The following is a 72,089-nucleotide window of genomic DNA, read 5'->3' on the forward strand; positions in this document are numbered from 1 at the left end:
ATATATCATAAGCATTTTGTATTGATATTAATAATACCCACTATTCTTCCACTGTATGTGTATGCAGATGTCTGTGAGCTATAACTCTTACCAGTAAGCCTCTGATCATAAATATAGTTCATTATCTGTAGAAGATAGATAAAAACCAGTGAAACCTATCAGGAGAGGCCCTCCATATTCCATAATCATATTTCACATACCAATGACAAATATCTTCTCCTCTCAATGCAGGGTCTGAGCCTCACACACCCAAACACACTCACATGCGTAAGTGCGCGCACACACACACACACACACACACACACACACACACACACACACACACACACACACACACACACACACACACACACACACACACACACACACACACACTCAACCTATCAGCCAGTGATGTTGAAAAAACAATTGCTTGTGGTGCAGCATCTCTTCTTTTCAAACTTGTGCATTCTTTGTTTTCTTTTCAGCCAAATTGAATATTGATTCAATCAGAAAACCTACTGCAGCGCCCAAAAGCACCTCATTGATGTACCAGACTGACGTTTTTCTTGAAGTGTGACATAATAACTGCGTTATTCTAAAAGCAAAACACTCTTCTAAAATGCTGTTTTGTAAGGTACCCACTAAAAAAAATGTAGATCATTACAATAAATACTCTGTCCCTGGTAGACCTGTTGGGTCGGTTTCCCAGACGCAGAGTAGTCCTGAATTAATATCTGTATATATGTGTATGTTTAATTATCTAACAAATTACACGCCACTGATAGGAGCGTATCCTAATTCTAGATACAACATGTTCACCAGGGCTGCAATGATTAGTAATATACGTTTTGCAACGAAAATGAGTTTCTACTGGACTAATTCAGGTAGGTCCCCCGTCGTTTCGGTTGGTTCCTAGTGAATACACCCAATGTTACGGGAAAATGGTAGGAACATTTCTTCTCGATTGCGTTTCATTTCGGACAATAATACAGCGTAAGGCCGGAAACATTAGACAGCGGAAAAGAAGCAAACTACATATTTTCAAAGTAGGCTATTTCGGAGATAACTTGCTAGCAATCATGTCGAGCACAGATATATTTCAGACACAGTTATCCCAAATCATGGGGTTATTAGTTGAATCAACAGTTAGCGAGATGGGGCGACTTCTCGACGTGTGTGCTGCTGTTTTGGAGAATAAAGACAATCGTTTCCTGAAGAGAGAAATGGAGCGTGTGAATATAACCAACAAAGTGAGTGAGAAGTGCACCATCAAACCAATTATCTGTGATCAAACCGTAGAGATGGATAGAAGACTCATTTTCATATATATCTGCCATACTAGGGTTTGTGACTGCATGGGCAGCGCCATTGAGGCGGAGGCCACAACCCATAGGAAACCCCACGCAGTTCCACTACATGGTGGAATCCTTAAATGTCGCTGCCCATGCTAAATCGTCCTTTTGGCTACTAGAGGCCTCTGTCATTCTCTATGGATCAATTTTTTTATTTTTACATTTAGCTAGCTAACGTTAACCTATAACAGGGCTCTCTAACCCTGTTCCTGAACCACTACCGTCCTGTGGGGTTTTCGCTCCAACCTTAATCTAGCGCTCCGGATTATCATGTGAGTTACAACTGGGGTTGAAACGAAAACCTACATGAGGGTAAGTCTCCAGGAACAGAGTTGGATAGCCCTGGAATATATTTATTCAGATGTGTTAGAAACGAGGCAGGCAGTGAGTGTGTATTTTGAATGGTCAGTGACGGTGTCAGTAATTCAGTCAATTGTTGTTATTATTAATCTTTCAGATAAAGTTTGCGTCATTCATGGAAGTGTTGAGTAAAAGCTCGATGGAGAAAATATCATTACTGGTGACTGTGGACGAGATGGAGGTGAGAGCCGTGGAGAAGACTGGTGGAGAAGGCACAAGTGGTGGAGAAGCAGTAAACTTGCTTGACCCAGAAGTAAAATCACGTGTAATTATAATCTGTCCAGGAGATATTAGAGAAGCAGTTGCGACTCAAAAAGGAGCCGTAAAGGGTGAGTCATTTGTAGTTGTTTTTACATTGATTGTTCATTTATGGTTGTGGATGTTCCCATAAGAGAAAGTTAAAGTTGTATCTGTCCCATCACAGAGACTGTGAGAGCATGGGGAAGCGCATAGAGAATGATAGAGAGATCGCTTTGCCTTAAGAAAGTTTTCACACTCATTGACCGTAGCCACATTTTATTGTTACAGCCTGAATTTACTGACACCAGGATTTTGTTGTTTAAATGGGTATAAAGCCAAGGTTGGTGATTTTCCTGGAACCTGCAGTTATGGAATGTTTGTTCACGAGTATAATTCATTGGCTGATCCCTCCTGATGACCCGAATGGAATCGTGATCCTTCCTTAACCATAGGAAGTCCCACCCAGTTGACTACTTTAAAATGGTGGAAGCCCTTAATGGCAGTGTCCATGCCAAAACTGTTTTTTATGCATTTAGAGTCGTCTATTTAACTCTATGGATGTACAGTTTCCTATTCCTGTGTAACATCAATTATATTACAACATTGTGTACATATTGTTGTTGCTACAGTTAAAAAATGTGTGACCGAACGGCTTATGTAGTAAAATTTGTAATTGTGTTTTTTATTTTTTTACATTGTATAAAAGTAGAGACTCAGAGCTAGAAAATGGTATATCATACACTACAGTTGAGGAACAATGGGAAAGTAATCCTGCTTTGAAAGTTGATAAACTTGTAATCTCACTTTTGAGAAAATGGCCCTTGAATGTTTTAGTAAACCTACTGAGAGCTCTTCTTTGTCTACACCCATTCAGCATTGTTCACACCCTCTTAAGCCTTAGCCCCACCCATCTCTTTAAGGATTCACATGTGAGGCCATGTACTAAACAACCAAAGATTGACTGAAGGCTGTCTATTGACAGTTGTAGCAGTGACATAATGAACATTCTATTGTTGTCTGAAATCAAACTTGTCGTTTATGAATAAGTATAAACACAAAAACTACAGGCTGCATGACATCACCTGCCTGGTGATCCAAAATAGCATAACTAGTGTATTTTAACACAAATAAACCACCCATTTAAAAATTCAGTATATGTCAATCTATCAAACCAGGCATCATTCTAAACAATATTTTGGTTCGTTTCTAGCTTGTTAGTTAGCTGGCTAGCCAGTTCAAACAATGACCATATCATATAGCTGACGACATCTTCGCTTTAGCTCATGTGTCTTCATTATTACCGGAAAATAAACTCACAACATTATCATTACTTACTGGTTAATGGTGAGCCAATTACAGAACACAGCTTACGTTTGTGAGTGCGACGAAATAAAAGCAAAGCGTTCTACTGGAGAATTTTAGAACTTTGGACACGGGCCAATGAGACAAACGTTAGAGCCTCATTTGACTTTGGTGCAGATCATGTTCTACATGATGTTCTATGGTAAACACATGCTATATCAAATAAAAGTTTATTTGTCACTTGTACAGGATACAGAAGGTGTGGTGAAATGATTACTTGCATGGTGGAGTCTTTTTTTGTTGTTGTTGTTGTTTGTTTAGACATGTAGCTAGCTAGTTACACAATGAACCACAATCCCAACTTGTGACGTTGCTACCCTGCATGAATCTGCGGGTATCTAACCAACTAAGTTCAATATTAGCTAGCTAGCTAACATTAGGCTATATCTAGCTATGCAAATGTCTTATAGATACGTGTATAATCGTGTAGTAATATTATTTGTAACGTTAGCTAGCTAACAGTACGCTTTAACTTGAAATGAAAACAACTTTGCGGCAAAGATAAAACATATATGAAAATGTAGCTAGCTAGACTATCTTACCCCCCGTATTCATGGATGGAAACTTCTCCCTCTCTGTCACCATGTTTGAAGATGTAATCCAGAGACAGGTTATACAACGGCATTCTATGTGTTCTCTTTTTGACTCCGTCTGCATATTTGCAATCAAACGCCAGAAATTTTCTGCATCTCCGTAGCTATCATACTCCTAATTCCACTGATTTCAAAACTCGGTCCTCCTGAAAGTGAAGAGTTCTACCACGTGATATCTTTTTAAAAAAAGCTGCGCTCGAAAGGAGTACCTACACATACTGACCAGCTCATGTTATAGACACAAGTGTGCTACATGGCAGACCAATCAGAACTCATCTCTCGGCATGTCCAGCCCATCCATTATCTCAGCCAAGTATGGCTAGCGGGAAGGTTCCTCTCTTTTTCTGTGACTAAACCATCTAGGCTTCTAATATAACAATTGTATTTACAGATGGCATACAAGTTTGTTACTAAGGCAAATGAAAGCTAATATATTCCAGAATTATTCCAGAAATATTCAGAACACATTTTTTATTAAAAAATAACATTTATTTGCATTCAAATGCCTCTCCTGTGAAATAGTGATGCGAGCCATATGCCTAGTTTCCTGAAACCAGTTACATCTCCGATTTTTCTTCCGCACAGCAACAACCACAATGATCTTCTCTGTTTTACAGACGAGGGTTCTTCTGAGTCTGATAGTCAGGAGGATTACCCTGGCCTTGCCCCCTTGCCCTCACCTTCATCAGATGAGGAATGGCTCCCTGAGGTTGATACCAGCCAGGGTGATGACCTTGACCCTCAGGCACCATCTGCATCTAGGTTGAAGATACCCAGGTTAGGACAACCCTAATAATTCCATATGGTAGTTTTTGAAAATAAACACATTAAGCGCTGTTGCTAACTAGCATAGCTCCCTTTTTTTGATAAAAAAAAATAAAGAATTCTTCCTCTTTAATGCAAAGAGTTATGGGATATTAGGATCCTCTTGTCTTAACTTTTTTTCTCTTCAACCTAGATCTGCTTCGGACCCAGACAAACAAGACGAAGGTAGGGATGGAGATGATCAAGATGTCCAATGTGGAGATTCTGCAGACGCCGCCCACCAGGGGCCCCTCATCTGTGCCCACCAGGGGCCCCTCATCTGTTCCCACTGTGGAAAATGTTTCAAGGAGAAATGGTATCTGACGAGACACCTTCAGTCCCATACAAAATCTTACAGATGCTCTCATTGTGCGAAAGGTTTTAATCTGGCGAAACAGCTAGCAAAACATTCCATTAAACACCAGGAGAACACCTTCAGTTGTACCGATTGCGACGCGGTGTTTCGCCAGAAATGTACTTTGCAGTCGCACAAGAAACGTCACAAAACGGAGAAAACGGTCACGTGCGCAGTTTGTGAAAAAAAGTTTGTAGGGGAAAGGCACAAGTGCATTGTAAAGCAGAGGACATTCAGCTGCTCTTCCTGCCCAAAGGTCTTAAAGACCAGAGAAGGATTGTCTTATCACCAGGGAACACACTCCGGGGAGAGGAAGTATTGCTGTGAGACATGCGGCAAAACGTTCTTCACCGGCGTGTCCTTAAAAACCCACATGATGACTCATAAAGAGAAGGATCATAGCTGTACTGTATGTGGCCAACCTTTCAACAATGGACACGCTCTCAGAAAGCACATGGTGGCCAGCCACCCTGGAGAAACGCCAGAGAAACGCTTCGTCTGCGACGTGTGTGGCAAATGTTTCGCCAAAAGAGACCATCTGTATAAACACATGAGGAGACACAAGGAAGAAAAACCCTTTTCCTGTGACGTTTGTGGCAAGAAGTTTCACTCTTCGGGTAATTGCAAAAGACACGAGATAACGCACACAGGTGAGAAACTATACCACTGTGACCTTTGTGGGAAGAGTTTTACCCAGTCCGGAACCCTAACCATACATAAACTAAACACGCACACAGACGGCGATGAAAAGCCTTCTTTCAAGTGTGAGATTTGTGGGGAAGTCTTTCCAAGACGTTATACCCTAAAAAATCACATGGTCACTCACACGGGGAAGAAACCATGTCAATGTAGCGTTTGTGGGAAAGGTTTCTTTAGCAATCCTACTCTTAAAGCTCACATGCTCATTCACACAGGGGAGAAACCGTTTGAGTGTGACCAATGTGGGAAAAGGTTCACCCAGTCGAGTCATCTGAAATATCACGAGCGACATGTGCACACCGGTGTCAAACCATTCGTGTGTGACATCTGTGGGAAGGCCTATGCAAATAGACAGAATCTGAAACTCCACAAGTGCAGTGCTTCTGCTAAACAGTAGTCTGTGCAGTACTTCTGCTAAACGGTAGTCTGCGCAGTGCTTATGCTAAACGGTAGTAATCTAGCGTCACAACTAGATAATTGTCACCCTGTCAATGAGCAATATACACTGCTCAAAAAAATAAAGGGAACACAAAAATAACACATCCTAGATCTGAATGAATGAAATGTTCTTATTGAATACTTTTTTCATTGCATAGTTGAATGTGCTGACAACAAAATCACATAAATTATCAATGGAAATCAAATTTATCAACCCATGGAGGTCTGGATTTGGAGTCACACTCAAAATTAAAGTGGAAAACCACACTACAGGCTGATCCAACTTTGATGTAATGTCCTTAAAACAAGTCAAAATGAGGCTCAGTAGTGTGTGTGGCCTCCACGTGCCTGTATGACCTCCCTACAACGCCTGGGCATGCTCCTGATGAGGTGGCGGATGGTCTCCTGAGGGATCTCCTCCCAGACCTGGACTAAAGCATCCGCCAACTCCTGGACAGTCTGTGGTGCAACGTGGCGTTGGTGGATGGAGCGAGACATGATGTCCCAGATGTGCTCAATTGGATTCAGGTCTGGGGAACGGGAGGACTAGTCCATAGCATCAATGCCTTCCTCTTGCAGGAACTGCTGACACACTCCAGCCACATGAGGTCTAGCATTGTCTTGCATTAGGAGGAACCCAGGGCCAACCGCACCAGCATATGGTCTCACAAGGGATCTGAGGATCTCATCTCGGTACCTAATGGCAGTCAGGCTACCTCTGGCGAGCACATGGAGGGCTGTGCGGTCCCCCAAAGAAATGCCACCCCACACCATGACTGACCCACCACCAAACCGATCATGCTGGAGGATGTTGCAGGCAGCAGAATGTTCTCCACGGCGTCTCCAGACTCTGTCACGTCTGTCACGTGCTCAGTGTGAACCTGCTTTCATCTGTGAAGAGCACAGGGCACCAGTGGCGAATTTGCCAATCTTGATGTTCTCTGGCAAATGCCAAACGTCCTGCACGGTGTTGGGCTGTAAGCACAACCCCCACCTGTGGACGTCGGGCCCTCATACCACCCTCATGGAGTCTGTTTCTGACCGTTTGAGCAGACACATGCACATTCGTGGCCTGCTGGAGGTCATTTTGCAGGGCTCTGGCAGTGCTCCTCCTTGCACAAAGGCGGAGGTAGCGGTCCTGTTGCTGGGTTGTTGCCCTCCTACGGCCTCCTCCATGTCTCCTGATGTACTGGCCTGTCTCCTGGTAGCGCCTCCATGCTCTGGACACTACGCTGACAGACACAGCAAACCTTCTTGCCACAGGTCGCATTGATGTGCCATCCTGGATGAGCTGCACTACCTGAGCCACTTGTGTGGGTTGTAGACTCCGTCTCATGCTACCACTAGAGTGAAAGCACCGCCAGCATTCAAAAGTGACCAAAACATCAGCCAGTAAGCATAGGAACTGAGAAGTGGTCTGTGGTCACCACCTGTAAGAACCACTCCTTTATTGGGGGTGTCTTGCTAATTGCCTATAATTTCCACCTGTTGTCTATTCCATTTGAACAACAGCATGTGACATTTATTGTCAATCAGTGTTGCTTCCTAAGTGGACAGTTTGATTTCACAGAAGTGTGATTGACTTGGAGTTACATTGTGTTGTTTAAGTGTTCCCTTTATTTATTTGAGCAGTGTATTTTTGAATGGACCCATCCACGTGAAGGGGACAATACAACAAAATAAAACTAACCAGGTTTCCATCCAACCTTTTAATGCCGGTAAATTGCATAAAGTGCACGGTGACGAGCTTGATGCTCCTTTCCAATAGGAAATATTGAGGGTCTTATTCTGGTGACGTGATGATTGATGCTTGGCTGCCGTTTTGACAAATAAAAAATGATCTCACTCTTTTGTCCATAATAATGTCATCATGTAGACGATACCCGCACTGTATCTGTGAGCTGGAGGTTAGTGCAGACCAGACCAGAGTGGGCACATTCACTATAGTCAGCAGAGTTGAAAAGAAGATGGAATCCCATTTAACTTGTTTTTTTTTGTGTTTTTTTTTTATTCGTTAACGTTACATTGGAATTTAAGCGGAAAAGTTATTATGTGCACTGTGTCCATCATGCACATCCTTTTATCCTCAAGTACATTTATAGAAACTCATCCAAGGTTGTAAAAATATGAAGATTGTTTTTATGCAGATTTTTTAGAATATTCGCATTTAAATTCTGTCTCCAATTGGATGGAAACCTTGCTATTTTAAGGGAAATAATCTGTGTACATTTTTTTTTTAATCTGCTTTGAGTGTCTATTGTCATGACTGGACTCCATTCTGTGTCGGGCTTGGTAGTCGTTTAGCACCAGACCGAACCGTGCAGTGGCTAGCTCCCATCACAATGTCCTTGTAAATGTATTGATCCTGCTGCTTCTAATTGGAGACCTTCTTCATATTGTTAGGAGTCTGTTGATTGATCGTCTACTCGTTATCAATCAATAGACGAGCTCATTTTCCAATGTAATCCGGTAACCAGGTCTTTATGATTAAAAAAATAAAATTATTTGACCTTTTTACTTTTATCTAGATGAGATCAATGTTTTTTTTTAATTTGATTTTTGTTGTTGGCTCTCAAATAGCAGTGAAATCAAATGACAGAATTTGTGATTTTTACCCCTAGCATAGTTGCTTCGGCTTTAAATGCAAATATTCTGTATTTAAATAAATAAACAAATTAGCATCTGTGTATTTTGTTCTTGTGTCTCTTCTCCAAGCCACTCCGTATTAAAATCACCATCAGCATGCCTGAGCTCTCTGGCAGCATATTATTTTAGGGATTGAGCAGCCTCTTATCCAGGGTGACAGTGCATTCATCTTAATAATGTAGGTGGGACAAACACATCTCAGTCATAAACCATGTTTCCATCCACAGTCATGTATTATAGTAATATGTAAAAATATATATATATATATATATATGTAAAATAAAAATAATCACAACAGATGATGGTACAATTTTATGAATGCTGACAGATGAGTTGTCCAGTTTGACATGGTGGGATCTTTTTGTAACCAGGTTATCATCTAACCTTTTATTTTGCGAGTAAAGGAAGTTAGATATGCATGTCACCATCCAATGATTTACAGTGACTTCAGAAAGTATTCAAACCCCTTATCCCACATTGTTACAGCCGGAATTCAAAATGTATTTAAACAAATATAATTCTCGTCCATCTACACACAATTCCCCATAATGACGAGGGGGAAAATGTTTTTTAGGAATTTTTGCAAATGAATAGGAAAGGAAATCCAGAAATACACTATATATACAAAGTGTGTGGATTTGGCTATTTTAGCCACACCTGTTTCAGGCAGGTGTATAGAATCAAGGAGCACACCGCCATGCAATCTCCATAGACAAACATTGGCAGTAGAATGGCCTGTACTGAAGAGCTCAGTGACTTTCAACGTGGCACTGTCATAGGATGCCACCTTTCCAACAAGTCAGTTGGTCAAATGTCTACCCTTGCTAGAGCTGCCCCGGTCAACTAAGTGCTGTTATTGTGAAGTGAAAACATCTAGGAGCTACAACAGCTCAGCTGCGTAGTGGTAGGCTCACAGAACTAATGTCAGTTCCATTGTGGACATTTCCCTGAATTGAGATGTTGGCCTACCACGGCTAAGGGCTGTGTCCTAAGAACAGCCATTGGCCGTGGTATATTGGCCGTATACCACACCACCTCTGGTCTTTTATTGCTTACTTATAGCCGTCAAAACAAGTTAAATTCGACATCTATTGATCGAAAATGATCTGGGAAGTTTAATAAGGGCAAATGATTTTCTCTTTCAGAGAGTATTCAAACCCTTTTTAACTTTTCTGTGTTACGTTATGCAATGTTTCATCGTGCTCATGCGCACCATCTAGTGCTCGTTCGACTTTTGAATCGGATTTGACACCATATTAAATCAAATATAATTTTATTGGTCACATACACAATTAGCAGATGTTTTTGCGGGTGCAGCGAAATGCTTGTGTTCCTAGCTCCAACAGTGCAGTAGTATCTTAACAATTCACAACAATACACACTAATTTAAAAGTAAAAGAATGGAATTAAGAAATATATAAATGTTGGGATGAGCAATGTCGGAGTGCCATTAACTAAATATAGTACATGCATATGAAATTAGTAAAACAGTATGTAAACAAAGTGCCCAGTGATTCCATGTCTATGTACAGTTGAAGTCGGAAGTTTACATACACTTTAGCCAAATACATTTAAACACAGTTTTTCACAATTCCTGACATTTAATCCTAGTAAAAATTCCCAGTTTTAGGTCAGTTAGGATCACCACTTTATTTTAATAATGTGAAATGTCAGAATAATAGTTGAATGATTTATTTCAGCTTTTATTTCTTTCATCACATTCCCAGAAGGTCAGAAGTTTATATACACGCAATTAGTATTTGGTAGCATTGCCTTTAAATTGTTTAACTTGGGTCAAACGTTTCGGGTAGCCTTCCACAAGCTTCCCACAATAAGTTGGGTGAATTTTGGCCCATTTCTCCTGACAGAGCTGGTGTAACTGAGTCAGGTTTGTAGGCCTCCTTGCTCACACACGCTTTTTCAGTTCTGCCTACACATTTTCTATAGGATGGAGGTCAGGGCTTTGTGATGGCCACTCCAATACCTTGACTTTGTTGTCCTTAAGAATTTTTTTCCACAACTTTGGAAGTATGCTTGGGGTTATTGTCCATTTGGAAGACTCATTTGCGACCAAGCTTTTAACTTCCTGACTGATGTCTTGAGATGTCTCTTCAATATATCCACACAATTTTCCTTCCTTGTGATGCCATCTATTTTGTGAAGAGCACCAGTCCCTCCTGCAGCAAAGCACCCCCACAACATGATGCTGCCACCCCCGTGCTTCACGGTTGGATGGTGTTCTTCGGCTTGCAAGCCTCCCCCTTTTTCCTCAAAACATAATGATGGCCATTATGGCCAAACAGTTCTAATTTTGTTTTCAGACCAGAGGACATTTCTCCAAAAAGTACATTCTTTGTCCCCATGTGCAGTTGCAAACTGTAGTCTGGCTTTTTTATGGCGGTTTTGGAGCAGTGGCTTCTTCCTTGCTGAGCGGCCTTTCAGGTTATGTCGTAATAGGACTTGTTTTACTGTGGATATAGATACTTTTGTACCCGTTTCCTCCAGCATCTTCACAAGGTCCTTTGCTGTTGTTCTGGGATTGATTTGCACTTTTCGCACCAAAGTACGTTCATCTCTAGGAGACAGAACACTTCTCCTTCCTGAGCGGTATGATGGCTGAGTGGTCCCATGGTGTTTATACTTGCATACTATTGTTTGTACTGATGAATGTGGTACCTTCAGGCGTTTGGAAATTGCTCCCAAGGATGAACCAGACTTGCGGAGGCCTACAATTGTTTTTCTGAGGTCTTGGCTGATTTCTTTTGATTTTCCCATTATGTTTTCCTATGATGTCAAGCAAAGGGGCACTGAGTTTGAAGGTAGGCCTTGAAATACATCCACAGGTACACCTCCAATTGATTCAAATTATGTCAATTAGCCTATCAGAAGCTTCTAAAGCCATGACATTATTTTCTGGAATTTTCCAAGCTGTTTAAAGGCACAGTCAACTTAGTGTATGTAAACTTCTGACCCACTGGAATTGTGATACAGCGAATTATAAGTGAAATAATCTGGCTGTAAACAATTGTTGGAAAAATGACTTGTGTCATGCACAAAGTAGATGTCCTAGCCGACTTGTCAAAACTATAGTTTGTTAACAAGAAATTTGTGGAGTGGTTGAAAAACTAGTTTTAATTACTCCAACCTAAGTGTATGTAAACTTCCGACATCAACTGTACATAGGGTGGCAGCCTCTAAGGTGCAGGGCTGAGTAACCGGGTGGAAGCCGGCTAGTTATGGCTATCTAACAAGTCTGATGGCCTTGAGATAGAAGCTGTTTTTCAGTCTCTCCGTCCCAGCTTTGATGCACCTGTACTGACCTCTCCTTCTGGATGGTAGCGGGGTGAACGTGGCTCGGGTGGTTGATGGCCTTGATGATCTTTTTGGCTTTCCTGTGACATCAGGTGCTGTATGTTTCCTGGAGGACAGGTAGTGTGCACCCGGTGATGCGTTGGGCAGAACGCACCACCTTCTGGAGAGCCCTGCGGTTGCTGGAGGTGCAGTTTCCATACCAGGAGGTGATACAGCCCGACAGGATGCTCTCAATTGTACATCTGTAAAAGTTTGAGGGTCTTAGGGGCCAAGCCGAATTTCTTCAGCCTCCTGAGGTTGAAGAGGTGCTGTTGCGCCACCTTCACCACACTATGTCAGTGGACCATGTCAGTGATGTGTACGCCGAGGAACATTTTCACCTTCTTCACTGTGGTCCCATGGATGTGGATAGGGGCGTGCTCCCTCTGCTGTCTGAAGTACACAATTGGCTTCTTTGTTTTGTTGACGTTGAGGGAGAGGTTATTTTCCTGGCACCAGTCCGCCAGGGAGCTCACCTCCCTGTAAACTGGTAATCATGCCTACTCCTATTGTCTGCAAACTTCATGATTGAGTTGGAGGTTGTGTTGCGCATCTGCGTAATGGTGTCGTGTCCTACCTTCACCACCTGGGTGCGGCCCATCAGGAAGTCCAGGACCCAGTTGCACAGGGCGGGGTTCAGACCCAGGGCCCCGAGTTTAATGATGAGCTTGGAGGGTACTATGGTGTTGAAGGCTGAGCTATAGTCAAAGGAACAGCATTCTTACGTAGGTATTTCTTCTTGTCCAGATGGAATAGGGGAGTGTGCAGTGTGATGGCGATTGCATCTTCAATGGATGGGGTGGTATGCAAATTAAAGTAGGTCTAGGGTGTCAGGTAATGTGAGAGATGATGTAGTGAGCTCCAGCTAACATATAGCAGATACAGTGCTGGTGCAGACTACTACTACATCATGAGATTATGGACAAAGGAGACAGATTATTTTTATTAGTCAAACGGCAGCCAAAGCATCGATCATCATGTCAACATGAATAAGATCCTTGATATTCCATTGGAAAGGAGTCATTGATTCATTTTTTGAGGTATTTGAGTTGTTAGAAACATGAATACTTAAATACATTTCATCAATCTTACATGATTTCTAATTATTATTTTTTAATTCAATCGTGTTTGAGTAACACAAGTAAATATGTAATAATAATTTCAAGTAAAAAATAATTTGTTTCCATTAGGTGTAGCCTAACTACTGACCAACATCGAATGAAGTATATATTATTTGCACTTTTACCACTCTGAAATTCACAATTGATTTCATCTCTAGCCTAATAAACTGCATGGTTTCCTGAGTCATAGTGGGAGGACCACACACCATATCCTCGTCTGACTCCAAGGGTTTTCTCGAATTCATTCTGGCTCTACTCCGATTTCAGAGCACTCTCGCCTGAGTGTGCCAGACTGCAGAATAACTGATGAATTTACAAACGCTCAACACCTGTTGAATATGGCCGGTGTCAGTAAACTTTGGCAAAAAAGCCTCCACCATTTATTGCATAATTAATTTTATTGACACAAAAAGATCCCACCATGTAGGGTGTGTTCCTAAATTAAATCTGGAGTGCCAGAGTGCCATCTGGCTGTAAATTCAGCATGGTCAGATTGTCCATTCATAAATTCTTGGACCCTTCAGAGGGCACACTGAATTCTCTGGCTGAGGCGTAGGGTTGATCCGAGCATTCTGACCTCACAACTGCGGTCAAGCACCCCGGCTAACTTGCTAGCTACTTACAGACACAAATGATTCTGACCGTTTTACTCGCCCTAGCAGAGCCGGTTAGGCTGTTTTCATGCCAATCCAGAGCGTTGATGGCTACATGTGACGCTTGCAACAATTTAATTGCTCTTTTTTTGCCGATGTTTACTGACACCGGCCATGTTCAACTGGTGTTTGTAAATGAATTAGTTATTCTGCGCTCTGGCACACTCAAACGAGAGTGGCTATCTACTGCGATTTCAGAGCAGAGTGAATAAATTATCTGTCGGCATATATAAAATTGTACCGAAACGACCTGTTTCCATCACAAATATCGTGATTATTTTTTTGTAGACAGTATGACTTTAATCGCATAAAAAACTGGATGGAAACGTGGCTACTGACAGTCAATGAACAAAGTAGACTACCCAGCTGCTATTGATTGCATTGGTGTATCTGGGAGACACCCAGTTAAGTAGACCGCAATTGACACTTTTATTTCAACAGCAAACACTGCCTGAGTGAACTATCTTCATTTATCCGCCATTTTGATTAAATTATATGAAACGTTCCGTCATTGGACATTTCGAATTATATCAAACATGCATCTTCGTTGATTGGCCAATGATACACGTAAACGTTGTCGTTACGTATGGTTCTGTAGCCTATCACAGCGCACGTTTGTCTAAGAGCGGGACGTTCCAAAGGGGAGACGAAAGTTCTGCAAATCCATCTTTGTTTTCATTTGACTCGAAGATGTTGGTGTCCGTTTCAGATTCAACTGTTAGTCAAATTAACAGATACACATAGTTATAATGAACTTTTAGTGAAAAAATCTAAATGAACTCTATGGGGGTAAGTGTAATTTACTTAATGTAACTAAATTAAAATGTCTCGATACGTTTAGCAAGCTAACCAGTTAGCCAACGGTAACTCAAACGAGAAAGACGCTCGGTTGTTACCGTTACCAAGACAAGCGATTTAAATATGCAAATCTGGTAAATTTATTTGTGAAAAGTGAAAGTCAGTTGGAAGTACATTACTATTGTTAAGGTCTCCTCAACTAGCTAGGTACCCACATTTTACTATAGTCAGTCAAATTGACAAAATATTAGCTAACGTTATCTAGTTAGCTAACTTATTTAGCTACTGTTAATGCCTGTTAGCAAACAACATGTTGAGAAGTTAGATACATTAGATAATTATCGCGGGCTTCTAGGTAGCTAACATTTGCACATTCAAATAGATGGTAAATGTTAGTCAATATGAGTGCATAACGTTACATTTTCGTGCATACTTCGTGCATATTTTCATGTTGTCATCTAAAGGCATTGTAGTGCAGACACTCTACTAGCATTGGTGGTGGGACATTGTTTCATAAAGAACGGGTGCGTATACTTTCCCTGTTGTTTTTCACCATTAAATCGACGCATTTGCAGCTGAATATAAGATGTATTTATGAACGGTCCACGGGAGATCCGATTGTGTAACCAGTTGAATACCAAGTCTTAAGATGAAATGACTAACTCCATCTACAGGCCTTTGGGCTATTCACAAAATCCTCTGTCTAAACGCAAATACGCCTTTTACTCGATACAGTTTTGGAAACATTTATAACTTTAACATTCATATACGCGATAAATAATGTTTCAAATTCAAAATATACAGTTAATGTTCACAGTTTAGTAAAGTTGTATTCTGGTTGCACAATGCAGAGGGCTCCACATGTGACATGTTTGGTTAACGGTAGGTGAAGGTGGGAGGTCCTGTATAAACACAAACTTACTTCCTTGACAACTTCCTTCACAAAAGCTCTGCCCGTAGAAGCACAAGAAGTATGAATGCCCTGACTTCTGCAGAGGACATAACACTGTAAATGCTGCACGGCAAATGCAGATATCTGAATGATCATGCAGCGCCTTCTTAGGGTTAGTGCTATCCGGAATCCTTGGGACATCCTAACCTTAACTCCTACCCTAACCTTAGCCATAACCCTTACCTAACCTAAACCGTTTCACATTTCAACTTCATTGGGGTGACATCAAGAGTTGGGATGTCCCAAGGATACCGTTTAGACTTTCCCCACTTAGTGACTCTGGGAAGATCTCAATTGTAAACTCCTCGTATCCTCTTTTCTCGTCTTCTTCTCAAAATCCATTGGAGGAGAAGGTCACAGGGGAGGGACCTCTGGCCTTCTCATCCAATGGATTTTGACAAGGAGGAAATGATGGATGCAAGGAATCAAGAAAATGCCATTGAGATTCTGCCAAATTAAGCATAATTGGGGACGAAGTTTCGTATCATGTTTTGAAAATTATTTCGGGTGCAACCAGGATGCCACTTTGCTTAACTATATACATTTAACTGTGTCTTTTGTATTTGAAAGATTCTTTTCACTGTTAACTTCCAGATGTTTCTAAAAACGTATTGCAAGTGAGGATTATTAACGTTTCTAATTGTAGTGGGATTGTAGTTCACATGGTCCCAGCTGCCCTCCATACAATCAGCTGATAACCCAAAAGGGTGTATGCTGGAAGCACCTTTGTGTTTTCGAGAGCTACTTGTTGCTAAGTTTATTTGCTCAAACAGGAAAGACTGAGATCATATCACGTCTCATCAATTTCATGATAGCTACAACTAGCTAACAATATTTTTGTCATTTTGCAGACATGGTAAACTCAAACACTGACTTCAAATCAAGAATCTAAGAACAATCCAAGTTACTGTTTATATAGTGAGTCAGAAGATGGAGGAGTTGTACACCCTTGAGAGGGAGGTCGGACGAGGCAGTTACGGGGTGGTCTTCGAGGGCCACATGGCTAAAACAGGCGAGCGGGTTGCCATAAAACGCCTGCCCTGCAGTAGCCCAGAGTGCATCGAGCTTTACCTCCAGGAGCTGTGGGCTATGAGAACCACGGCCAAGAACCACCCCAATGTCATCGCCCTCCATGGCTGCCTGCTGCAGACCGGACCCAAGACCCTGCAGCCCCTCAGGCCAGGCAGGCTGCCTCTGGACCTGGTGGAGAGCGCCCTAAAAGGGAGCGTGGTGGGGATAAAGCAGAGCCAGGAGGAGAAAAGGACTAAGTCAGACTCCTCCCGGTCAAAAACTAAGAACAGAACTAACTCAGGTGGTCTCTTCAGAACCAAGAGCAGATTGAGAACTAACTCCGAGTCAGACTTCTTCAGGTCCAAATCCCAGGAATCAACTAACTCTGACTTATCCATGTCCAAAACGCCTGTGAGGAAAATTTCTGGCCTCTCCAGGCCCAGAAAGAGACCAGCCCCCACAGGAGAGAAGGACAACCGTGGTCCCAAGCGCTGCTTGGCCCTGTGGCTGGTGATGGAGTACTGTGATGGGGGAGACCTGAACCACTACCTGTTGTCCAGACCTCCAGAAAGCCAGAGAAACCACAGTGTGGTCCAGCAGCTAAGCTCAGCCATGGCCTTCCTCCACCGCCTCCGCATCGTACACAGAGACCTGAAGCCAGATAACGTGCTTGTCTGTCTCACGCGTAACGGGCCTCTCATCAAGGTAGGTGCACCAAAATTCAAAGGGAAGGGAAAGGGGGGTGTGTCTGTGGTAAGAAGATGAACACTTCAGTGTAACCACGGTCCCAACTGAACACTTCAGTGTAACCGAATACAACAGGTTACCTTACCAGGTTACCTTAAGCACCTTACCGTGCTTACTCACAAGGCCTTAACCAACAACAATGCAGTTAAAGAAATATACTTAAGAAAATATTTACTAAATAAACTAAAGTAAAAAATAAAATATAAATATATATAAACCTTTGGGTACCGGTACTGAGTCAATGTGCGGGGGTACAGGTTAGTTGAGGTAATATGTACATGTAGGTAGAGGTAAAGTGACTGCATAGATAATAAACAGTGAGTAGCAGCAGTGTAAAAACAAAAGGGGGGGTCAATGTAATTAGTCCTGTGGCCATTTGATTAATTGTTCACCAGTTAAGAAGCTGTTCAGGAGCCTTTTAGACCTAGACTTGGCGCTCCGGTACTGCTTTCCATGCGGTAGCAGAGAGCACAGTCTATGATTTGGGTGACTGGAGTCCTATACCATTTTTTGGGCCTTCCTCTGACACCGCCTAGTATATAGATCCTGGATGGCAGGAAGCTTGGCCCAAGTGATGGGCTGTACTCGTTACCCTCTGTTGCACCTTACGGTCAGACGCCGAGCAGTTTGCAATATGCCGGGCGGTGATGGTGCAGCTGTAGAACATTTTGAGGATCTGGGGACCCATGCCAAATCTTTTCAGTCTCCTGAGGGGGGAAAGGTGATGTCGTGCGCTCTTCACGACTGTCTTGGTGTGTTTGGACCATGATAGTTTGTTGGTGATGTGGACACCAAGGAACTTGAAACTCTCGACCCGCTCCACTTCAGCCCTGTCGATGTTAACAGGGGCCTGTTGGACCTTCCTTTTCCTGTAGTCCACGATCATCTCCTTTGTCTTGATCACATTGAGGGAGAGATTGTTATCCTGGCACCACACTGCCAGGTCTCTGACCACCTCCCTATAGGCTGTCTCATCGTTGTTGGTGATCAGGCCTACCACTGTTGTCGTCAGCAAACTTAATGATGGTGTTGGAGTTGTGCCTGGCCACGCAGTCGTGGGTGAACGGGGAATACAGGAGACGACTAAGCACGCATCCCTGAGGATGCGTTGAGGATCAGCATTGCGGATGTGTTCTTGCCTACTCTTACCGCCTGAGGGCGGCCCGTCAGGAAGTCCAGGATCTAGTTGAAGAGGGAGGTGTTTAGTCCCATGGTCCTTAGCTTAGTGATGAGCTTTGTTTGCACTATGGTGTTGAACGCTGAGCTGTAGTCAAAGAACAGCATTCTGACTTAAGTGTTCCTTTTTCCAGGTGGGAAAGGGCAGTGTGGAGTGCGATAGAGATTACGTCCGTAATAGTAGTCCGTAATAGTTTGCAAGCCCTGCCACATTCGGCGAGCATCAGAGCCGGTGTAGTAGGATTCAATCTTAGTCTTGTTTTGATGCTATGACTGTTTGGTAGTTGATCTAAAGATATAGCGGGATTTCTTATGTGTCCGGATTAGTGTTCCGCTCCTTGAAAGTGGCAGGTCTAGCCTTTAACTTCTGGTTGGGATATGTACGTACGATCACTGTGGGGAATGACGTCGTCGATGCACTTATTTAGTTATTTAATTTTGAATTTTTACCCCCTTTTCTCCCCAATTTCGTGGTATCCAATTGTTTTGATAGCTACTATCTTGTCTCATCGCTACAACCCCCGTACGGGCTCGGGAGAGACGAAGGTTGAAAGTCCTCCGATACACAACCCAACCAAGCCGCACTGCTTCTTAACACAGCGCGCATCCAACCCGGAAGCCAGCCGCACCAATGTGTCGGAGGAAACGCTGCGCACCTGGGAACCTTGGGTAGCGCGCATTGCGCCCGGCCCGCCACAGGAGTCGCTAGTGCACGATGAGACAAGGATATCCCTACCGGCCAAACCCTCCCTAACCCGGACGACGCTAGGCCAATTGTGCGTCGCCCCACGGACCTCCCGGTCGCGGCCGGTTACGACAGAGCCTGGGCGTGAACCCAGAGTCTCTGCTGGCGCTGCAGTACAGCGCCCTTAACCACTGCGCCACCCCAGAGGCTGTCGATGCACTTATTGATGAAGACGGTGACTGAGGGGGTATACTCCATGCCGTTGGATGAATCCCGGAACATATTCCAGTCTGTGCTAGCAAAACAGTCCTGTAGCGTAGCATCCGCGTCATCTGACCACTTCCGTATTGAGAAAGTCACTGGTACTTCATGCTGTAGTTTTTGCTTGTATGCAGGAATCAGGAGGATGGAATTATGGTGAGATTTTCCAAATGGAGGGAGAGCTTTGTCTGCGTCTCTTTGGAGTAAAGGTGGTCTAGAGTTTTATTTTTTATTATTTTTTTATTGTTATTATTATTATTTTTTTTTCTTCTCTCTCTCTCTGGTTGCACATGTGACATGCTGGTAGAAATGAGGTAAAACGTTTTTTAAGTTTACCTGCAGTAACGTCCCCGGCCACTAGGAGCACTGCTTCTGGATGAGCATTTTCTTGTTTGCTTATGGCCTTATACAGCTGGTTGAGTGTGGTCTTAGTGCCAGCATCGGTTTGTGGTGGTAAATAGACTGCTCCGAATAATATAGATGAGAACTCTCTTGGTAGATACACTACCTCAGGCGAGCAGTACCTCAAGGCTTTTTTAATATTAGACATTGCACACTCTGTCCTGCTGATGCACTGTCATGGTAATTTCCTGTATTACTAAGTGAAAGGAGAGTTTACAAACCACACACAAGTCAGAGTTATACTTTAAACTTCATCTTTTAATAATATGAGCTTCACCATAGCCCTGTGACTCTCAGATCAATTCAGTGTCTATAAATGAATTCTGAGAGAGTCAACATAATGGCAACTGAGGTCTTTTATAGCAAAGATCCACCCCCTAGTCGACATGACAAACCACAGATAATAGGAACTGTTCACAAAGAAATACTTTTACTTGAGAGAGGAGTATCCCATAGCCAGACAGCATTAGCTATAAATGATCGTTCAGTTTGGTCTCCTAAATGAGGTTCTAATCTCATTCTTGGTACTTCATATTACCAAAACATTACCTCATCCAATGGCATATATCAATTGTCAATTCTAGATACTCCCATCTCAAATACAACCCACCCCTGGACAAACTCTCTGAGAGGAGTGAGCCTCTAGGTCATATACTAGGTCAAGATAAGTTTCAACATCAGAGGGGACATACAATGGTTCCAGACACTGCCATACTCCTCCCCCCAATGGGAAAAGGAGGGAGTGACTGGAGTACAGACATTGTGGAGCCCTTCACATGGTTTAACATGTACACTCACATATGAAGACAGTCCTGACCTCTCCCCTCTCAGGGCCCCAAGTGACTTTCCCCACATAAGCATATTATGAAAGTAAATACAACTTCTTATTTATCAACTTATTCTGATTCAGCTATGACAACACGGAAACCCAGCCAGCGCTATATCTTCATTCAGCTACGACCCGGTGAAACTTAAGATATTACAGTTTTTAATGTCCCATTGGTAGGATAGTCTCGACCATAGATCATCCAGTGAGTGCACGTTGGCCAATAGAATCGATGGTTGTGGTGATTTACTCACTCGCCTCCGAATCCTCACAAGGCACCCCGTCATTCTCCCTCTGTATCTCCGCCTTTTCTTGACGCGAATGACCGTGTATTTGGGCCTTGTCTCCGGAAAGCAGTATATCCTTTGCGTCGGACTCATTTAAAGGAAAAAAATCTTTGTCCAGTTTGAGGTGAGTCATCGCTGTTCTGATATCCAGAAGCTTATTTCGGTCATAAGAGATGTTAGCAGCAACATTTATGTACAAAATAAATTAGAAACAACGCAGTAAAAAAAAAAACCACTAAATAATACAGTTGGTTAGGAGCCCGTAAAACGGCAGCCATCCCCTCCGGCCCCATTACATGTAGGGTCCTACATATAGGGACACAGGTGACGCAATCCCCTCCAGGCCCCATTACATGTAGGGTCCTACATATAGGGACACAGGTGACGCAATCCCCTCCAGGCCCCATTACATGTAGGGTCCTACATATAGGGACACAGGTGACGCAATCCCCTCCAGGCCCCATTACATGTAGGGTCCTACATATAGGGACACAGGTGACGCAATCCCCTCCAGGCCCCATTACATGTAGGGTCCTACATATAGGGACACAGGTGACGCAATCCCCTCCAGGCCCCATTACATGTAGGGTCCTACATATAGGGACACAGGTGACGCAATCCCCTCCGGCCCCATTACATGTAGGGTCCTACATATAGGGACACAGGTGACGCAATCCCCTCCAGGCCCCATTACATGTAGGGTCCTACATATAGGGACACAGGTGACGCAATCCCCTCCAGGCCCCATTACATGTAGGGTCCTACATATAGGGACACAGGTGACGCAATCCCCTCCAGGCCCCATTACATGTAGGGTCCTACATATAGGGACACAGGTGACGCAATCCCCTCCAGGCCCCATTACATGTAGGGTCCTACATATAGGGACACAGGTGACGCAATCCCCTCCAGGCCCCATTACATGTAGGGTCCTACATATAGGGACACAGGTGACGCAATCCCCTCCAGGCCCCATTACATGTAGGGTCCTACATATAGGGACACAGGTGACGCAATCCCCTCCAGGCCCCATTACATGTAGGGTCCTACATATAGGGACACAGGTGACGCAATCCCCTCCAGGCCCCATTACATGTAGGGTCCTACATATAGGGACACAGGTGACGCAATCCCCTCCGGCCCCATTACATGTAGGGTCCTACATATAGGGACACAGGTGACGCAATCCCCTCCAGGCCCCATTACATGTAGGGTCCTACATATAGGGACACAGGTGACGCAATCCCCTCCAGGCCCCATTACATGTAGGGTCCTACATATAGGGACACAGGTGACACAATCTCCTCCGGCCCCATTATAACACCGTTGTACTGAACACCAGTGTAACCACGGTCCCAACTGAAAAGTACATAGAACATTTCTTTCATTTTGTCTACTAAAAGGGTGAAAGGGTTTTAACAGCCAAACACAGACAGTTAATTTAAATCCTCAGCTTGATACTGTAACAATATTCACCTTCTTCACCTTCTTCAATCTTCCATTCCACACCATCTTCCTTTAGGTGGCTGACTTTGGCCTGAGTAAGATGAGCGTTGAGGGGGGCCAGGGGACGGAAGGAGACACCAGTCTGACCAGACAGCACTTCTCCTCTACGTGTGGCTCTGACTTCTACATGGCTCCAGAGGTGTGGGGTGGCCTCACCTACACAGCCCAGGCAGACATCTTCTCCCTGGGGGTGATGTTCTGGGCCGTCCTGGAGAGACTCACCTTCCTGGAGGAGGGCTCCACACAGGAACAACTGGGTGAGTTGGAGGGAGGGAGGGAGGGAGGGCTCCACACAGGAACAACTGGGTGAGTTGGAGGGAGGGAGGGCTCCACACAGGAACAACTGGGTGAGTTGGAGGGAGGGACGGCTCCACACAGAAACAACTGGGTGAGTTAGAGGGAGGGACGGCTCCACACAGAAACAACTGGGTGAGTTGGAGGGAGGGAGGGCTCCACACAGGAACAACTGGGTGAGTTAGAGGGAGGGACGGCTCCACACAGAAACAACTGGGTGAGTTAGAGGGAGGGACGGCTCCACACAGAAACAACTGGGTGAGTTGGAGGGAGGGAGGGCTCCACACAGGAACAACTGGGTGAGTTGGAGGGAGGGAGGGCTCCACACAGGAACAACTGGGTGAGTTGGAGGGAGGGCGGGCTCCACACAGGAACAACTGGGTAAGTTAGAGGGAGGGCTCCACACAGGAACAACTGGGTGAGTTAGAGGGAGGGCTCCACACAGGAACAACTGGGTGAGTTAGAGGGAGGGAGGGCTCCACACAGGAACAACTGGGTGAGTTGGAGGGAGGGCTCCACACAGGAACAACTGGGTGAGTTGGAGGGAGGGCTCCACACAGGAACAACTGGGTGAGTTGGAGGGAGGGCTCCACACAGGAACAACTGGGTGAGTTGGAGGGAGGGCGGGCTCCACACAGGAACAACTGGGTGAGTTGGAGGGAGGGCGGGCTCCACACTGGAACAACTGGGTGAGTTAGAGGGAGGGAGGGCTCCACACAGGAACAACTGGGTGAGTTGGAGGGAGGGCTCCACACAGGAACAACAGGGGGAGGGAGGGTGTGTTTGTGTTGTCTCGGCCTGTGGCGGCCTATGGAAAACAAATCTATGTTGACTATCTGTGAAAAGATTCAGAGGGGTTAGTTACGCTAACCCTTGAATATGAATGCTCGGCAGTTTCATTTTGGCTCTTCAGAGTCGGAGAATGATGAAGCAGTAGAATACAGACTGTCAGATTTAATTCTCTAAAATGTCTGGTGTCCACGAGCAGCTCTGTTGGAGGAAAACACTGCTACAGGTTTACAATAAAATGATTTGCTTTCCCACCTCCTTTAAAATGCCTTCCTTCCCCACCTCCATTTATAATACCTTCCTTCCCCACCTCCTTTAAAATGCCTTCCTTCCCCACCTCCATTATAATACCTTCCTTCCCCACCTCCTTTAAAATGCCTTCCTTCCCCACCTCCATTATAATACCTTCCTTCCCCACCTCCTTTAAAATGCCTTCCTTCCCCACCTCCATTATAATACCTTCCTTCCCCACCTCCATTTATAATGCCTTCCTTCCCCACCTCCATTATAATACCTTCCTTCCCCACCTCCATTTATGTCTTCCTTCCCCACCTCCATTATAATACCTTCCTTCCCCACCTCCATTTATAATGCCTTCCTTCCCCACCTCCATTATAATACCTTCCTTCCCCACCTCCTTTAAAATGCCTTCCTTCCACCACCTCCTTTAAAATGCCTTCCTTCCACCACCTCCTTTATAATGTCTTCCTTCCCCACCTCCTTTAAAATACCTTCCTTCCCCACCTCCTTTAAAATACCTTCCTTCCACCACCTCCTTTAAAATGCCTTCCTTCCACCACCTCCTTTATAATGTCTTCCTTCCCCACCTCCTTTAAAATGCCTTCCTTCCACCACCTCCTTTATAATACCTTCCTTCCCCACCTCCATTTATAATACCTTCCTTCCCCACCTCCTTTAAAATGCCTTCCTTCCACCACCTCCTTTATAATACCTTCCTTCCCCACCTCCATTTATAATACCTTCCTTCCCCACCTCCATTTAAAATGCCTTCCTTCCCCACCTCCATTATAATACCTTCCTTCCCCACCTCCTTTAAAATGCCTTCCTTCCCCACCTCCATTATAATACCTTCCTTCCCCACCTCATTTATAATACCTTCCTTCCCCACCTCCATTATAATACCTTCCTTCCCCACCTCCTTTAAAATGCCTTCCTTCCCCACCTCCATTTATAATACCTTCCTTCCCCACCTCCATTTATAATACCTTCCTTCCCCACCTCCATTTATAATACCTTCCTTCCCCACCTCCATTTATAATACCTTCCTTCCCCACCTCCGTTTCAAGTGGGTTATCAACCTGAATGAAAATGTCTCTGTTACCGAAGACAATAGTGGATTTGAATATAAACTGGGGAACTGAGGCGTCATTATGTTGCCCATGGTCTGGTGGGTGAGTTGGGGAGGGAGGGAAACTTCCTAGGCCAGTAAAGTAGTGGCTCATTTCTCCTCTGCCTCCTTTTGTTGTCTTCCAAGAGCCCATGAATGGATGACAGTTTTACTACAGTAATTATTACAGTGGGTCATGTTCTCCTGGTTGAAGGATCAAGATGATGGCTTGTTGTTGTTTTTTTCTACATATAAACATGATATTTTTTCTGAAAAAAAATGAAATACTGATATCTGTCCTGTACCTGTGTGGTCCCACAGGTGTGTATGTGTTTTTAAGGCATCAGCTTGTTTCAGTTCAGCTGGCGCCTAGCAGATCTCGGCGAACCGAACGACTGTACCTACATACTCTCAAGACCTTTTCTTGAAAAACGAGAAGAATACAGCAATAGTACTGTTTGTCCATTTCGAGATGCCGTAGCCCGTATACACTATCTCAAAATTGTACGAATTAATCTAAGATGTCAAAAGTAATGACAGATTCCTTGAGTTATTTTTGATCTTAGTTGCGCATTTTACACGCATTTTACATCTAACTCCGATGTTTGGGGGCGTAGACTCCGGCTCCGAACTTGCCTCCCAGAAAATAAAAGAAAATGGTGTGCCTGAACATCCCGGGGAAAAATCCCCTTGCCGAAGTCCAAAATGTACAAAAAAAACCCCACAAAATATCATCAAAGTTATCTTCCTTTGACTGGGAAACAGACTCCTTAAAGGTGTTAGTACTGATATACAGTATGTTTCCCTACAGGTGCGTATGTGTGTAAGGCTCGCTGGCTGATGCCACTGGGCGAGGCGTTGTGTGAGAACCCAGACCTCCAGGTGTGCATCCCCATGAAGTCCCGCCGCGCCCCCTCTCTACCGCCCCCTCCTGGCCAGGCTGTCTGTACCCTGCTACTGGACATGCTGGCCTCAGACCCTGACGCCCGGCCCACCGCCGCCCAGCTGGAAGACAGGGTCCGCTCTGCCATGGAGGAGGACGCACAGTGACGGGGTTTGCGTCCCAAAGGATACCCTATTCCCTATATAGTGCACTACTTTAGACCAGGACCCTTTAGGGTTTTAGTTAAAAGTAGTGTATTGTTACAGGGATATTGGACCCTGGTCAAAGTAAGTGCCCTAGATGGGGAATGGGGTGCATATTGGGATGCAGAGCTGGTGACAGAGCTTCTATATCCAATGTGCTGAACACTCATAGTCAGTCTTCTCTACTAGTGTGAGGGACCATGATGGCGTTAAATGTTGCCACCTGTCCGTACCATGCTAACCACTGATGCTTCTCTTCTTCTTATCTATATATTCAGTTGTATGTGGTCCCTACAGAAATATAACCCACAACCTTGGTGACCCAATGCTCTAGCCATCTAATGGTCAAAAGAAACGTGTGCTGACTTGCCAGCACCATGCACGCACCAAGTCACCAGGAACAACTACTGCTACATAGGAACCTGTGGTTCTGTACCTAGCCTTAAAGATGCTTTTGGGAAACCGGACCCTAGTTTTCTGACTCTGAGGGAAGCTTGTTCTTGTTCTTTAGGCACATCAATATACAGAGTGAGTGAGTGAGTGAGTGAGTGAGTGAGTGAGTGAGTGAGTGAGTGAGTGAGTGAGTGAGTGAGTGAGTGAGTGAGTGAGTGAGTGAGTGAGTGAGTGAGTGAGTGAGTGAGTGAGTGAGTGAGTGAGTGAGTGAGTGAGTGAGGTGGGTGAGTGAGGTGGGTGAGTGAGGTGGGTGAGTGAGGTGGGTGAGTGAGGTAGGTAGGTAGGTAGGTGGGTGAGTGAGGTAGGTAGGTGGGTGGGTGAGTGAGGTAGGTAGGTGGGTGGGTGAGTGAGGTAGGTAGGTGGGTGGGTGAGTGAGGTAGGTAGGTGGGTGGGTGAGTGAGGTAGGTAGGTAGGTAGGTGAGTGGGTGAGTGAGTGAGTGAGTGAGTGAGGTAGGTAGGTAGGTAGGTAGGTAGGTGAGTGAGTGAGTGAGTGGTGTTTTTGTCTTCGATGCTACAAACAGTTTGGTTCGCTAGCCTATAGGCCTACGTTGTGGTCAGAAATGGTTTGCACCTAATATTTATTATTTCATTCATCATGGAATGTGCTTGAAGATACCACTTGATGTATATACATGAATTAAACTGTAACATTTTATTTTAAGGGAATGTGATTTAATAAATACATATTTATGGAGTTTGAGTCGGTCAGTAGTGTCTTCAATCAATATGATGCTCAGTTCATTTGTGAATTTGAGATATGTTTGTATATACAGTACATTCGGAAAGTATTCAGACCCCTTGACTTTTCCCACATTTTGTTACGTTACAGCCTTATTCTAAAATGGATTAAATTGTTTTTTTTCCCTCATCAATCTGCACACAATATACCATAATGACAGAGCAGAAACAGGTTTTTAGAATTTGAAATATTACATTTACATAAGTATTCTGACCCTTTACTCAGTACTTTGTTGAAACACCTTTGGCAGCGAGTACAGCCTCTTCTTTGGTATGATGCTACAAGCTTGGCTCACCTGTAGGCCCTAAAAATTGTCAAAGACCCCAGCCACCCCAGTCATAGACGGTTCTCTCTACTACCGCATGGCAAGCAGTACCGGAGTGCCAAGTCTAGGACAAAAAGGCTTCTCAACAGTTTTTACCCCCAAGCCATGAGACTCCTGAACAGGTAATCAAATGGCTACCCAGACTATTTGCATTGTGTGCCTCCCCCAACCCCTCTTTTTACGCTGCTGCTAGTCTCTGTTCATCATATATGCATAGTCACTTTAACTATACGTTCATGTACATACTACCTCAATCAGCCTGACTAACCGGTGTCTGTATGTAGCCTCGCTACACATTTCACTGTGAGGTCTACTACACCTGTTGTATTCGGCGCACGTGACAAATCAACTTTGATTTGATTTGGGGAGTTTCTCAAATTCTTCTCTGCAGATCCTTTCAAGCTCTGTCAGATTGGATGGGAAGCGTCTCTGCACTGCTATTTTCAGGTCTCTCCAGAGATGTTAGCTCGGGTTCAAGTCGGGGATCTGGCTGGGCCACTCAAGGACATTGAGACTTGTCCCGAAGCCACTCCACACGTTGTATTGGCTGTGTGCTTAGGGTCGTTGTCCTGTTGGAAGGTGAACCTTCACCCCAGTCTGAGGTCCTGAGTGCTCTGGAGCAGGTTTTCATCAAGAATCTCTCTTTGCTCCGTTCATCTTTTCCTCGATCCTGACTAGTCTCCCAGTCCCTGCCGCTGAGAAACGTCCCACAGCATGATGCTGCCGCCACCATGCTTCACCGTAGGGATGGTGCCAGGTTTCCTCCAGAAATGACGCTTGGTATTCAGGCCAAAGAGTTCAATCTTGGTTTCATCAGACCAGAGATTCTTGTTTCTCATGGTCGGCGAGTCCTTTAGGTGCCTTTGGGCAAAATCCAAGCGGGCTGTCATGGGCCTTTTACTGAGGAGTGGCTTCCGTCTGGCCACTCTACAATAAAGGCCTGATTGGGGGTGTGCTGCAGAGATGGTTGTCCTTATGGAAGGTTCTCCCATCTCCACAGAGGAACTCTGAAGCTCTGTCAGTGTGACCATCGGGTTCTTGGTCACCTCCCTTACCAAGAACCTCCCCGATTGCTCAGTTTGGCTGGGCGCCCAGCACTAGGAAGAGTCTTGGTGGTTCCAAACTTCTTCCATTTAAGAATGATGGAGGCCACTGTGTTCTTGGGGACCTTCAATGCCGCAGAAGTGTTTTGGTACCCTTACCCAGATCTGTGCATCGACACAATCTTGTCTCGGAGCTCTACGGACAATTCCTTCAACCTCATGGCTTGGTTTTTGTTCTGACATGCACTGTCAACTGTGGGACCTTTTTATATAGACATGTCTGCCTTTTCAAATCATATCCAATCAATTGAATTTACTACAGGTGGACTCCAAGTTGTAGAAACATCTGATCAAAGGAAACAGGATGAACCGGAGCTCAATTTCGAGTCTCATAGCGAGGGGTCAGAATACTTACGTAAATAAGGTATTAATGTTTTTTTTACATTTGTAATACATTTTTGAAAAATGTCTAAACCTGTTTTCACTTTGTCATTATAGGGTATTGTGATGTCATTATAGGGTATTGTGATGTCATTATAGGGTATTGTGTGTAGATTGATGAGGAAAATAAATACATTAATACATTTTAGAATAAGTTAGATTTTTAACAATGTGGAAAAGGTGAAGGGGTCTGGATACTTTCATAATGCACTGTGTAGTGTATGTAGACACCTCTTCATAACTGTGGATTCAGCTATTTGTCACACCTGTTGCTGACAAGTGTAAAAAAAAATCAAGCACATAGCCATGCAATCTCCAAAGACAAACATTGGCAGTAGAATGGCCTTACTTGAAGAGCTCAGTGACTTTCAACGTGGCACCGTCATAGGATGCCACCTTTCCAACAAGTCAGTAAGTTACATTTCTGCCGTGCTGGAGCTGCCCCTGGTCAACTGTAGGTGCTGTTATTGTGAAGTGGAAACGTCTAGGAGCAGCAACGGCTCGGCCACAAAGTGGTAGGCCACAACAAGCTCACATAATGGGACTGTCGAGTGCTGAAAGCCTGTAAAAATTGTCCTGTCCTCGGTTGTCGACACTCACTACCGAGTTCCAAACTGCCTCTGGAAGCAAGGTCAGCACAAGAACTGTTCGTCGGGAGCTTCATGAAATGGGTTCAATCTTTACTACTGACAAGCTACTACTGGCTTTGCGTAAAGCCAGTGTGTCTATGTATGAGCTTGACTCAACACTACCCACGTCAGCAACTATAGAGACTGAAATAACTGCAACACTCATAGAGCTGCAGTTAGTTTCAGAATGGGTGGCAAAGAAAAAGTTAGTCCTAAATATTTCTAAAACACAAAGACTTGTATTAGGGACAAACCATTCACTGAACCCTAACCCTCAAATTAATTTTGTAATAAATAAGGTGGAAATTGAGCAAGTTGAGGTGACTAAACTGCCTGGAGAAATCCCGGATTGTAAACTGTCAATGGTCAAAACATATTGGTACAACAGTAAGATGGGGTGAAGTCTGTCTATAATAAAGTGCTGCTCTGCCTTCTTTTAACAACACTATCAACAAGGCAGGTCCTACAGGCCCTAGTTTCTACCTTCTTAACAACACTATCAACAAGGCAGGTCCTACAGGCCCTAGTTTCTACCTTCTTAACAACACTATCAACAAGGCAGGTCCTACAGGCCCTGGTTTCTACCTTCTTAACAACACTATCAACAAGGCAGGTCCTACAGGCCCTGGTTTCTACCTTCTTAACAACACTATCAACAAGACAGGTCCTACAGGCCCTGGTTTCTACCTTCTTAACAACACTATCAACAAGGCAGGTTTTACAGGCCTTGGTTTCTACCTTCTCAACAACACTATCAACAAGGCAGGTCCTACAGGCCCTGGTTTTGTCACACCTGGACTACTGCTCAGTCGTGTGGTCAGGACCCATAAAGAGGGACTTAGGAAAATTGTCTCAGAACAGGGCAGCACGGCTGGGCCTCAGAACAGGGCAGCACGGCTGGGCCTCAGAACAGGGCAGCACGGCTGGGCCTCAGAACAGGGCAGCACGGCTGGCCCTCAGAACAGGGCAGCACGGCTGGCCCTCAGAACAGGGCAGCACGGCTGGGCCTCAGAACAGGGCAGCACGGCTGGGCCTCAGAACAGGGCAGCACGGCTGGGCCTCAGAACAGGGCAGCACGGCTGGGCCTTGGATGTACACAGAGAGCTAATGTTAATAATATTTATGTCAATCTCTCCTGGCTCAAAGTGGAGGAGAGATTGACATCATCACTACTTGTACTGAGGTATTGTCATGTTGAATACACCAAGCTGTCTGTTTAAACTACTAGCACACAGCTCAGACACCCAAACATACCCCACAAGACATGCCACCAGAGGTCTCTTCACAGTCCCCAGGTCCAGAACAGACTATGGGAGGTGCACAGTACTACATAGAGCCATGACTACATGGAACTCTATTCCACATTAAGTAACTCATGCAAACAGTAAACTTTGATTTAAAAAACAGAAAGAAATACTACCTAGTTTCTACCTTCTTAACAACACTATCAACAAGGCAGGTCCTACAGGCCCTGGTTTCTACCTTCTTAACAACACTATCAACAAGGCAGGTCCTACAGGCCCTGGTTTCTAACTTCTTAACAACACTATCAACAAGGCAGGTCCTACAGGCCCTAGTTTCTACCTTCTTAACAACACCATCAACAAGGCAGGTCCTACAGGCCCTAGTTTCTACTTTCTTAACAACACTATCAACAAGGCAGGTCATACAGGCCCTGGTTTCCACCTTCTTAACAACACTATCAACAAGGCAGGTCCTACAGGCCCTAGTTTCTACCTTCTTAACAACACCATCAACAAGGCAGGTCCTACAGGCCCTAGTTTCTACCTTCTTAACAACACTATCAACAAGGCAGGTCCTACAGGCCCTGGTTTCTACCTTCTTAACAACACTATCAACAAGGCAGGTCCTACAGGCCCTGGTTTCTACCTTCTTAACAACACTATCAACAAGACAGGTCCTACAGGCCCTGGTTTCTACCTTCTTAACAACACTATCAACAAGGCAGGTTTTACAGGCCTTGGTTTCTACCTTCTCAACAACACTATCAACAAGGCAGGTCCTACAGGCCCTGGTTTTGTCACACCTGGACTACTGCTCAGTCGTGTGGTCAGGACCCATAAAGAGGGACTTAGGAAAATTGTCTCAGAACAGGGCAGCACGGCTGGGCCTCAGAACAGGGCAGCACGGCTGGGCCTCAGAACAGGGCAGCACGGCTGGGCCTCAGAACAGGGCAGCACGGCTGGCCCTCAGAACAGGGCAGCACGGCTGGCCCTCAGAACAGGGCAGCACGGCTGGGCCTCAGAACAGGGCAGCACGGCTGGGCCTCAGAACAGGGCAGCACGGCTGGGCCTTGGATGTACACAGAGAGCTAATGTTAATAATATTTATGTCAATCTCTCCTGGCTCAAAGTGGAGGAGAGATTGACATCATCACTACTTGTACTGAGGTATTGTCATGTTGAATACACCAAGCTGTCTGTTTAAACTACTAGCACACAGCTCAGACACCCAAACATACCCCACAAGACATGCCACCAGAGGTCTCTTCACAGTCCCCAGGTCCAGAACAGACTATGGGAGGTGCACAGTACTACATAGAGCCATGACTACATGGAACTCTATTCCACATTAAGTAACTCATGCAAACAGTAAACTTTGATTTAAAAAACAGAAAGAAATACTACTTATGGAACAGCAGAGACTATGAAGCAACACAAACAGGCACAGGCAAATGCATACACACACACACACGATAACATACACACACACACACAATAACATACACACTATACACATGGTGTTGTGAAATCTGTGAATGTATTGTAATGTTTTTAAAATGGTATAAACTGCCTTAATGTTGCTGGACCCCAGGAAGAGTATCTGGGTAGCTAATGGTGATCCATAATAAATACAAATACTAATCCCTCCAGGCTATGCTTTAGTTTATATGATTCTGCCAATTACAGCAAGCCTGAGAGATGGTACACATCAATTTACACAAATCCTAAACTCATCACACCAAAATTATGTTTAGTCTCTCTCAGCGTTTCACAGTGACAACGAGGGTCAGTTTTTTGTTAGCCGTTTTTCAAATGACAAGCCTCCTTTTATGGAGAGCGGTTACATCCCAAGTGGTACCCTGTTCCCAATAGGGCTCTGGTCAAAAGTAGTGCACTATGTAGAGAATAAGATGCCATTTGGGAATGCAGTCAGTGGGCCACTCAGTCGGTGCTCAGTTGACTGAGGACTGATAGAGATGTAATTGGACTGGCTTCGTGTGTCAAATGAAGCAGTAAAAACCATCAGAGTTCTCATCATCTGGGGTCTCCTGAGGAACACAACCTCTGATAGGCTACTCTAGATTCTAGAACACATCACCATAGGAAGTGCTGCCATGGTGATGGAGCCAGGTGCTTTAATGCAAATGGCTTTTCAGAGTCGGAGACAAAGGAAAATCTTTTGTTGTTGAAATATTCTGTTATTTTCAGACAGTTGGAAAAACGTTATAGTTAATATTTCTCTGCTCTGTTTTTAACAACACTAGTTGTTGTATAATTAGATTGTTTTTAATCTTATCAACACAGATTCTCTGATTATATCTGTTTTGTGATGTTATTAATCAGTCTCTGTGTTAACATCTGGGGGGAGGTTGTTGCTGTTGACACAGTTGTTGACGTTTACACTAAATGGTTTACTGAATTCCCACGTTAAACACCAGTAATACTTTTTCATACAAACATTTTCCCATTCGTTTCATGTTCCTAGCATTAATCGTTCCATTTACTGTGCATACTTTCAGATGGATAAGCTTTCAGATGGATAAGCTTTCAGATTGGTAAGCTTTCAGATGGATAAGCTTTCAGATGGATAAGCTTTCAGATGGATAAGCTTTCAGATGGATAAGCTTTCAGATGGATGCTTTCGAAGATGGATAAGCTTTCGAAGATGGATAAGCTTTCAGATAGATAAGCTTTCGAAGATGGATATGCTTTCAGATTGGTAAGCTTTCAGATGGATAAGCTTTCGAAGATGGATAAGCTTTCGAAGATGGATAAGCTTTCAGATAGATACGCTTTCGAAGATGGATAAGCTTTCAGATTGGTAAGCTTTCAGATGGATAAGCTTTCGAAGATGGATAAGCTTTCAGATGGATAAGCTTTCGAAGATGGATAAGCTTTCAGATTGGTAAGCTTTCAGATGGATAAGCTTTCGAAGATGGATAAGCTTTCAGATGGATAAGCTTTCAGATGGATAAGCTTTCAGATGGATAAGCTTTCAGATGGATAAGCTTTCAGATGGATAAGCTTTCGAAGATGGATAAGCTTTCGAAGATGGATAAGCTTTCAGATAGATAAGCTTTCGAAGATGGATATGCTTTCAGATTGGTAAGCTTTCAGATGGATAAGCTTTCGAAGATGGATAAGCTTTCGAAGATGGATAAGCTTTCAGATAGATACGCTTTCGAAGATGGATAAGCTTTCAGATTGGTAAGCTTTCAGATGGATAAGCTTTCGAAGATGGATAAGCTTTCAGATAGATACGCTTTCGAAGATGGATAAGCTTTCAGATTGGTAAGCTTTCAGATGGATAAGCTTTCGAAGATGGATAAGCTTTCAGATGGATAAGCTTTCGAAGATGGATAAGCTTTCAGATGGATAAGCTTTCAGATGGATAAGCTTTCGAAGATAGATAAGCTTTCAGATGGATAAGCTTTCAGATAGATAAGCTTTCGAAGATGGATAAGCTTTCAGATTGGTAAGCTTTCAGATGGATAAGCTTTCAGATTGGTAAGCTTTCAGATGGATAAGCTTTCAGATTGGTAAGCTTTCAGATTGATAAGCTTTCAGATGGATAAGCTTTCAGATGGATAAGCTTTCGAAGATGGATAAGCTTTCAGATGGATAAGCTTTCGAAGATGGATAAGCTTTCAGATGGATAAGCTTTTGAAGATGGATAAGCTTTCAAAGATGGATAAGCTTTCAGATTGGTAAGCTTTCAGATGGATAAGCTTTCAGATGGATAAGCTTTCAGATAGATAAGCTTTCGAAGATGGATAAGCTTTCAGATTGGTAAGCTTTCAGATGGATAAGCTTTCGAAGATGGATAAGCTTTCAGATGGATAAGCTTTCAGATGGATAAGCTTTCAGATGGATAAGCTTTCAGATGGATAAGCTTTCGAAGATGGATAAGCTTTCAGATAGATAAGCTTTCAGATGGATAAGCTTTCAGATAGATAAGCTTTCAGATGGATAAGCTTTCAGATGGATAAGCTTTCAGATGGATAAGCTTTCAGATTGGTAAACTTTCAGATGGATAAGCTTTCAGATTGGTAAGCTTTCAGATGGATAAGCTTTCAGATTGGTAAGCTTTCAGATGGATAAGCTTTCAGATGGATAAGCTTTCAGATGGATAAGCTTTCGAAGATGGATAAGCTTTCAGATAGATAAGCTTTCGAAGATGGATAAGCTTTCAGATAGATAAGCTTTCAGATGGATAAGCTTTCAGATGGATAAGCTTTCAGATGGATAAGCTTTCAGATGGATAAGCTTTCAGATGGATAAACTTTCAGATGGATAAGCTTTCAGATGGATAAGCTTTCAGATGGATAAGTTTTCAGAGGGATAAGCTTTCAGATGGATAAGCTTTCAGATGGATAAGCTTTCAGATGGATAAGCTTTCAGATGGATAAGCTTTCAGATGGATAAGCCTTCGAAGATGAGTTATGTAGTAAAGGCAGTTGAATGATGAAATGACGTGGTCTCTAAGTCACCAATCACACATTCTGTGTTCCCGTGCTGTTTCTGTGTTCCCGTGCTGTTTCTGTGTTCCCGTGTTGTGTGTGTGCCCGTGCTGTGTCTGTGTTCCCGTGCTGTTTCTGTGTTCCCGTGCTATTTCTGTGTTCCTGTGCTGTTTCTGTTAACAATTCTACCATGATCCAAGCGGTGTAATGTTTCTAATCTGGTCCCAGATCTGTTTGTGCTATCATTCCGAGTGGCATGATGACACCAGGCTATAATATTTTCTAAATATATTTATGGAAAATTATATACTGACCCAAATATATATGCAACATGTAAAAGATCCCAGAAATGTTTCAAGCTCACAAAAAGCTTACTAATCTAAAATGTTGTAAACAAATTAGTTTACATCCCTGTTAGTGAGCATTTCTCCTTTGCCAAGATAATCCATCCACCTGACAGCTGTGGCATATCAAGAAGCTGATTACACAGCATGATCATTACACAGGTGCACCCTGTGCTGAGGACAATAAAAGGTCACTCTAAAATGTGCAGTTTTGTCAAACAACACAATGCCACAGATGTCTCAAGTTTTGAGGGAGCGTGCAGTTGACATGCTGACTGCAGGGAATTGAATGTTCATTTCTCTACCATAAGCCGCCTCCAATGTCATTTTAGAGAATTTGGCAGTACGTCCAGCCGGCCTCACAACCGCAGACCACGTTGATGGCGTCATTGTGGGTGATTGGTTTGCTGATGTCAACCTTGTGAACAGAGTGTCCCATGGTGGGGTTATGGTATGGGTAGGCATAAGCTACAGACAACGAACACAATTGCGTTTTTATCAAAGGCAATTTGAATGCACAGAGAGACATTGACAAGATCCCGAGGCCCATTCTCGTGCCATTCATCTGCTGCCATCGCTTCATGTTTCAGCATGATAATGCACAGCCCCATGTCGCAAGGATCTGTACACAATTCCTGCAAGCTGAACATGTCCCAGTTCTTCCATGGCCTGTGTACTCACCAGACATGTCACCCATTGAGCATGTTTGGGATGCTCTGGATCATGTCCCAGTTCTTCCATGGCCTGCGTACTCACCAGACATGTCACCCATTGAGCATGTTTGGGATGCTCTGGATCATGTCCCAGTTCTTCCATGGCCTGCATACTCACCAGACATGTCACCCATTGAGCATGTTTGGGATGCTCTGGATCAGCGTGTACGACCCCATCTTCCAGTTATCCAACAACTTCGCACAGCCATTGAAGAGTGGGACAACATGAGGCAAATGGTGGTCCCACCAGATACTGACTGGTTGTCTGATCCACGCCCCTACCTTTAAAAAAAAAACTATCTGTGACCAACAGATGCATATCTGTATTCCCAGTCGTGAAATTAGATAGATTAGGTTCTAATGAATTTATTTCAATTGACTGATTATCTTATATGAACTGTAACGTAGTAAAATCTTTTAAATGTTTGCATGTTGCGTTTTTATTTTGGTTCAGTACACTTGAGACTTTCTCCTGTATTGACCTGTAGGGTTCCCTGATTGTTCCTCCTATCACTCACTCAGCCCAGGTGGAGATGGCTCTCGTAAAAGGTAACAGATCAGAAATCTGGGTCCCTGAAATACGGCTTCATTACCATAACGGACAGAGTTTGCATCCCAAATGGCACTCTGTTCCCTAATGTAGTGTACTACTTTTGACCAAATCCCTATGAGACCTGGTCCAAAGTAGTGCACTACATTGGGAATAGGGTGCCATTAGGGGGACGAACACAGCAGCTGAAGCTGAGAGTGGCTGGAGGATAGAGAGAGAGAGAGTAGCGACAGGGCCAGGGAGGGTAAACCCACAGTGATACAACTACCTCTGTGTTATGGGCTAACCTTTAGACTGTAGAATGAGATAGAGTTCTGCTCACAGTCTTTTAAACCCGTTTTATATGGGGGGCTTGCATCCCCAAATGGTACCTTGTTCCCTACATAGAGACCTACTTTAGACCAGATTCTTATGGGCCCTAGTCAATCAGTGCACTATATAGGGAATAGGGTCGGGGGGTGCCATTTGGGAAAGGGCTGTGACATTTCCTCCTCTCAGAAACTCCTGGCCTTTCACTTCACGCCTGGCTGGCTGCTAAATAAAACACTCAGACACAGAATATGTGCCAAATGGCACCCTATTCCCTAATATAGTGCACTACGTTTGACCAGGGTCCATAGGGATTTGGTCAAAAGTAGTGCAGTAGGCCTGGATTAGGGTGCCATTTGGGATACGGCCACCGTTTGACCTCAGCTCAGTAAGGACAGCTTTCAGGTGCTTCGTGTCATCTTCAGTTCATCTTCATAAAGCTAGCTAGGAAGGCCACAGAGGTCTGGAGGAAACGGACTGGTAACCTGGGATTCTGTGGATTTTGGAAACTCAAACTCGTTTTCATCTTCAGGTTATCTTAGCGACCTAATTTTCACTGCGTTTTAGCAATCAGGCTACCACTCTGTTTCCTCCAGACCTCTGTGGCTTCCCAGCCTGATGAAGATGAATTGGAAATGACCACGGGAGCTCCTGAGAACTGAGGCGAGGTCAGATAAGGTCTGAGCTAGCCAACTGAGCTGTTTAACCTGCTTTCGCCTACGTTTTATAACAGTGAACTGTATCAAAATCAGCTTGGACCCCAGGCTTCCAGTCTGTTTGCTCCAGACCTCTGTAGCTTCCTGGCCAGTTGAAACGTTAACAGGAGATGACATAAAGGAGATAAAAGTTAGGGAGAAAATTGTCAGTTGGGGATTCTGAGGAGAGTAGTTTTAGATTTCACAGATAGTAGCAGACCGAGGGAGAGCGGCAGCATAAGGAGATGCGATATTGGCCCCATTGCTTCAGTGTTGAAAGTGAAACAGTAACACACAGTGAAGTCACAACATTAGTTCCAGGAAATGATGCAGTGCAGAGTAGGGCTTACTCATTCAGACTTATTCATCTTTGACTCCACCAACACCACACTCACTGAAGAGAATCTGAGACATGGGGCACGATCGAGCGGATCACTTTTGTAAAGTGGTCACCGCCTTTTCAAAGTGTGTTGCATTATGGGGGATAAAAATGGTCCTACTAGCGGATACAAACAACAAAATAGTTTTGTCGCACTGGAGCCTGATCTTCCTGCCCCTTCGTCGCTGGGGGTTTTCTGTGTCTGGAGCCTGATCTTCCTGCCCCTTCGTCGCTGGGGGACCTGTGTCTGGAGCCTGATCTTCCTGCCTCTTCGTCGCTGGGGGTACCTGTGTCTGGAGCCTGATCTTCCTGCCCCTTCGTCGCTGGGGGACCTGTGTCTGGAGCCTGATCTTCCTGCATCTTCGTCGCTGGGGGACCTGTGTCTGGAGCCTGATCTTCCTGCATCTTTGTCGCTGGGGGTACCTGTGTCTGGAGCCTGATCTTCCTGCATCTTCGTCGCTGGGGGACCTGTGTCTGGAGCCTGATCTTCCTGCCCCTTCGTCGCTGGGGGACCTGTGTCTGGAGCCTGATCTTCCTGCCCCTTCGTCGCTGGGGGTACCTGTGTCTGGAGCCTGATCTTCAAGTGCCTTCGTCGCTGGGGGTACCCGTGTTTGCGGCCGCTGTGCCTACTCCTACTCCTTCATCGCTGGGGGTACCTGTGTCTGGAGTCTGATCTTCCTGCCCCTTCATCGCTGGGGGGACCCGTGTCTGGAGCCTGATCTTCCTGCCCCTTCATCGCTGGGGGTACCCGTGTCTGCGGCCGCTGTGCCTACTCCTACTCCTTCGTCACTGGGGCTACCTGTGTCTGCGGCCGCTGTGCCTTCTCCTACTCCTTCCCCTGTGATTTCCAAGTCGACGTCGGCAACCTTCCATCCCTGCTCTGGATCGAGCGGGGCGTCTCCATCTGTCGGAGGCCTGCACCATCCCGTGAAGTGTGTGAGTGGGCGGATTTCCTCGTCCTTCTCGCCAGCTGTGATTTTGAGCTGCTCCATGGTAAGAAATGTGTAAGAAATGGTCCTGGTGCAAAAACAATATCCTATCCTGGAGCTCGAGTATAATGACATCACTAAGCTGCTCCTGAATGAACTACGTCAGGACATGGACATTGATTCTATCGTAGTCCAGTTGGGTTTTAATGACCTTATGAAGGGCAGCTCTGAACAGTTGAAACTGGATTTTAAAGAGCTGATTGACTCTGCACGACACTAATAAAAGACCAATCATATCTGGCCCTCTGCCATCTCTGAATCACAGCATTGAATGATTTAGCAGGATTCTTTCTCTTCACAACTGGCTACGTGATTATTGCAGCTCAATGGGTGTAACTTTTGTTGACAATTTCGATACCTTTTGGAAACAAAACACATTTTATAAGGAGGATGGGAACCAAATAATTTTGGTTCACACCATTATAAGGCTGCGTTGAGACAATGATTTATCAATGACCCGAGCCCAGCTCAGTTAATCCTCTACCATTGTGCCACTCAGTCATCATAATACTTTTGTAAATGTACATTATCCCAGGGGCGTTTGTAGACACAATGTAAGTAACCTAAATGATGTCCTTCGAACTGCTGATCCTACAGCTATTGTATGTTATATATATTTTTTAAACCTTTATTTACCTAGGCAAGTCAGTTAAGAACACATTCTTATTTTAATGGGTTAGCTGCCTGTTCAGGGGCAGAACGACAGATTTGTACCTTGTCAGCTCGGGGATATGAACTTGCAACCTTTCGGTTACTAGTCCAACGCTCTAACCACTAGGCTACCCTGCCGCCCCATGATGTAGGAATCATGTGTCTATGAACCAGATTTCTGCTGTTAGCACAGAGGCGGTGTGCCTTAGAAGGAAGTCCACTGTGTGCAACTCACCCTGCACTAACATAAATAACATGATAATATTATCATGATAATGGGCTTTAGGTGATCATAATATTATATGATAATATAATATCTACTTCTGCTAAGCTTCCTAGTAAAAGCAATGAAAACAAGCAAGCATCCAAGAAAAGTGCTCAAAATAACCCACATTAGCATATGTAGTTTAAGATACAAGGTTCATGAAATTAATAACTTGCTAGTAACAGATGACATTCATATGCTGACTATATCTGAAACTCACCTAGACAATACCTTTAATGAAACAGTGGTGGCAATACAAGGTTATAACATTTACAGAAATGCCAGTGGTGGACGTGTTGCTGTTTATATTCAGAACCAGATTAGAAAGGATTTCATGTTAAATACTGTTGAAGTAATATGGCTACAGGTTCATCTGCCTCACCTAAAGCCCATTATTGTGGGAAGCTGCTATAGACCACCAAGTGCTAACAGACAGTATCTGATAACTAGTGTGAAATGCTTGATAATGTACAGTACCAGTCAAAGGTTAGGACACACCTTCTCATTCAAGGGTTTTTCTTTATTTTTACTATTTTCTACATTGTAGAATAATAGTGAGGACATCAAATCTATGAAATAACACATGGAATCATGTAGTAACCAAAACAAGTGTTAAACAGGTTCTTCAAAGTATCCACCCTTTGCCTTGATAGCAGCTTTGCACATGCTTGGCATTCTCTCAACCAGCTTCACGAGGTAGTCACCTGGAATGCATTTCAATTAACAGATGTACCTTGTTAAAAGTTCATTTGTGGAATTTGTTTCCTTCTTAATGCATTTGAGCCAATCGGTTGTGTTGTGGCAAGGTAGGGGTGGTATACAGAAGATAGCCCTATTTGGTAAAAGATCAAGTTCATATTATGGCAAGAACAGCTCAAATAAGCAGATAGAAACGACAGTCCATCCTTACTTTAAGACATGAAGGTCAGTCAATGCAGAAAGTGTCAAGAACCTTGAAAGTTTCAAGTGCAGTTTCAAAAACCATCAAGCGCTATGATGAAGCTGGCTATCATGAGGACTGCCACAGAAAAGGAAGACCTTTACCTCTGCTGCACCTCAAATAAATGCTTCACAGAGTTCAAGTAATAGACACATCTCAACATCAACTGTTTAGAGGACACTGTGTGAATCAGGCCTTCATTTTATTTTTAGTTAACTAGGCAAGTCAGTTAAGAATAAATTATTATTTACAATGACGATCAAGGAACTGCCTTGTTCGGGGATTCGATCTAGCAACCTTTCAGTTACTGGCCCAACACTCTAACCAGGTAGGCTACCTGCCGCCCCAAATGGTCAAATTGCTACAAAGAAACCAATAAGAAGAAGAGACTTGATTGGGCCAAGAAACACGAGCAATGGACATTTGACCAGTGGAAATCTGTCCTTTGGTCTGATGAATCCAAATGTAAGATTTTTGGTTCCAACCGCTGTGTCTTTGTGAGATGCAGTGTAGGTGAACGGATGATCTCCGCATGTGTGGTTCCCACCGTGAAGCGAGGAGGAGGAGGTGTGATGGTGTGGGGGTGCTTTGCTGGTGACACTGTCTGTGATTTATTTTGAATTCAAGGCAGGCTTAACCAGCGTGGCTACCACAGCATTCTGCAACAATATGCCATCCCTAATGGTTTGTGCGTAGTGGGACTATCATTTGTTTTTCAACAAGACAATGACACAACACACCAGGCTGTGTACGGGTTATTTGACCAAGAAGGAGAGTGATGGAGTGCTGCATCAGATGACCTGTGCTTAGCATATGTGGGAACTCCTTCAAGACTGTTGGAAAAGCATTCTAGGTGAAGCTGGTTGAGAGAATGCCAAGAATGTGCAAAGCTGTCACCACGGCAAAGGGTGGCTACTTTGAAGAATCTCAAATATAAAATACATTTTGATTTGTTTAACACTTTTTTGGTTACTACATGATTCCATATGTGTTATTTCATAGTTTTGATGTCTTCACTATTATTCTACAATGTAGAAAATAGTAAAAATAAAGAAAAAAAACATTTGACTGGTACTGTATGATATATCAAAAGAAAGGTATATTTTCTGGTGATTTAAATATTGACTGGCGTTCATCAAGCTGCCCGCTCAAGAAAAAGCTTCAAACTGTAACCAGTGTCTGCAACCTGGGTCAGGTTATCAGTCAACCTACCAGGGTAGTTACAAACAGCACAGGAATGAAACCATCAACATCTTTACTAATGCTTAAGAAATTTGCTTGAAAGCAGTATCCAGATCCATCAGATGTATTGATCACAATATAGTAGCCATATCTATGAAAACCATAGCTCCAAAGGCGGGGCCTAATATAGTGTATAAGAGGTCATACAATACATGTTGTAGTGATTCCTATGTTGTTGATGTAAAGAATATTTGTTGGTCCATGGTGGCGTAATGAGGACCAACCAGATGTTGCACCTAACACATTTATGAAAATTCATATCCCAGTTACTAATAATTATGTGTAACAGTATGACATTAGTCCGTCCCCTTGCCGGGCTCGAACCAGGGACCCTCTGCACACATAGACAATTGACACCCACGAAGCATCGTTACCCATCGCTCCACAAAAGCCACAGTCCTTGCAGAGCAAGGGGAGCAACTACTTCAAGGTCTCAGTGCGAGTGACGTCACCGATTGAAACGCTATTAGCGCGCACCACCGCTAACTAGCTAGCCATTTCACATCGGTTACATATGCACTAATAATTATGCACTAATAATTATGCAATTATGAAAAATTACTGTACATTTGTTTAAATCCCAGTGGATTGATGAGGAATTAAAGAATGTTGTGGTTGAGAGGGATGAGGCAAAAGGAATGGCAAATAAGTGTGGCTGAACAACCGATTGGCAAACGTACTGCAAATGAAGAAATCATGTGACTAAACTGAATAAAAATAAGAAAAAACTACACTATGAAACAAAGATAAATGACATAAAGAATTACAGTAAAAATCTTTGTGTCACTTTCAATGTAATTTTTATAAAACCGACTGGTATTTCCAACTATTTTTATGATTTTTTTCATTGGCAAGATTAGCAAATTTCGGCATGACATGCCAGCAACAAATGCTTACACTACACATCCAAGTGTATCTGACCAAATTATGAAAGACAAGAATTGTAATTTTGAATTCCCTAAAGTGAGTGTGGAAGAGGTGAAAAAATGATTGCTGTCTATCAACAATGACAAGCCACCGGGGTCTGACAATTTGGATGGAAAATTACTGTGTGACTTCAGGCCTGGAGGGAAGCAAAAGTAATTCCGCTACCTAAGTATAGTAAAGCCCCCTTTACTGGCTCAAATAGCCGACCAATCAGCCTGTTAACAACCCTTAGTAAAGTTTGACCAGAAACAATACTATTTTACAGTAAACAAACAGACTTTCAGCACGCTTATAGGGAAGGACATTCAACAAGCACAGCACTTACACACATTACTAATGATTGGCTGAGAGAAGTTGATGATAAAAAGATTGAGGGGCTGTTCTGTGAGACGATCATAGTCTACAGCTGGAAAAACAAATGTGTTATGGCTTTACACCCTCTGCTATATTGTGGATAAAGAGTTACTTGTCTAACAGAACACAGATGGTGTTCTTTAATGGAAGCCTCTCCAACATAATCCAGGTAGAATCAGGAATTCCCCAGGGCAGCTGTCTAGGCCTATTACTTTTAAAATCTTAACTAATGACATGCCACTGGCTTTGAGTGTCTATATATATGGATGACTCAACACTACACACATCAGCTACTACAGTGACTGAAATGACTGCAACACTTAACAAAGAGCTGCAGTTAGTTTCAGAGTGGGTGGCAAGGAATAAGTTAGTCCTAAATATATATTTTTTTAAAACTAAAAGTATTGTATTTGGGACAAATCATTCACTAAACCCTAAACCTCAACTAAATCTTGTAATAAATAATGTGGAAATTGAGAAAGTTGAGGTGACAAGGCAGGTCCTACAGACCCTAGTTTTGTCCCACCTAGACTACTGTTCAGTAGTGTAGTCAGGTGCCACAATTGGCTCAGAACAGGGCAACACGGTTGGCCCTTAAATGTACACGGAGAGCTAACAATAATATGACTCAAAGTAGAGGAGAGATTGACTTCATCACTACTTGTTTTTGTAAGAAGTGTTGACATGCTGAATGTACCGAGCTGTCTGTTTAAACTACTAGCACACAGCTCTGACACCCATACATACCCTACAAGACATGCCACCAGAGGTCTGTTTAAACTACTAGCACACAGCTCAGACACCCATACATACCCTACAAGACATACCACCAGAGGTCTGTTTAAACTACTAGCACACAGCTCAGACACCCATACATACCCTACAAGACATGCCACCAGAGGTCTGTTTAAACTACTAGCACACAGCTCAGACACCCATACATACCCCACAAGACATGTCACCAGAGGTATCTTCACAATCCCCAAGTCCAAAACAGACTATGGGAGGTGTACAGTATTACATAGAGCCATGACTACATGGAACTCTATTCCACAGTACTACATAGATCCATGACTACATGGAACTCTATTCCACAGTACTACATAGAGCCATGACTACATGGAACTCTATTACACAGTACTACATAGAGCCATGACTACATGGAACTCTATTCCACAGTACTACATAGAGCCATGACTACATGGAACTCTATTCCACAGTACTACATAGAGCCATGACTACATGGAACTCTATTCCACAGTACTACATAGAGCCATGAGTACATGGAACTCTATTCCACAGTACTACATAGAGACATGACTACATGGAACTCTATTCCACAGTACTACATAGAGCCATGACTACGTGGAACTCTATTCCACAGTACTACATAGATCCATGACTACATGGAACTCTATTCCACAGTACTACATAGAGCCATGACTACATGGAACTCTATTCCACAGTACTACATAGATCCATGACTACATGGAAATCTATTACACAGTACTACATAGAGCCATGACTACATGGAACTCTATTCCACAGTACTACATAGAGACATGACTACATGGAACTCTATTCCACAGTACTACATAGAGCCGTGACAACATGGAACTCTATTCCACAGTACTACATAGAGCCATGACTACATGGAACTCTATTCCACAGTACTACATAGAGCCGTGACAACATGGAACTCTATTCCACAGTACTACATAGAGCCATGACTACATGGAACTCTATTCCACAGTACTACATAGAGCCGTGACAACATGGAACTCTATTCCACAGTACTACATAGAGCCATGACTACATGGAACTCTATTCCACAGTACTACATAGAGTTGTGACAACATGGAACTCTATTCCACAGTACTACATAGAGCCATGACTACATGGAACTCTATTCCACAGTACTACATAGAGCCGTGACAACATGGAACTCTATTCCACAGTAGTACATAGAGCAATGACTACATGTAACTCTATTCCACAGTACTACATAGAGCCATGACTACATGGAACTCTATTCCACAGTACTACATAGAGCCATGACTACATGGAACTCTATTCCACAGTACTACATAGAGCCATGACTACATGGAACTCTATTCCACAGTACTACATAGAGCCATGACCACATGGAACTCTATTCCACAGTACTACATAGAGCCATGACTACATGGAACTCTATTCCACAGTACTACATAGAGCCGTGACAACATGGAACTCTATTCCACAGTACTACATAGAGCCGTGACAACATGGAACTCTATTCCACAGTACTACATAGAGTTGTGACAACATGGAACTCTATTCCACAGTACTACATAGAGCCATGACTACATGGAACTCTATTCCACAGTACTACATAGAGCCGTGACAACATGGAAGTCTATTCCACAGTACTACATAGAGCCATGACTACATGGAACTCTATTCCACAGTACTACATAGAGCCGTGACAACATGGAACTCTATTCCACAGTACTACATAGAGCCATGACTACATGGAACTCTATTCCACAGTACTACATAGAGCCGTGACAACATGGAACTCTATTCCACAGTAGTACATAGAGCCATGACTACATGGAACTCTATTCCACAGTACTACATAGAGCCATGACTACATGGAACTCTATTCCACAGTAGTACATAGAGCCATGACTACATGGAACTCTATTCCACAGTACTACATAGAGCCATGACTACATGGAACTCTATTCCACAGTACTACATAGAGCCATGACTACATGGAACTCTATTCCACAGTACTACATAGAGCCATGACTACATGGAACTCTATTCCACAGTACTACATAGAGCCATGACTACATGGAACTCTATTCCACAGTACTACATAGAGACATGACTACATGGAACTCTATTCCACAGTACTACATAGAGCCATGACTACATGGAACTCTATTCCACAGTACTACATAGATCCATGACTACATGGAACTCTATTCCACAGAACTACATAGAGCCATGACTACATGGAACTCTATTCCACAGTACTACATAGATCCATGACTACATGGAAATCTATTCCACAGTACTACATAGAGCCATGACTACATGGAACTCTATTCCACAGTACTACATAGAGCCATGACCACATGGAACTCTATTCCACAGTACTACATAGAGACATGACTACATGGAACTCTATTCCACAGTACTACATAGAGCCGTGACAACATGGAACTCTATTCCACAGTACTACATAGAGCCATGACTACATGGAACTCTATTCCACAGTACTACATAGAGCCATGACTACATGGAACTCTATTCCACAGTACTACATAGAGTCGTGACAACATGGAACTCTATTCCACAGTACTACATAGAGCCATGACTACATGGAACTCTATTCCACAGTACTACATAGAGCCGTGACAACATGGAACTCTATTCCACAGTACTACATAGAGCCATGACTACATGGAACTCTATTCCACAGTACTACATAGAGCCGTGACAACATGGAACTCTATTCCACAGTACTACATAGAGCCATGACTACATGGAACTCTATTCCACAGTACTACATAGAGCCATGACCACATGGAACTCTATTCCACAGTACTACATAGAGACATGACTACATGGAACTCTATTCCACAGTACTACATAGAGCCATGACTACATGGAACTCTATTCCACAGTAGTACATAGAGCCATGACTACATGGAACTCTATTCCACAGTACTACATAGAGCCATGACTACATGGAACTCTATTCCACAGTACTACATAGAGCCATGACCACATGGAACTCTATTCCACAGTACTACATAGAGCCATGACTACATGGAACTCTATTCCACAGTACTACATAGAGCCGTGACAACATGGAACTCTATTCCACAGTACTACATAGAGCCGTGACAACATGGAACTCTATTCCACAGTACTACATAGAGCCGTGACTACATGGAACTCTATTCCACAGTACTACATAGAGCCATGACTACATGGAACTCTATTCCACAGTACTACATAGAGCCATGACTACATGGAACTCTATTCCACAGTAGTACATAGAGCCATGACTACATGGAACTCTATTCCACAGTACTACATAGAGCCGTGACTACATGGAACTCTATTCCACAGTACTACATAGAGCCATGACTACATGGAACTCTATTCCACAGTACTACATAGAGCCATGACTACATGGAACTCTATTCCACAGTAGTACATAGAGCCATGACTACATGGAACTCTATTCCACTCTATTCCACAGTACTACATAGAGCCATGACTACATGGAACTCTATTCCACAGTACTACATAGAGCCGTGACAACATGGAACTCTATTCCACAGTACTACATAGAGCCATGACTACATGGAACTCTATTCCACAGTACTACATAGAGCCGTGACAACATGGAACTCTATTCCACAGTGCTACATAGAGCCATGACTACATGGAACTCTATTCCACAGTACTACATAGAGCCGTGACAACATGGAACTCTATTCCACAGTAGTACATAGAGCCATGACTACATGGAACTCTATTCCACAGTACTTCATAGAGCCATGACTACATGGAACTCTATTCCACAGTAGTACATAGAGCCATGACTACATGGAACTCTATTCCACAGTACTACATAGAGCCATGACTACATGGAACTCTATTCCACAGTACTACATAGAGCCATGACTACATGGAACTCTATTCCACATCAGATAACTGATGCAGCAGTAGAATCAGATTTAAAAAAAACAGATAAAACATACACCTTATGGAACAGCGGGGACTGGGAAGCAACACAAACACAGACACATGGATTATGTGTTGTGGATGTGGTTGTGGAGTGGCCTGAGGGCACACACTTAGTGTGTTGTGCATTCTGTAATTAATGTATTGTAATGTTTTTAAAATTGTATAACTGCCTTAATTTTGCTAGACCCCAGGAAGAGTAGCTGCTGCCTTGGCAGGAACTGAACGGGAACCATAATAAACCCCAGGAAGAGTAGCTGCTGCTTTGGCAGGAACTAATGGGGATCCATAATAAACCCCAGGAAGAGTAGCTGCTGCCTTGGCAGGAACTGAACGGGAACCATAATAAACTCCAGGAAGAGTAGCTGCTGCCTTGGCAGGAACTAATGCGGATCCATAATAAACCCCAGGAAGAGTAGCTGCTGCCTTGGCAGGAACTAATGGGGATCCATAATAAACCCCAGGAAGAGTAGCTGCTGCCTTGACAGGAACTGAACGGGAACCATAATAAATACATGTTGAAAGCATGAACTTGACAAAAAAATTGTGTGATCAAAGGTCATGAAGTTTTTGACTGCAGTCGACAGCAAGTTTGTGCAGTTGTTCTTCACCATCTTCATCCTGCAGCCATCGCCTGCATAGGGGGAGGCTCTGTGGTCAACCAATCATTAGGCTGTTTTTGTTTGACCCACACAAACTTGACCAAAGACATGACTGAAACAGGAACCAACTTTGCCATGATTCATGTATAACGTGGATATATACAAAGGAATGTGATGTTTGAGGCTCTCTCTCACTAGTTTATTGTACAATGTGTACACACGACTTCAGTTTGTGATTTTATAACACATGACTTCAGTTTGTGATTGTATAACACATGACTTCAGTTTGTGATTGTATAACACATGACTTCAGTTTGTGATTTTATAACACATGACTTCAGTTTGTGATTGTATAACACATGACTTCAGTTTGTGATTGTATAACACATGACTTCAGTTTGTGATTGTATGATATCGGTGTTGGAGACATGTTTATTTCAACATTATATAAAGAAACACTTTTATAAACAATGGCAACACTACCATGTTGTTCTGAGCATTGCTGTTGGAAAACCACAGTAGTGTCCGACTTCCCGGCTGTCACGTACAAACCTCCCCAGAAATCACCGGTCCACTTTCTCCTACAGCCGGTTGCTTTGACCTTACCACTTCAACGTGCTCATGGTCTCCACATGAAAAGTGTACAAACCTCCCCAGAAATCACCCGTCCACTTTCTCCTACAGCCGGTTGCTTTGACCTTACCACTTCAACGTGCTCATGGTCTCCACATGAAAAGAGGTTTCACAGTGACAACGAGGGTCCGTTTTTTTTTGTTGTTGCCATTTTTCAAATGACAGGCCTCCTTTTATGGAGAGCGGTTACATCCCAAGTGGTACCCTGTTCCCAATAGGGCTCTGGTCAAAAGTAGTGCACTATGTAGGGAATAAGATGCCATTTGGGAATGCATGTCAGTGGGCCACTCAGTCGGTGCTCAGTTGACTGAGGACTGATAGAGATGTAATTGGACTGGCTTCGTGTGTCAAATGAAGCAGTAAAAACCATCAGAGTTCTCATCATCTGGGGTCTCCTGAGGAACACAACCTCTGATAGGCTACTCTAGATTCTAGAACACGTCATCATAGGAAGTGCTGCCATGGTGATGGAGGCAGCTATTTTACCTCAAATGGCTTTTCAGAGTCAGAGAGACAAAGGCTGTTTTTGTTTAAAATGTTCTATTCTTTAGTTTATATTTCTCTACTCTGTTTTTGACTGGAAACTCATGCAGTATGATTAGAAACATGTTTATCTTACCAACACAGGCATTCTCTGACAGACAAGTACATTTGTCTTTTGTATTTAGCAGAAGCTCTTATCGAGAGTAAACACATTCAATAACAAAGCCAAGGGCAAAAAGTGACAACAGTTGAAATTATATAACTGTTAAATAATTTATTCCATGAAACCAAAACAGCTTTCAGAGCAGTGAAAGGGATTTTAACTGAAATCTTAAGTCCAACAACCAAAACAAAAGTACAATTTGTTGTAAATAAAAACAAAACAGGAAAACATGGGATAGGATTAACAGAGGGTTTAAAAATAAACATATGCAACGCTATTATTCAATTTCCTGCCCTATAAAAACATCTGTTCAGAGACAGAGAGAGGACTTTCCCCACCGGCTGACAAATTATACAGCGCCAAGTCTGTTAATGAACGATGATTCATACTGGTCTTCCTCAACTCACTGATAACATGATGAACTTAAAAACATGACGCTAAACAGCCTCCTAGTTATCTCATGAAGCTGGACGAGACTCTTCCAAAGTATTCCTGAACTACGGCTTAATAAATGACCGAGGACGCACAGACCACTACTGGTCCATCAAGGTGACTCTTATGCTATTCCCACTCTGGGTAGAAGTGACTCTTTTATGCACAGATCTAGGATCAGCTTCCTCCAAACTGACCTATTCACTCGGACCCTCTGATACCACAAGCATACCCAAAACAAGAGTGATTCATGTATTGTCATGCATATACTATGCAGTGTCTCCAAAGTAACAATCATGTACTAGTAACAAATAAATATATTTTTGTCTGGTGTGTGTCTTGGTAAAATAATCATAATAAAAACACGTTCATTCCCAAGTCCGTCTACAGACACACCTCCAGGTGTTTCACCATATACGGTCCCTCCAGCTCATAACCCAGCTTCCTGTAGTAGTTCCTAGTTCCTACACCTGAAAACACAGAAGTTAGATAAAGATATGGGTTGTTGGGGAAATGTTATCACGCAATCCAGTCTCGACAAAAGCACCAACTGTCTGTGTGCGTGTAAATTAATATCTTACAGAGTGCTTTTCCACACCAATGGGTGTAAAATCAATGAAGAAATCAAATGTATTTATAAAGCCCTTTCTACATTAGCAGATGATGTCACAAAGTGCTTATACAGAAACCCTCAGCCTAAAACCCCAAAACAGCAAGCAATGCAGATGTAGAAGTACTCCCCAAAGAGCTTCACTTGCTGAAATTATATGTTTATTAATGATTTGGCAAAATAAATGAAACAGTTCAATATGGGTGTAAGATATGATGAAATGCTAAGCCTCCTACTATATGCTGACAGTGGTGTCAAGTATTTAAGTAGTACTTTAAAGTCTTTTTTTTACTTAAGTTGTTTTTTTGGGGTATCTGTACTCTTCTGTTTATATTTGGACTATTTTTACTCCACTACATTCCTAAAGAAAGTCAAATACACTTTTTTACTCCTTACATTTTCCCTGACATCCAAAAGTATGTTACATTTTGAATGCTTAGCAGGACAGGAAATGGTCCAATTCACACCCTTATCATTCCTACTGCCTCTGATCTGGGGGACTCACTAAACACAAATGCTTCCTTTGTAAATGACGTCTGAGTGTTAGTGATAGCCCCTGGCTATCCGTAAATAAAAAAAAACACTTGTGGCTTCCCAGGTGGCGCAGTGGTCTAAGGCATCGCAGTGCTAGCTGTGTCACCAAACACTCTGGGTTCGAGCCCAGAGAGAGAGATAAGACCAGCCATCTACTGCTCCTAGGAGGAGAGAGAGAGATAAGACCAGCCATCTACTGCTCCTAGGAGGAGAGAGAGAGAGATAAGACCAGCCATCTACTGCTCCTAGGAGGAGAGAGATAAGACCAGCCATCTACTGCTCCTAGGAGGAGAGAGATAAGACCAGTCATCTACTCCTCCTAGGAGGAGAGAGAGAGATAAGACCAGCCATCTACTGCTCCTAGGAGGAGAGAGAGAGATAAGACCAGCCATCTACTGCTCCTAGGAGGAGAGAGATAAGACCAGCCATCTACTGCTCCTAGGAGGAGAGAGAGAGATAAGACCATCTGTCTACTGCTCCTAGGAGGAGAGAGAGAGATAAGACCATCTGTCTACTGCTCCTAGGAGGAGAGAGAGAGATAAGACCATCTGTCTACTGCTCCTAGGAGGAGAGAGAGAGATAAGACCAGCCATCTACTGCTCCTAGGAGGAGAGAGAGAGATAACACCAACCATCTACTGCTCCTAGGAGGAGAGAGAGAGATAAGACCAGCCATCTACTGCTCCTAGGAGGAGAGAGAGAGATAAGACCAGCCATCTACTGCTCCTAGGAGGAGAGAGAGAGATAAGACCAGCCATCTACTGCTCCTAGGAGGAGAGAGAGAGAGAGAGAGAGATATGACCAGCCATCTACTGCTCCTAGGAGGACAGAGAGAGAGATATGACCAGCCATCTACTGCTCCTAGGAGGAGAGAGATAAGACCATCTGTCTACTGCTCCTAGGAGGAGAGAGAGAGAGATAAGACCAGCCATCTACTGCTCCTAGGAGGAGAGAGAGAGATAAGACCAGCCATCTACTCCTCCTAGGAGGAGAGAGAGAGATAACACCAACCATCTACTGCTCCTAGGAGGAGAGAGAGAGATAAGACCAGCCATCTACTGCTCCTAGGAGGAGAGAGAGAGATAAGACCAGCCATCTACTGCTCCTAGGAGGAGAGAGAGAGATAAGACCAGCCATCTACTGCTCCTAGGAGGAGAGAGAGAGAGAGAGAGAGAGAGAGATATGACCAGCCATCTACTGCTCCTAGGAGGACAGAGAGAGAGATATGACCAGCCATCTACTGCTCCTAGGAGGAGAGAGATAAGACCAGCCATCTACTGCTCCTAGGAGGAGAGAGAGATAAGACCAGCCATCTACTGCTCCTAGGAGAGAGAGAGATATGACCAGCCATCTACTGCTCCTAGGAGGAGAGAGAGAGAGAGAGATATGACCAGCCATCTACTGCTCCTAGGAGGAGAGAGAGAGAGAGATATGACCAGCCATCTACTGCTCCTAGGAGGAGAGAGAGAGAGATAAGACCAGCCATCTACTCCTCCTAGGAGGAGAGAGAGAGAGAGAGAGAGATATGACCAGCCATCTACTGCTCCTAGGAGGAGAGAGAGAGAGAGATATGACCAGCCATCTACTGCTCCTAGGAGGAGAGAGAGAGAGATATGACCAGCCATCTACTGCTCCTAGGAGGAGAGAGAGAGAGAGAGAGAGATATGACCAGCCATCTACTGCTCCTAGGAGGAGAGAGAGAGAGAGATATGACCAGCCATCTACTGCTCCTAGGAGGAGAGAGAGAGAGATAAGACCAGCCATCTACTAGAGGAGAGAGAGAGATAAGACCAGCCATCTACTGCTCCTAGGAGGAGAGAGAGAGAGAGATAAGACCAGCCATCTACTGCTCCTAGGAGGAGAGAGATAAGACCATCCGTCTACTGCTCCTAGGAGGAGAGAGAGAGATAAGACCATCCGTCTACTGCTCCTAGGAGGAGAGAGAGAGATAAGACCATCCGTCTACTGCTCCTAGGAGGAGAGAGATAAGACCAGCTGTCTACTGCTCCTAGGAGGAGAGAGAGAGATAAGACCATCCGTCTACTGCTCCTAGGAGGAGAGAGATAAGACCATCCGTCTACTGCTCCTAGGAGGAGAGAGAGAGATAAGACCATCCGTCTACTGCTCCTAGGAGGAGAGAGAGAGATAAGACCATTCGTCTACTGCTCCAAGGAGGAGAGAGATAAGACCATTTGTCTACTGCTCCAAGGAGGAGAGAGATAAGACCATCCGTCTACTGCTCCAAGGAGGAGAGAGATAAGACCATTCGTCTACTGCTCCAAGGAGGAGAGAGATAAGACCATTCGTCTACTGCTCCAAGGAGGAGAGAGATAAGACCATCCGTCTACTGCTCTTAGGAGGAGAGAGATAAGACCATTTGTCTACTGCTCCAAGGAGAGAGAGGGAGCGATAAGACCATCCGTCTACTGCTCCAAGGAGGAGAGAGATAAGACCATTCGTCTACTGCTCCTAGGAGGAGAGAAATAAGACCATTCGTCTACTGCTCCTAGGAGGAGAGAGAGAGATAAGACCATTCGTCTACTGCTCCAAGGAGGAGAGAGATAAGACCATCCGTCTACTGCTCCAAGGAGGAGAGAGAGAAGACCATTCGTCTACTGCTCCTAGGAGAGAGAGGGAGAGATAAGACCATCCGTCTACTGCTCCAAGGAGGAGAGAGATAAGACCATTCGTCTACTGCTCCTAGGAGGAGAGAGATAAGACCATCCGTCTACTGCTCCAAGGAGGAGAGAGATAAGACCATTCGTCTACTGCTCCTAGGAGGAGAGAGATAAGACCATTCGTCTACTGCTCCTAGGAGGAGAGAGATAAGACCATCCGTCTACTGCTCCAAGGAGGAGAGAGATAAGACCATTCGTCTACTGCTCCAAGGAGAGAGAGGGAGCGATAAGACCATCCGTCTACTGCTCCAAGGAGGAGAGAGATAAGACCATTCGTCTACTGCTCCTAGGAGGAGAGAGATAAGACCATTCGTCTACTGCTCCAAGGAGGAGAGAGAGAAGACCATTTGTCTACTGCTCCTAGGAGAGAGAGGGAGAGATAAGACCATCCGTCTACTGCTCCAAGGAGGAGAGAGATAAGACCATTCGTCTACTGCTCCTAGGAGGAGAGAGATAAGACCATTCGTCTACTGCTCCTAGGAGGAGAGAGATAAGACCATTCGTCTACTGCTCCTAGGAGAGAGAGGGAGCGATAAGACCATCCGTCTCCTGCTCCTAAGCATGGAAAAGAGAGAGAACGATAAGAGACCCACCTGAGATGACGGCTAGTTTCCCAGAGCCGTGTTCTTCTCTGGCGATCCTCTCTGCTTCTTCCATCAGCATCATGCCAAAGCCCTGCAAACAGGAAGAGCAAATGAAAAGTCAACATCAAGCACAGAGCTTAACAAAAACTCAGAGACACATAACAGAGAGACGGACAGTGATTCAGTTCATTTTAAAAACACATGATTCAACTTAACAAAAAGGTCATGATGATGTTGAGTAGCTAGTAATATATGAATAGTGCTGAGGTCATGATGATGTTGAGTAGCTAGTAATATATGAATAGTGCTGAGCAGGAACAAAAGCTTGCACTGTAGTTCTACAGTTGTCCAGGACCAGGGTGTGTGTGTGTGTACCTGGTGTTGGAACTTGCTGGGGTCTCTGCTACTGACAGGAACCACGCTGCCGTAGACGTGCAGCTCACGGACGATAGACACGCCCCCTTTGAGCTCAGGGCGAAATGATTGGGCGGAACAACGCCGCAGACGCAGCAGACCAATCAGAATGTCCTGTTCTGGGTCCTCGTAGGACAGGAAGGTCTCCCAGCCACCGTTGGCCACGTAGTCTCTACGAATCAGCTCCACCTGGTAGGGACGCACTTTGTGATGGATCTCCTGGATTCCCACTTCTCTTGTTCTCACATCTCGACACTAGTGGATGAGAGAAAGACATTATGATCGTGTATTCTAACTAGCTAACTAGTTATGACCTAACATTGGACTGTAATTACATTTTAAATTACACACACACACACACACACACAATTGTAAACCAGGTAGTTTAGATCCTGGATTCTGATTGGCTGAAACAGCATTCCAGCCGTGTGTATATCAGATTGTATATATTATGGGTATGACGCAAAACTACTTGTTTACTGCTCTAATTACATTGGTAACCAGTTTATAATAGCAATAAGGTACCTCTGGATTTGTGGTGTTTAGCCAATATACCACGGCTAAGGGCTGTTCTTAAGCACGTCACAACGCGGAGTGCCTGGACACATCCCTTAGCCGTGGTATATTGGCCATATATCACAAACCCAGAGGAGCCTTATTGATATTATAAACTGGTAACCAACGTAATTAGAGCTGTACAACTAAATCTCGTCATACCCATGGTATACCATGGCTTTCAGCCAATGATAATAATTCAGGACTCAAATCACCCAGTTAATAATGGCCAATATATTACACCCCCTGGGGCCCTACTGCTTCATGATATACTACACCCCCTGGGGCCCTACTGCTTCATGATATACTACACCCCCTGGGGCCCTACTGCTTCATGATATACTACACCCCCTGGGGCCCTACTGCTTCATGATATACTACACCCCCTGGGGCCCTACTGCTTCAATATACTACACCCCCTGGGGCCCTACTGCTTCAATATACTAGACCCCCTGGGGCCCTACTGCTTCAATATACTACACCCCCTGGGGCCCTACTGCTTCAATATACTACACCCCCTGGGGCCCTACTGCTTCAATATACTACATCCCCTGGGGCCCTATTGCTTCATGATGTACTTGGTAGTCTGGTTCCTGGATGCTGATTGGCTAAAACATCATTCCAGTCGTGTGCAAATAAAACTAATTGTGTTCTATTTGAGAGTGAACACCACACCCCCCTCTGGCCTTATTTTATAAATTTTATTTGCAGTGCATTTCCTCACCTCCGTCCCCATGTCTTTCATCCTGGCCAGAGCCAGCTCTCGGAGGTTACCATGCTCCACCCCAGAGCTCACCAGAGGCATGGGGATGTCCCTGAGACAGAGACGCAGAGACCGATACATCAGTGTACTGTACATAAAGGGCTTTAGGATGGTCTTATCCCCTTAGTTCCAGTGAAGGGAAATCTTAATGCTACAGCATACAGTGACATTCTAGACGATTCCAACTTTGTGGCAACAGTTTGGGGAAGGCCCTTTCTTGTTTCAGTATGACAATACCCCCTTGTACAAATCAAGGTCCATACAGAAATGGTTTGTCGTAAATCGGTGTGGAAGAATTTGAATGGCCCGCACAGAGCCTCAACCCCATCGAACACCTTTGGGATGAATTGGAACACCGACTGCGAGCAAAAGCCTAATCGCCCAACATCAGGGGCCACCTCACTAACTCTCGTGGCTGAATGGAAGCAAGTCCCCGCAGCAATGGAAAGTGGAAAGCCTTCCCTGGAGAGCGGAGGCTGTTATAGCAGAAAAGGGGGGAGGGGGACCAACTCCATATTAATGCCCGTGATTTTGTAATGAGATGTTCCACAAGCAGGTGTCCACATACTTTTGGTCAGGTAGCGTATTTCACTGTCTCTGGTCATAAGATAAACAGGAATTGGTGCAGGCGGCAGCTAGATGACTGTCCCCCCTTTTCTCAGCGGAGGGAGGGGAGGGGAGGGAGGGAGAGTCAGGTGAGAGGCAGCCTCACCACTGCTTCCTCCCTCCGCTCAGACGCCATCAAGTAAAATATAATTTTAAAACTTGGTCTGAGAAGAAGAACATTGGCAGGGCAATTCAAGCATATCCAATATGCAGCTACAGAACTATTTTTAATTCATTACTGTTGCATAGGCTTATGTTTATTAAATTCAGTAAAAAATAAAAAAGTATATTTGCGGATAGATCTCAGTTTGCATTTTGACTCAGAAAAGGGCTTTTCTGTTTTTACATCCCAATTCAATTCAAAAGGGGCTTTATTGGAAACGTGTTTACATTGTCAAAGCAAGTAAACACTAGCTCTGTCTAACACACACACACACATACCTCTGGACGCGGTAGACTCTAGTCCAGGGTGGCACCAGTGCCAGGATGCGTGCCACTAGATCTACCAGGGCAGAGGGGGAGTAGCTCTTATAGCGACCGGTCTTCCACAGCTCATACAGACCTGTACCCCTGATCACCAGAGTAGGGTACAGCTTCAACCCATCTGGCCTGAACGCTGGGTTCTCAAAGAACTCCTGGGAGGGCAGAGAAAGAGGAGGAAGTGGAGGGAAGAGGAGGTGGGAGATAGAGGAGGGAGTAGTTGGTGGAAGGAGGAGGACGGAGGGGGAAGAGGAAGACGGAGAGGAGGAGGATGGAGGGGAAGAGAGAGGAGGAGGAGGATGGAGGGGGAAGAGAGGAGGATGGAGGGGGAAGAGGACAGAGGAGGAGGAGGATGAGAGAGGAGGATGGAGGGGGAAGAGGAGGACAGAGAGTGCTATTAAAGAACAAGAGGTCCCAGTGATGCAGGTGTATGTATCAGTATGACAGGAGAGCAGGACTGTGACCATTGGCCAAATACACCATTTATCTCCTGCTCTCACACACCGACACGCTCCGATTACTATCACTAGGATTACACACACAGGGTATGAAAGCTATTCTCAAAGGGATACTTCGGGATGCTGGTAATGAAGCCCTTTGTTTACTTCCCCAGAGAGTCAGATGAACCCGTGGATACCATTTTAACGCTAGTTAGCATTGGCTCGCTAAACTACCTCTAACTTCCTTTATACTGGATGTAGAGACACACGGAACCCTGACTCCACACGGAACCCTGGCTCCACACGGAACCCTGGCTCCACACGGAACCCTGGCTCCACACGGAACCCTAACCCTGAATACACGTTCTATTATAATATAGTATAATAGAAGAGTAACCAGGCTAGTTCAGCAACATGTGTGGCTGGCTGGCCACACACGCGCTTAAGGTAGTATATTGCATCCGATGTGGACTTCCACTACTGATTGTGGGTTCACTGATGACTGTATGATCCAATGGAGGCTATATACAGGGGGTACCGGTACAGAGTCAATATGGAGGCTATATACAGGGGGTACCGGTACAGAGTCAATGTGGAGACTATATACAGGGGGTACCGGTACAGAGTCAATGTGGAGACTATATACATGGGGTACCGGTACAGAGTCAATGTGGAGGCTATATACAGGGGGTACCGGTACAGAGTCAATGTGGAGGCTATATACAGGGGGTACCGGTACAGAGTCAATGTGGAGGCTATATACAGGGGGTACCGGTACAGAGTAAATGTGGAGGCTATATACAGGGGGTACCGGTACAGAGTCAATGTGGAGGCTATATACAGGGGGTACCGGTACAGAGTCAATGTGGAGGCTATATACAGGGGGTACCAGTACAGAGTCAATGTGCGGGGGCACCAATTAGTTCAGGTAGTAGTTCATTAAAATGACTATGCATAGATGACAACAGAGAGTGGCAGTGGTGTGGAGAGGGGAGGGGGGGAATGTGAATAGTCTGGGAAGCCATTTGACTAGATGTTCAGGAGTCTCATGGCTTGGGGGTGTAGAAGCTGTTTAGAAGCCTCTTGGACATAGATTTGGTGCTCCGGTTCCACTTGCCGTGAGGTAGCAGTGAGAACAGTCTATGACTAGAGTGGCTGAGTCTTTTTAAGTGGACTTCTTGAGTTGGATGGCTGGGTGAACCTTCATTCTCTAGCTTGGTTAAGGATGGCTGGGTGAACCTTCATTCTCTAGCTTGGTTAAGGATGGCTGGGTGAACCTTCATTCTCTAGCTTGGTTAAGGATGGCTGGGTGAACCTTCATTCTCTAGCTTGGTTAAGGATGGCTGGGTGAACCTTCATTCTCTAGCTTGGTTAAGGATGGCTGGGTGAACCATTATTCTCTAGCTTGGTTAAGGATGGCTGGGTGAACCTTCATTCTCTAGCTTGGTTAAGGATGGCTGGGTGAACCTTCATTCTCTAGCTTGGTTAAGGATGGCTGGGTGAACCTTCATTCTCTAGCTTGGTTAAGGATGTCTGGGTGAACCATCATTCTCTAGCTTGGTTAAGGATGGCTGAGCGACCCTTCACCAAGGAGTCTGGTCGCACACTATTTGCAGCGATGTCATTGTTATAAATCGCTTCAGCTCTGCTGAGATGAGCCTTGTCCTTCCTTCGGGCCTGTCGGCGCCGTGGCTCGCGTCCAAGAGATGTTCCATGGTATAAGTCGTAAGGACACATTTATTTGTATCTAGTTAGCGACCGCTGAAGCGGAATGTCCTGATAGGCTACTGCACCTATCTAAATAAGAGAGTTAGAGTGGGCAATGTTTCAGACACCTTTTCCCCTGCTGGGGTGAGCACTGTGGTTCCTAAAACAGGACTACTCTGCCAGGTGTAGCTGCCACTCAAATCCCAGCTGCTGACGACAACCAAAAGCCCCGTGCCGCTACCGTGCAGGGGCCCGGCTAGGAGATTCCAGATCATTCCGTCCTGCCCGTTACCAAGCACTCCCATTGCCTGTAGACTTGAATGGTTTCAGGAATTCTAGGTGGAAGTCGCTACAGAGCAGTAGTGGATACCTGCGTGACGAACCGATTTAGTGAGTGACACGCTGTTGGGAAATGGGCTACTCCAGTGGCGAGGAAAGGAGAAGAAAATATCAAAGATGACCAGTACCTCCCCACAGCTGGTACTGGCCGAGTTAGCATGGGGCCACCCAGTTACCGTGTGTTGCAACGAGGAGGCCCGGCAAGAGTGTTGATGAAGGAGAGGCTGTTTACGGTCAAGGTAAGGCTTACACAGAGCTGCTTCCCAGTTTATTACGAGAGTTGTAAGGGAGAGGGTTGCAAAGCAGGTGGGAAGTAGGCATGCACCTTCCCTCTAGTTACTGCAGCGCACACACACACACACACACACACAGGTAGTAGTGAAGCCAGAGCACATTGTCGGGCCTGTTAAAGTATCACACCAGGCAGTAATGAACTACCCATAATCCCCTCTACTCCCTTCACCACTTCTTCTCTGTAATGTGAAGCGATGAGTCACCACACGCTGACTGGCTGGCAGGATGACTACCCGGGTCATAAAATAACCCAGACATTTTGTGCATCCCCAATGGCACCCTAATCCTATGTAGGGCTCATAGGGGTCTAGTTAAAGTAGTGCACTAAATAGGGAATAGGGGCCCATTTGGGATGCACTCACAGAGAGAGAGAGAGAAGAGAGGAGAGAGAGAGCGAGAGATGGAGAACCACGGCAGTGGGTTGTGTCCAGTCATGACGCGGTGCAACCTAGCAACCACACATTAAACAGTGGGTTGGGTCCAGTCATGACGCGGTGCAACCTAGCAACCACACATTAAACAGTGGGTTGGGTCCAGTCATGACGCAGCTTAACCTAGCAACCACACATTAAACAGTGGGCTGGGTCCAGTCAGGACGCGATGTAACCTAGCAACCACACATTAAACAGTGGGTTGTTTCCAGTCAGGACGCGGTGCAACCTAGCAACCACACATTATACAGTGGGTTGGGTCCAGTCATGACGCGGTGTAACCTAGCAACCGCACATTAAACAGTGGGTTGTGTCCAGTCATGACGCAGCGTAACCTAGCAACCGCACATTAAACAGTGGGTTGGGTCCAGTCATGACGCGGTGTAACCTAGCAACCGCACATTAAACAGTGGGTTGGGTGCAGTCATGACGCGGCATAACCTAGCTACTACACATTAAACAGTGGGTTGGGTCCAGTCATGACGCAGCTTAACCTAGCAACCACACATTAAACAGTGGGCTGGGTCCAGTCAGGACGCGATGTAACCTAGCAACCGCACATTAAACAGTGGGTTGGGTCCAGTCATGATGCAACGTAACCTAGCAACCGCACATTAAACAGTGGGTTGGGTCCAGTCATGACGCGGTGTAACCTAGCTACCACACATTAAACAGTGGGTTGGGTCCAGTCATGATGCAACGTAACCTAGCAACCACACATTAAACAGTGGGTTGGGTCCAGTCATGATGCAACGTAACCTAGCAACCACACATTAAACAGTGGGTTGGGTCCAGTCATGATGCAACGTAACCTAGCAACCACACATTAAACAGTGGGTTGGGTCCAGTCATGATGCAACGTAACCTAGCAACCACACATTAAACAGTGGATTGGGTCCAGTCATGATGCGGTGTAACCTAGCTACCGCACATTAAACAGTGGGTTGGGTCCAGTCATGATGCGGTGTAACCTAGCAACCGCACATTAAACAGTGGGTTGGGTACAGTCATGACACAACCTAACCTAGCAACCACACATTAAACAGTGGGTTGGGTCCAGTCATGACGCGGCGTAACCTAGCAACCATACATTAAAATGACAGAGCTCTTTCAAATCAGGGACAGACCACTGTAGGAGGGGTAGTTTGTATTCACTTGCTATTTTCATATCGGTGTAATAAACTACAGCTTTGTCTATCAATTCACATATTGCTGAAATAAATGTATAAATCGGTACAAATAGGTTCAGATAATCTTTACAAATCCTGACAAACTACAAACACATTTCTTAGAATTCATCCTCTGTTGTAAAAACACCTAGTACTATTTACAGTATACTGCTCCACATCCCGCTGTGTGTGTGTGTGTGTGTGTGTGTGTGTGTGTTACTCACAATGAACTGTTCGACGTCTCTCTCCATACCAACGTTAGGGAGATCAGGCATCATGTGAGACACCACCTTGAAACCTGCGTCTTTGGAGAAGTGGAAGGACTCACACACCGCCCTCACCGTGTGACCTCTGGACACACACAGCATTATTATTAAACAGTGAGCGTGTAAAACACACAGTCACGTTCACTAGGATGATCACACATCACAAACACACAATAGATTACATGGTGATCATGTAACCTGCACATGACACACAACATTGTACTGTCTAACACTACTGACATATGATCAGTGGCTATACCCAACACCGGGGACATGCGAGTCATGCCCAACACCGGGGACATGCGAGTCATGCCCAACACCAGGGACATGCCCAACACCGGGAACATGCGAGTCATGCCCAACACCGGGGACATGCGAGTCATGCCCAACACCGGGGACATGCGAGTCATGCCCAACACCGGGGACATGCGAGTCATGCCCAACACCGGGGACATGCGAGTCATGCCCAACACCGGGAACATGCGAGTCATGCCCAACACCGGGGACATGCGAGTCATGCCCAACACCGGGGACATGCGAGTCATGCCCAACACAGGGGACATATGATTAGTATCTATGACCCTTGGGTCTCTACCCCTTAGATTAGTGACATATGACTAGCGGCCATGAATAAGAATACTGACATATGATTAAGATAAGTGACATATCACCTAGCAACCGCACATTAAACAGTGGGTTGGGTCCAGTCATGACATATGACTAAGATAAGTGACATATCACCTAGCAACCGCACATTAAACAGTGGGTTGGGTCCAGTCATGACATATGACTAAGATAAGTGACATATCACCTAGCAACCGCACAGTAAACAGTGGGTTGGGTCCAGTCATGACATATGACTAAGATAAGTGACATATCACCTAGCAACCGCACATTAAACAGTGGGTTGGGTCCAGTCATGACATATGACTAAGATAAGTGACATATCACCTAGCAACCGCACATTAAACAGTGGGTTGGGTCCAGTCATGACATATGACTAAGATAAGTGACATATCACTAGCATTCGCTATGACGGCTCCGTTCAAAATCCCTCCTGACCCTTAACCTCTGCCCTCTGACCTGTTTGTGTCTCAAACTAAAGTCCTCGTAGACTCTATGAACCCCTTATCTCACATACTAATGACCTCTGACACACCCACCTGTTGGTATCCCGTGCTATGTCCTCATATACACACCGAACCCCTATCTCACACACTAATGACCTCTGACACACCCACCTGTTGGTATCCCGTGCTATGTCCTCATATACACACTGAACCCCTATCTCACACACTAATGACCTCTGACACACCCACCTGTTGGTATCCCGTGCTATGTCCTCATATACACACTGAACCTCTCTCTCACACACTAATGACCTCTGACACACCCACCTGTTGGTGTCCCGCACTATGTACTCATATACACACTGAACCCCTATCTCACACACTAATGACCTCTGACCTGTTGGTGTCCCGCGCTATGTCCTCATATACACACACTGAACCCCTCTCTCACACACTAATGACCTCTGACCTGTTGGTGTCCCGCGCTATGTCCTCAAATACACACACTGAACCCCTCTCTCACACACTAATGACCTCTGACCTGTTGGTGTCCCGCGCTATGTCCTCAAATACACACACTGAACCCCTCTCTCACACACTAATGACCTCTGACCTGTTGGTGTCCCGCGCTACATCCTCGTAGACGCTCTGAACCCCTATCTCCAGCCGGGTACAGCCGTACCCCAGCATGTCACTGAGGTGTCTCTTCAGACAGTAGTCAGGACGCGTCTCGATGGTGATGCCAACACACTTGGTGTTACTGCGTTCCGAGTACCTGTAAACAGAAAAGGAGACGGAGAAGTGAGCAGCCTGTTGCCGACAGCCGATTCCAAAGAACTAGAAGGGAGCTGTCGGCAACAGGCTGCCGATTCCAAAGAACTAGAAGGGAGCTGTCGGCAACAGGCTGCCGATTCCAAAGAACTAGAAGGGAGCTGTCGGCAACAGGCTGCCGATTCCAAAGAACTAGAAGGGAGCTGTCGGCAACAGGCTGCCGATTCCAAAGAACTAGAAGGGAGCTGTCGGCAACAGGCTGCCGATTCCAAAGAACTAGAAGGGAGCTTTCTATGTCTGATAGGGTCAGATCGAGGGTTTGGGTAATATATCCAGCCTCCCCTTGCTCCAACACGTATGCATCTTTCGGAGAGGGTTTGGAATAAAACGGAACCCGAATTTCTGTTTGACCGTGTGTACAAATTGGACAGTAAAGAAATGTTAATCTCTTAACATGATCTGTGATTAGGGGCAAGGAGAGCACAACTCCCCGGACACCCACCCGGACAAACCACCCGGACACACCACCCGGACACACCACCCCACTCCAAGTGATTGGCAGGAAAATGTGATACCATAATAAATCACTTTATAAAATGGCACAACAAAAAGTGACATTTTCTATTAATAACTTCTTCCCCGTTGAAACTGTAGGAACGAGGAGAGCTGATTGTGGTTGTATTAAGAACTGCAGGAACGAGGACAGCCGATTGTGGTTGTATTAAAAACTGTAGGAACGAGGAGAGCAGATTGTGGACGATTTAAAAACTGTAGGAACGAGGAGAGCAGATTGTGGTTGTATTAAAAACTGCAGGAACGAGGAGAGCAGATTGTGGTTGTATTAAAAACTGCAGGAACGAGGAGAGCAGATTGTGGTTGTATTAAAAACTGCAGGAACGAGGAGAGAAGATTATGGACGATTTAAAAACTGTAGGAACAAGGAGAGCCGATTCAGGTTGAATTGAGCTGAGATTAGACATCATCAGTCTGGTTGTCATTCTCTCCACTTGGACAGGTTTGATCATCATCATCTAGACCAGTCATCTCAGCTCATATTCCGACAAACTATTACTGGGAACATAATGTCCATTCTAACAGTCTGACGACTGATTTAAGACAAATCACAAGGAGTTATTGCCCCAGAGAACACATCAGATTGGCTGAAATTAGTCAATAAAAATGCTATTATCTGGATGGTTATCTGCAGGTCACATGCAGAGGCTTTGCTCATCAAACGAACGGAGGCGTAGTGGGACTCGGAGAAGCGTGATCGCCACAGGCAGACAAGCTTACGCACACACACACACACACACACACACACACACACACACGGCAGAGATAAGGGCCTCCCACGTCTCAGCCTGATTAGCTGTAATAACAATTCCTGTCATCGTGTCTTAACGAACATGCTGATAACGCCACTGGATGAGCAATACAGGAGAACACACACACACACACACACACACACACACACACACACACACACACACACACGTCTCATCAGCCAGTAGGGAGTAAATACCCTGACTAACAAGCACTCCGTTCCCCCACTCCTATCACATCCCTCTGTTTTATATTAATCTCCCAAAAGTCACAAGCGTTCTCCCTCCTACTCTAATGAAGGGTCAAAGCACGAGAGTTATGTTGGAACTCCCAAAGATGGGACACTTTTTCAATCCTCTCTTCATAACAACTAAACAAATATCAGGTCAAATGTTCCCTTCTTTCAAGTCTTAATTTGTTATCTGGGTTAATAAGGAATAAAGGATTTTTTAAAATACAGTGCCTTGCGAAAGTATTCGGCCCCCTTGAACTTTGCGACCTTTTGCCACATTTCAGGCTTCAAACATAAAGATATAAAACTGTATTTTTTTGTGAAGAATCAACAACAAGTGGGACACAATCATGAAGTGGAACGACATTTATTGGATATTTCAAACAAATCAAAAACTGAAAAATTGGGCGTGCAAAATTATTCAGCCCCTTTACTTTCAGTGCAGCAAACTCTCTCCAGAAGTTCAGTGAGGATCTCTGAATGATCCAATGTTGACCTAAATGACTAATGATGATAAATACAATCCACCTGTGTGTAATCAAGTCTCCGTATAAATGCACCTGCACTGTGATAGTCTCAGAGGTCCGTTAAAAGCGCAGAGAGCATCATGAAGAACAAGGAACACACCAGGCAGGTCCGAGATACTGTTGTGAAGAAGTTTAAAGCCGGATTTGGATACAAAAAGATTTCCCAAGCTTTAAACATCCCAAGGAGCACTGTGCAAGCGATAATATTGAAATGGAAGGAGTATCAGACCACTGCAAATCTACCAAGACCTGGCCGTCCCTCTAAACTTTCAGCTCATACAAGGAGAAGACTGATCAGAGATGCAGCCAAGAGGCCCATGATCACTCTGGATGAACTGCAGACATCTATCTACAGCTGAGGTGGGAGACTCTGTCCATAGGACAACAATCAATCGTATATTGCACAAATCTGGCCTTTATGGAAGAGTGGCAAGAAGAAAGCCATTTCTTAAAGATATCCATAAAAAGTGTTGTTTAAAGTTTGCCACAAGCCAACGGGGAGACACACCAAACATGTGGAAGAAGGTGCTCTGGTCAGATGAAACCAAAATTTAACTTTTTGGCAACAATGCAAAACGTTATGTTTGGCGTAAAAGCAACACAGCTCATCACCCTGAACACACCATCCCCACTGTCAAACATGGTGGTGGCAGCATCATGGTTTGGGCCTGCTTTTCTTCAGCAGGGACAGGGAAGATGGTTAAAATTGATGGGAAGATGAATGGAGCCAAATACAAGACCATTTTGGAAGAAAACCTGATGGAGTCTGCAAAAGACCTGAGACTGGGACGGAGATTTGTCTTCCAACAAGACAATGATCCAAGACATAAAGCAAAATCTACAATGGAATGGTTCAAAAATAAACATATCCAGGTGTTAGAATGGCCAAGTCAAAGTCCAGACCTGAATCCAATCGAGAATCTGTGGAAAGAACTGAAAACTGCTGTTCACAAATGCTCTCCATCCAATCTCACTGAGCTCGAGCTGTTTTGCAAGGAGGAATGGGAAAAAATTTCAGTCTCTCGATGTGCAAAACTGATAGAGACATACCCCAAGTGACTTACAGCTGTAATCGCAGCAAAAGGTGGCGCTACAAAGTATTAACTTAAGGGGGCTGAATAATTTTGCACACCCAATTTTTCAGTTTTTGATTTGTTCAAAAAGTTTGAAATATCCAATAAATGTCGTTCCACTTCATGATTGTGTCCCACTTGTTGTTGATTCTTCACAAAAAAATACAGTTTTATATCTTTATGTTTGAAGCCTGAAATGTGGCAAAAGGTCGCAAAGTTCAAGGGGGCCGAATACTTTCGCAAGGCACTGTATATATATATATATTTTTTGCTGAGAAAATGTCTACAGCAGGGATGGGTAAATGGAAGGCCCTCGGATCAACCCCCCCCCCCACCCCCCCTCTCTTTTTTAGTAACTCAGTCAGGGTCTCAACTTATTGTTGAGAGGCAGAATACACAAGGTGCAATTTCAACATTTGGTTGTGCATCGGCAGTTATCCTCCTTGTCATGTCAGCCACTGATAGTCAGTCAGCCGATGTCAGCTAACAATGTTTAGATTGACAAGATAGTTTAGCGGCCAGCTACAGTCAAACGTTGTAGAACGCCTACTCATTCCAGGTTTTCTTCTTTATATTTTTGACATGGTAGAATAATAGTAAAGACATCAAAACTATGAAGAAATAACACATATGGAATCATGTAGTAACCAAAGAAAAGGGTTAAACAAAATTATCTGTTCATCCACTCTGCGTCTCACAAAGACACAAAGAAAATCTCCAATTTGGACTCATCAGACCAAAAGGACAGATTTCCACCGGTCTAATGTCCATTGCTCGTGTTTCTTGGCCCAACCAAGTTTCTTCTTCTTATGATGTCCTTTAGTAGTGTTTTTATTTTTAAATTTTAAGCAATTCTACCATGAAGGACTGATTCACGCAGTTTCCTCTGAACAGTTGATGTTGAGATGCGTCTGTTACTTGAACTCTGTGAAGCATTTATTTTGGGGCGGCAAATTTCTGAAGTGCTTTTAACTCGAATTAATTTATCCTCTGCAGCAGAGGGGTAAACTGGGTGTTCCATTCCTGTGGCGGTCCTCATGAGAGACATAATATGGACTTGGTCTTTTACCAAATAGGTGTGTCCAAACTAAACTTGTTATCATGGTTGATTTACCGGCCGGGTGGCCTCCATTGATTTTGTTAGACAGTCTCACTTCGATATATTAAAAACAGCTCATTTTCCTCTCCATGGCAAAATCAGTAGATTTGCATGAAATTAGTTATAAAATTGCTAAATCTTCTCTACACCTCATGTCAAAATGTGTAGAATTGCGAGCAGCTGCGGTCCATCACGAGGAGTTCAGATTTTTTTGATGGCCCCTACCCCAATGAAAGTCCCCTGGTCAACAGCGTTTGCTAGATCTCAAGACACAGAGAACATTGCCATCTCGTGGAACAAACTAACCATCACACTCCTTCAGACAGGAACCATTTCACAACCAGAGGGAGCAAAGATACCACCAAAATAATGAGATATATTGGGTTGGGTCTAGTTCAGTGCTCTCCAACCCTGTTCCTGGAGAGCTATCGTCCTGTAGGTTTTAATTCCAACCCTGTTCCTGGAGAGCTACCCTACTGTAGGTTTTAACTCCAACCCTGTTCCTGGAGAGCTATCGTCCTGTAGGTTTTAATTCCAACCCTGTTCCTGGAGAGCTACCCTCCTGTAGGTTTTAACTCCAACCCTGTTCCTGGAGAGATACCCTCCTGTAGGTTTTAACTCCAACCCTGTTCCTGGAGAGATAGGTAAAACCTACAGGAGGGTAGCTGTCCAGGAACAGGGTTGGAATTAAAACCTACAGGACGGTTTAGTGGTGTGGGGGCTGTGCTTTGGCAAAGTGGGTGGGGTTATATCCTTCCTGTTTGGCCCTGTCCGGGGGTGTCCTCAGATGGGGCCACAGTGTCTCCTGACCCCTCCTGTCTCAGCCTCCAGTATTTATGCTGCAGTAGTTTATGTGTCGGGGGGCTAGGGTCAGTTTGTTATATCTGGAGTACTTCTCCTGTCCTATTCGGTGTCCTGTGTGAATTTAAGTGTGCTCTCTCTAATTCTCTCTTTCTTTCTCTCTCTCTCTCGGAGGACCTGAGCCCTAGGACCATGCCCCAGGACTACCTGACATGATGACTCCTTGCTGTCCCCAGTCCACCTGGCCGTGCTGCTGCTCCAGTTTCAACTGTTCTGCCTTATTATTATTGGACCATGCTGGTCATTTATGAACATTTGAACATCTTGGCCATGTTCTGTTATAATCTCCACCCGGCACAGCCAGAAGAGGACTGGCCACCCCACATAGCCTGGTTCCTCTCTAGGTTTCTTCCTAGATTTTGGCCTTTCTAGGGAGTTTTTCCTAGCCACCGTGCTTCTACACCTGCATTGCTTGCTGTTTGGGGTTTTAGGCTGGGTTTCTGTACAGCACTTTGAGATATCAGCTGATGTACGAAGGGCTATATAAATAAATTTGATTTGAAATTTGATTTGAGTTAGTACCTGATGGCCTCGGCCATGTTGTTGAAGGTGCGTCCAGACAGGGTTAGTGAGGTTAGTAACCTAACGTAGCAGGTGTAAAAGAAAACGCCTGAGCGAAGCTGGCAGAAAATGAAAATATTCAGGCTTTTCCCCCCTCCGCCTCTTCCGTAAACCGGATGCTTCCGTAAACCGGATGCTTCCGTTTTCTTCCAGCCCCACTGAGGGTGGTGAGTCAGGGTTAATATGGTAGGGTCCTGACAAGCTGGACTGAGGAGAAGAGGACTGGCCACCCCTCGTAGCCTGGTTCCTCTCTAGGTTTCTTCCTAGGTTCTGGCCATTCTAGGGAGTTTTTCCTAGCCACCGTGCTTCTACACCTGCATTGCTTGCTGTTTGGGGTTTTAGGCTGGGTTTCTGTACAGCACTTTGAGATATCAGCTGATGAACGAAGGGCTATATAAATACATTTGATTTGATTTTGACTGGAACCACTGGTCTAGGGTAGAACATGTCTCTGTATGAAATAGCATTCCTTTCCAACGCCAACCCCTTGTAGTACAGACAGTGACTGGGAATTTAAACAAGTGCAATTGTAGAGCAAATATAGTAAACAAATAAATTATTTAATTAACATATAAGTGAGTTTATATGATCCTCATGTTCTGTTAATATTCTATTATAAAAAAAACTATTCTAAAACAGTGTTACTCAACCTCAGATTCCTGGACCGGGCCCGGTCCGTGGGATACTGCTTTATGGTACCCTGAGATGTTCGAGTGCTAGTTTTGATGGAAGCAGCAACCCCAGGTACCCTGAGATGTTCGAGTGCTAGTTTTGATGGAAGCAGCACCCCAGGTACCCTGAGATGTTCGAGTGCTAGTTTTGATGGAAGCAGCACCCCAGGAGGATTAAAAGTAGTGCACTATAAAGGGAATAGGGTGCCATAGGGCCCTGGTTAAAAGGAGTGCACTATAAAAAGGGAATAGGGTGCCATAGGGCCCTGGTTAAAAGTAGTGCACTATAAAGGGAATAGGGTGCCATAGGGCCCTGGTTAGAAGTAGTGCACTATAAAGGGAATAGGGTGCCATAGGGCCCTGGTTAGAAGTAGTGCACTATAAAGGGAATAGGGTGACATTTAGGATACAACCCTTGACGAGAGTCTGAAGTGACTAATTGAGGGAGAAAGGGTTCTGTGTGATTAGTTCTCCTACAAAAAAACCTCAATGGATCAATCCTATTGACTCTACAGAGACGCAGCAGATCAATACCCAGACTGCTCCATTTACGACACACTGAGTGGTATAATTAATAACGAACCTCTGACAAATTCATATAGGCCTAATGAAAGTCTCTTGATTATATATATATATATATATATATATATATATATATATATATATATATATAAGATATTTTGTTGTAATGTTCAAGCCACCGTGTCACCTGCATCACGCAATTTGTCTTTTTTGAGTGGTCACTGACAGATTCACACCGAGTGTACAAAATATTAAGAACACCTTCCTAATTCTGAGTTTCAACCATTTTCCCCTCAGAACAGCCTCAATTCGTCTGGGCATTGATTCTAGGTGTCGAAAGCGTACAGTGCTTGATGAGAGTATGATAGAATAGTAATATTACCTGACGGCCTCAGCTACGTTGTTAGAGGTGTGTCCCGACAGGGTTAATTTTGGTGGGGGGGGGTAGTAATATTACCTGACAGCCTCAGCTACGTTGTTAGAGGTGTGTCCTGACAGGGTTAATTTGGGTGGGGGGGGTAGTAATATTACCTGACGGCCTCAGCTACGTTGTTAGAGGTGTGTCCTGACAGGGTTAATTAGGGTGGGGGGGGGGGGGGGTAGTAATATTACCTGACGGCCTCAGCCAC

At 44.4% G+C, this 72,089-nt stretch overlaps 3 protein-coding genes across 4 annotated transcripts in view; 2 read left to right on the plus strand and 1 right to left on the minus strand.

Annotated features, from left to right (window-relative positions):
* Positions 1–973: 973 nt before the first annotated feature.
* LOC139407416 (oocyte zinc finger protein XlCOF6-like) lies at positions 974–8,872 on the plus strand. Of its 2 annotated transcripts, XR_011634097.1 has the most exons (6): positions 974–1,232; positions 1,792–2,023; positions 4,507–4,666; positions 4,848–6,878; positions 6,921–7,459; positions 7,510–8,872. XR_011634097.1 is itself a non-coding variant. In XM_071151183.1 (4 exons), exons 1-4 carry the CDS (start codon positions 1,062–1,064, stop codon positions 6,142–6,144), a joined length of 1,860 nt encoding a protein of 619 aa, XP_071007284.1. In that variant the 5' UTR covers positions 974–1,061; the 3' UTR covers positions 6,145–8,872. The 2 variants fall into 2 exon arrangements, 1 of the variants encoding a protein (XP_071007284.1); XM_071151183.1 differs by having other exon boundaries at positions 4,848–8,872.
* A 5,788-nt stretch (positions 8,873–14,660) lies between these two features.
* LOC139407892 (serine/threonine-protein kinase pdik1l-B) lies at positions 14,661–26,599 on the plus strand. Its single transcript, XM_071151767.1, has 4 exons — positions 14,661–14,745; positions 16,558–17,422; positions 22,624–22,864; positions 25,850–26,599. Exons 2-4 carry the CDS (start codon positions 16,637–16,639, stop codon positions 26,086–26,088), a joined length of 1,266 nt encoding a protein of 421 aa, XP_071007868.1. The 5' UTR covers positions 14,661–14,745; positions 16,558–16,636; the 3' UTR covers positions 26,089–26,599.
* Positions 26,600–50,398: 23,799 nt separating this feature from the next.
* Positions 50,399–72,089, minus strand: part of LOC139407417 (elongator acetyltransferase complex subunit 3) — a 24,529-nt gene continuing 2,838 nt past the window's right edge. The window contains exons 7-14 of the mRNA XM_071151184.1: positions 72,073–72,089; positions 64,434–64,595; positions 62,709–62,835; positions 58,066–58,259; positions 56,980–57,070; positions 55,662–55,955; positions 55,296–55,377; positions 50,399–51,351 (exon numbers count right to left, since the gene is read on the minus strand). The exon at positions 72,073–72,089 is cut by the window's right edge and continues 138 nt beyond it. Of these exons, the coding sequence (XP_071007285.1) occupies positions 51,266–51,351; positions 55,296–55,377; positions 55,662–55,955; positions 56,980–57,070; positions 58,066–58,259; positions 62,709–62,835; positions 64,434–64,595; positions 72,073–72,089 (1,053 nt within the window). The 3' untranslated portion in view covers positions 50,399–51,265. The remainder of the gene's footprint in view (positions 51,352–55,295; positions 55,378–55,661; positions 55,956–56,979; positions 57,071–58,065; positions 58,260–62,708; positions 62,836–64,433; positions 64,596–72,072) is intronic.

Source organism: Oncorhynchus clarkii, chromosome 4, assembly GCF_045791955.1.
Source record: "Oncorhynchus clarkii lewisi isolate Uvic-CL-2024 chromosome 4, UVic_Ocla_1.0, whole genome shotgun sequence".
NCBI classification, from domain to species: Eukaryota; Metazoa; Chordata; class Actinopteri; order Salmoniformes; family Salmonidae; genus Oncorhynchus; species Oncorhynchus clarkii.

Coding starts and splice junctions, on each gene's coding strand:
- LOC139407416 (XM_071151183.1), top strand. CDS start 1,062: ATGTCGAGCACAGATATATTTCAGACACAGTTATCCCAAATCATGGGG. Junction 2,024..4,506: donor TCAAAAAGGAGCCGTAAAGG/GTGAGTCATTTG, acceptor TCTGTTTTACAG/ACGAGGGTTCTTCTGAGTCT. Junction 4,667..4,847: donor TCTAGGTTGAAGATACCCAG/GTTAGGACAACC, acceptor TCTTCAACCTAG/ATCTGCTTCGGACCCAGACA.
- LOC139407892 (XM_071151767.1), top strand. CDS start 16,637: ATGGAGGAGTTGTACACCCTTGAGAGGGAGGTCGGACGAGGCAGTTAC. Junction 17,423..22,623: donor GTAACGGGCCTCTCATCAAG/GTAGGTGCACCA, acceptor ATCTTCCTTTAG/GTGGCTGACTTTGGCCTGAG. Junction 22,865..25,849: donor CTCCACACAGGAACAACTGG/GTGAGTTGGAGG, acceptor GTTTCCCTACAG/GTGCGTATGTGTGTAAGGCT.